Source organism: Mytilus californianus, unplaced genomic scaffold, assembly GCF_021869535.1.
Source record: "Mytilus californianus isolate M0D057914Y unplaced genomic scaffold, xbMytCali1.0.p SCAF_26, whole genome shotgun sequence".
Classification (NCBI taxonomy): domain Eukaryota; kingdom Metazoa; phylum Mollusca; class Bivalvia; order Mytilida; family Mytilidae; genus Mytilus; species Mytilus californianus.
In genome coordinates this window covers 4,360,770-4,432,858 of record NW_026262675.1, presented here as the reverse complement: position 1 = coordinate 4,432,858, position 72,089 = coordinate 4,360,770, and the positions used below count along the sequence as shown (strand labels likewise).

The 72,089-nt window shown below is 34.1% G+C and overlaps 1 long non-coding RNA gene across 5 annotated transcripts; it reads right to left on the bottom strand.

The window, feature by feature from the left end:
• Nucleotides 1-29,578: 29,578 nt before the first annotated feature.
• LOC127732744 (uncharacterized) lies at nt 29,579-63,685 on the bottom strand. Of its 5 annotated transcripts, XR_007996416.1 has the most exons (7): nt 63,280-63,685; nt 61,380-61,486; nt 59,693-59,814; nt 57,793-57,899; nt 44,433-44,554; nt 31,775-31,881; nt 29,579-29,763 (listed from the first exon to the last, which is right to left on the bottom strand). It is a non-coding gene; the product is annotated as an uncharacterized LOC127732744 (long non-coding RNA). The 5 variants fall into 5 exon arrangements; XR_007996417.1 differs by lacking the exons at nt 29,579-29,763; nt 31,775-31,881; nt 44,433-44,554 and adding an exon at nt 37,037-37,382; XR_007996419.1 differs by lacking the exons at nt 29,579-29,763; nt 31,775-31,881; nt 44,433-44,554 and adding an exon at nt 40,624-40,969.
• Nucleotides 63,686-72,089: the final 8,404 nt, after the last annotated feature.

Below are 72,089 nucleotides of genomic sequence, written 5' to 3'. Positions count from 1 at the left end.
GTCGCCAATTATATATTTTTAATTAATTAAAAATAGCACAATTTGCTCTTACGAAGTAAATAGACGCAGATAAATAAACCATGAGACGACTGGATGCAAAGCAATACTAATTAAATGCTAAGAAATGATTAAAGCGAATTAAAATAAAACATTTAATTTTGGCAAATTATTACAATTTCATATGAAAAAACAATAATAGACGTAAAAGTTAATTCAATCAATGTTCAGCACCAAAAACCCAACCGCCAAACGGTAAACAAAGCACATTGATTGATAATAAACAAAATTTAAAAACAATTTAAGTTATAGTGCTCATTTAAAGCCATGTTTCACCTTATACAAAGATCAGAATGAAAACAAAAATAATAATAATACTGACATGAATGGTCAGAAATCAGAAAATATCACTGACATGAATGGTCAGATATTTCTAACAAAAATATGATAATACCGACATGAATGGTCAGATATCAAAAAATACTACTGACATGAATGGTCAGATCTTTCTGACAAGAATGGTCAGAAAACAAAATAACCCATAAAGGATATATACAAATCACCCACTACTGTAAGCACAATTAAACAAAATTGGTACAGAATAAGATTGCTCCTTCTGTTTAAAAGTAACAAGATGAGACTAAACATCCTCTTGTTTAACAATGTGCCAATACTTGAACAAAAAAATTTGTCAACTTTAAATTACCAAAATAATTCAAATGTAACCTACAGATGGGTGAATAAAGTTCACAAACTGGCATCCCAAACTTCAAAAAAGGTTTATAAGTAGCTACAAACTGAACACCACGTTTAAAGCATAAACTTCTTAATCTAGAGTTAATAGTGGTGACAAAATAACATGTATTCTGAAAATCAAGTAAACGTGGAATGATTGCTGACATAACTATTACAGTATGTGGCTTAACTAATTTCTCAATTGTAGAGATAAGCACGTTATAGGCTATATCAAAATCAGCAACCTCATAGGAACCAACATTATTGGTTCCTACATGCACCAGAATTATATCATAATTTACCTGAATTGTTCCACAATTAAGCAAATTTATTATGTCCCAAATATTTGCTCCAGGAAAGGCTTGCAAGTGACACCTTCTAATAGTTTTAACATGCTTGGCTATGGAATCGCACACCAGAGTAGACCTAGAATCTATAAAGAGCAAATTTATTTTAAAACAAAGTTTTTAATTTGTTTCGCTACATTGATTTTATCAGACAAAGAACTAACAATATATTTAGTATAGCAATTGCTCTTCCAATCACCCATCAATTGGATAGAACTAGGAGAAACCCCTGCTTTCGAAGCCAACGTTGCTCCACCTCTTCGGAAACTATGTGAAGAAAATAATTTTGGATTTGACCCAATTTTACAAAGTAAATCTCTCAGTTTATTCTGAAACTGGTTATAAGTAATTGGCATGCATTTCCCCTTTTTTGTACAAGAAAAAGCGGCACCATCTGAAGTGCAAGGATTTAAAGAACACATCCTGTTATATGCATTTACAGGGCAAAATTTAGATAAAGGATAAGCAAGCAAAGGTATCCTTAAAATACGATTACCCAACTGAATTGTTTTTGTCCATTTGAATGCAACTATTATAAGAGATGGAAAGACTGTAACATCACCTCTGCATAGCTGTTTGTTTTTGTCAAATTTCTTGGTTGATACTGGAACTAAATTAAACTTCCTGCTTAAAAGTAATAAAGCAAAAAGAAATAAACACCAATATGTCGCATCAAGAGGAGTATTCAAATTCAAATGTTCACGAAATTTTCCTAGAATTTCTAAAGTAATAGGAAATGCCTGTTTAGGTAAATGTTTTAATTTCCTATCTAACCCTTTCATCGTCAATTTCAATTCGTAAGACGAAAACACATCCACTTGTAATCCTAACAACAGGAAAAGAACTTTAATTCCATTTAAATAATTGCGAATAGATTGAGCTGATCTGAAACTTCTACTGAGAAACTCTGAATAAGTACATAATAACTCAGCATTAATATCAAACGGTTCTAAATGAAAGTAATTACAAAACAATAAATAGGCTCTCCACTGCGTTTTAAAATTAACCAAAGTACCTTTCGTGAAAGCCGAAATCCTAGTCAAAAACATATCTCGTCTTAGCACTTGCAAATCTACAAATACATGAATAAGCAATTACCAAATATGTTCAAACTGAAACAATTCTTTAGGAATAAAATCTCTAGATAGAGACGTGCCTTTTGTCCTCTCGTAAAATTCTAGCTGAAATTTATAACCTAAATCCCATCTAGACAAAAGATCCGGTAAACAGTTATCGCAACCTGAAATATGTATAGCTTTTAACTCAAAATTATTTAAAGCTGCAATCAAACAAACTTCCGGCAAACACGACTGTAGGAACACATTTCTGGTAGCGCCTGTATTCAAAACACGAACTGATACCAAATTATCGCAATAAATAACCACCTTTAAATTTGTAAAATGTTTACCCCATAATTTTAAGGCTACTACAATCGTCAACATCTCGAATAAATTTATATGCAAATTTTGATCTAAAACAAGAAATGATTGTAACAGGATGCTGTTACGAAGTCTCCCAAACGAAGCTCTCATAATTCGTAATTCCCAGTGTCGCCTGACATTGGACAAAGTCCAGTGAAAATTGGTTTGGTCCAGTAAAGTTAATGCATTAGTGATGCCTGGGGACTAACCCTGTATATCATTCAAATCATCTTGGCATGACAAACCAGAATATATATGGCTTAGGGGTGGGGATCTCGACCATTTACAAGATACTAGAACATTGGGGGTGGGGAGAACCCCTGGGGACTGACCCTATACATCATTCAAATGTTCGAGAAACGACGAACAGGAATATATATGGTCTAGGGGTGGGGATCTCGACCATTTACAAGATATTAGAACATTGGGGGTGGGGGGAACCCAGTGGGGACTGACCGTATATGTCATTCAAATGTTCGAGACATGATGAACAGGAATATATATGGTTTAGGGGTGGGGATCTCGACCATTTACAAGATATTAGAACTTTCTCAAATGGCAGGAGGTCGGGATGACCCCTGGGGACTAACCCTGTATATCATTCAAACCATCTTGGTATGACAAACCAGAATATATATGGTTTAGGGGTGGGGATCTTGACCACTTACAAGATATTAGAACTTTCTTAAATAGCAGGGGGTGGGGGTGACCCCTGGGGACTAACCTTGTATATCATTCAAACCATCTTCGCATGACAAACCAGAATATATATGGTTTAGGGGTGGGGATCTTGACCACTTACAAGATATTAGAACTTTCTTAAATGGCAGGGGGTGAGGTGACCCCTGGGGACTAACCCTGTATTTCATTAGATGTGCTTTATCATGACAAACCAGAATATATATGGTTTAGGGGTGGGGATCTCGACCATTTACAAGATATTAGAACTTTCTCAAATGGCAGGGGGTCGGGATGACCCCTGGGGACTAACCCTGTATATCATTCAAACCATCATAGCATGACAAACCAGAATATATATGGTTTAGGGGTGGGGATCTTAACCACTTACATTAGAACTTTCTTAAATGGCAGGGGGTGGGGTGACCCCTGAGGACTAACCCTGTATTTCATTTGATGTGCTTTATCATGACAAACCAGAATATATATGGTTTAGGGGTGGGGATCTCGACCATTTACAAGATATTAGAACTTTCTCAAATGGCAGGGGGTCGGGATGACCCCTGGGGACTAACCCTGGATATCATTCAAACCATCTTAGCATGACAAACCAGAATATATATGGTTTAGGGGTGGGGATCTCGACCATTTACAAGATATTAGAACTTTCTCAAATGGCAGGGGGTCGGGATGACCCCTGGGGACTAACCCTGTATATCATTCAAACCATCTTAGCATGACAAACCAGAATATATATGGTTTAGGGGTGGGGATCTCGACCCTTTACAAGATATTAGAACTTTCTCAAATGGCAGGGGGTCGGGATGACCCCTGGGGACTAACCTTGTATATCATTCAAACCATCTTAGCATGACAAACCAGAATATATATGGTTTAGGGGTGGGGATCTTGACCACTTACAAGATATTAGAACTTTCTTAAATGACATGGGGTGGGGGTGACCCCTGGGGACTAACCCTGTATTTCATTTCATGTGCTTTATCATGACAAACCAGAATATATATGGTTTAGGGGTGGGGATCTCGACCATTTACAAGATATTAGAACTTTCTCAAATGGCAGGGGGTCGGAATGACCCCTGGGGACTAACCCTGTATATCATTCAAACCATCTTAGCATGACAAACCAGAATATATATGGTTTAGGGGTGGAGATCTCGACCATTTTCAAGATATTAGAACTTTCTCAAATGGCAGGGGGTCGGGATGAACCCTGGGGACTAACCCTGTATATCATTCAAACCATCTTAGCATGACAAACCAGAATATATATGGTTTAGGGGTGGGGATTTTGACCACTTACAAGGTATTAGAACTTTCTTAAATGGCAAGGGGTGTGGATGACCCCTGGGGACTAACCCTGTATTTCATTTAATGGGTTTTATCATTTAGAACATTTTCAATTAAAAAGATTGTGTCTATCACAAACGGTTTTCAATTTATAATCATTTGAAAATTTAAAAAATAAAATCCCATAGGGTTCTATAGTAAAACCCTCTTTTCTTTTTGCCCCTCAAAGTACCCCTTTATAAACCCCATTGCACAAACAAAACCCTGATTGCACCACTAGACATGTTAGTCTAACATATTGTGAAACCCTAAGTTAATCTGACAAGCGGTTTTGGAGAGCGGGTGCGGACAAGTTCAAATTTAAAAGCGGCGGAAGAGGAAGAGGAAGAGGAAGAATAATAATAATAATAATAAGAACTGAGCAAAAACAATAAGTCTTCCCAAACTTCGTTTGGGAGACTTAATAAACTCCGGAAATGAACAGTGAAAGTATCTTCCGTCCATCCATCCGCCACATCCTGTCAAACATGCATCAACAGAAAACAATTGATCAGGATTTGAGAATTCATCAGACAAAATCATAGAAACCCCATTATAACCAGGCAAAAATTCCTGCCACCACAATAAGTCAAGTTTAAAATCAGCTTGAATGACTAATTTCCCTTTATCAGGAAAATCTATTAACCAATTCAAAAGTCTTGAGACAAAAATTCGGCCAGAACGCACACATTGAGATACAAAATTTAATTTTCCAGCAATGATTGTAATTCTCTCTTTGTACAATCTGTGCTACAGAGCCAATTCGAAACTAATTGGCTCTGAATTTTTGCAGAATCTCTGACAATCTTTGAGTATCAATAGAAATTGTCATATTCTCAGAATCAAATAAAATGCCAATAAATATCATTTTTGTACTAGGCGGACAGGCTTTCTCAATTGATTCTTCAATGCCACACTTCTGTATAATAAGACCCAATTTAGCATAAGCATCATCATTGCTGGAAGGAATATCACATCCAGCCAAATCATCTAAATAGTTCAAAATATCTACACCCATGTTTTGACATATAAATGCAATAGCATTTGTTGTTCGCATACATATATATGCAGCAGATCTCAAACCCATTGTTAATACACGATCGTAATACAAGTGTCCTCTCCATTTGTAACCTAAGAGATGGATGTCACCGGGGTCAACGACTAATTGTCTATAAGCCCGTTTCAGGTCCCTTTTAAACATTTTACAACCTTGACCTTTACTCTTAATTAACATAATAAAATCATCAACCGTGGGATACGAAACTGAAATTTCATCGCCTAAATATCGATCTTTGAAAATACCAGAATTAACCGCCTCGCCCTCTGGAAAGCTCAAATCAACAATTACCCTGCGTTCTATCGAATCCTTTTTTGGAACAGAATTTAAAGGAGATAAAGCTGAAGGACAGCTGAACGGATTTGCCTTAAATGGTCCAACAATTGCTTTATAAGAACTTTCTTTTTTCAAATATTTGGCAATATCATCTGGAAAATCAGTAGCCCCCGAATGATTACGGGAAAAAGTAGACCTGAACGGGCTCCCATTGTGACCCACCGGCCATCCATACTCTAAGAAGTCACAAACCTGAGCGTCACTATAATTCTGTAACAAGCTTCTTAACAAAAGAATATTAATTTTAGAGTAAATTGGAATTCTACAACCCTGAAAATTGTACAATCCAGATTTTTTAACAATATTATGAATAGTTACAAAATTTTGCATATCATTTGTACCCAAATAACTAATACAACAAAGAGTACATTTAAGTGAATGTCTAGAACCCCATAATGCTTTATGAAAATCAGGTAATTGAACATGTTGATTTAGTCATTCATTATGATGAGGACATGCAGAAGAACATTCAGGATGATGACTTTTAAGTTTGTCTAATCTATAACAAGTGGCACAAAAATGATTAACCTCACATTCAACACCTCTAATCATAATTTTATGCGGTGATGTTTTTGAACATTTATTCTTCTGAAATAAAGAACAATACTTTAACGTAGGTGTCTTGGACTCTTTTTTACCACCAAAAGAAGGCTTCTTTTCGAACTCCTGTTTAACATATTTAGACAGAAGAGGAACTTCCAAATTATCAGGAGTATATTTCCAGTTTTTAACCCCCGTTTCAATTTGTCTCAAAAATGCAGCGTAGAAGTCAAGTAAAGATTTCCACTGATAAATAGAACTGTAATATACAATTTTCTTCAAAAGAGACAACCTAGTATTTCTCTCGTCAGTTTTAATTTTGCTTGACCCAATTATTTCTAATTCTCCCGCAACAAACAGCTTTAAATCTAAATCTTGAAATGAAACAGATTTATTTATATATTCGTACTGAAGTGTAGTATGGGGCCAAGTTTGTGGATTCTGCATGTCATCGCTAGCTTTAGCAACCATACACGATTTAACCTTTCGCTTTTTAAGTGATTTCTTTTTACATGACGAATCAGTACCTGACGTACTAGAAGTAGCATCATCAGTACTAGACTCGGATGAATCATAATCAGACCTATCAGATGATTCTGATATTACTCGTGACTTGTGTTTTGTCACCCTAGAGCTACGAATTTTTCAACTTTTTGGTCTTAACCGATTTAACCTTCGGGACATGAATACTGTCGTCCGAATCGGAATCTGAATAGTGTAATTGAACTTTTGAACCTTGCTTTTTTAAAGATTTTTTTGAACGTTTGCGTAAATGCGAAGAAAAATCAAGCTCACTATCAGAACTATTTTGAGCAATTTCACTAGAATCGACTAAATCTATGAAATTATTCTTTTTTAAAATATCTGATAATTGTTTTTCTACTAATTTAGTCAAAACTTTCTTTTTCTAAATTAATCTCACCCTTCTTTTTAAAACTTTTTGAGTCCCTGGAGTCTTTCCTTTTAGCTGATTTTGTCTTCTTACCGGCTGTTTCAGTGGACTTTACTTTAGGTGCACTCGACTGGAGCTGGCGCGGTCTGCTAGACTTATCGCCTACACCTTTCTCCTTGACTAAATCATTAAGATTACTCGACTCCACATATTTCCTTTTCAAGCGCGTTTTTGGAATTGCCCCCTGTTTTTCAAAATCGGCTTTTTCAAGCTTTCTTTCTTTTTCGGAAATGCTTACTTCTAAATTATGGATTCGATGTTCCAACCTATCTACTTCATCGTCAGGTGTAGTCTCATCAAAAATATCAGATGTAGGGTCCGACACATCGAGTACGTCCTCATGACCAAAACCAAATTCACTTATTAATTTATAATTTTTTCTTGCTTTATTTCGGGTTACAGGCATGATAAGCCTCCTGTGTAAGACACGGCAACTTGAAAAAATAATAAATTTTTGCAACAAATGACTTGACAAAAAATTAAAAAAGGAAAATTAACCTACAAAATAAGTACTTACGAAAAATAAAGTTACAAAAGTTTCAAAGTTCAGATAAATCAAATGTAGTTGCCATGCCTCACAGGATGAACTTCGAACAGAAAACACCACATTAGTTTTCGGCTATCAACGGCAGAATGAAAAACTTAAATTCCTTTAAATCACAAGTCTATAAAGGAACCAATCAAAATGCATTGTTGTGTTATAAAATTCATAACAAGTTGTATCATTAGCTAAAAGTAAAGAACCGAAATAATTCGAACAGTATAAAGTCTATTTCTTTAATCTCCAGTCGCCAATTATATATTTTTATTTAATTAATTAAAAATAGCACATTGATTATGTCTCAGATACACATAAATTTCTCTATAGGAATACATACACAAGCCTGTAGTTTCAAGATCAAATACTATAATTGGAAAGTTTTCCTCAGCTGTTATCTGTTTCCAAGTTGGAATTTCTTCTAGTTGGTCAGTTATATCATCCTCAATGTCTACAAAATAGTATTAGTTACACAGTGTGTAATTGTCCTAATACAAGAATTTATCGGGTGAATAAAATTCATATTCATTGAGGCAAAGCAAAACCCGATATGAATTTTATTCACAAAATAAATTCCATATTAGGACAATTGCACATGTGTAAAGAATTTCTCCTGATTTTGTTATATTACATATTATTATATTCATTTTCAATTATTTGGACAATACCAACGAAATATATTTAGACATTTAATCTTAAATTTGAAAAATAAGTATTAGGAATTTAAAGCCACTAATTTTTCTTGGTTTTTTTTCATTATGTCAATGGTATAAGGGAGATAATTCCAATTTATGTAATAGAAAATTGTACTGAAATTTATGAGGACAATATCAGGTAATCAAATTGCGAGAAATTACTCTAAATCATGATAATTATTCTTGTTATTTGATTATTGCTTAACATTTGGTTTATTTTTTTTAGTTAAATTGTGCTAATGAGGATAATAGTTAAAGAAAGAGTTATTCTATGTCATTTTGTAACTTGTGGAAAGTTGTCTCATTGGCAATTATAAACTGTTATATATTTGTTACAAACGATGTTGTATTAGAATTATATTTGGCTTATAACCAGAAGCTTTGAGAAGTTTGCTAGGGCTTATTTGGATTAACTGTGACATGAATGAGAAAATTTGATTTAAAATATGTTGATAGGTAAGGCATGAGTTTCTTTTCAAAGGAAAAACTGAATGTGAAACGTGAATGAATAAAAAATGACTATGGATGCAAAATGATGGTATAACCTCACTATTGCACTCAGCAAGGTGAGCTTTAAATGAAAAGTGGCATGCTCCTGTGTTGTAATTGTGTCAAACATGATATTTAAAAACAAAAAGAAGATGCATGTACCAATATTGCTTTCATAAGTTGTTCCCTCTAGAACTTCTGCTATACCATTGCTGTTACATTTCTCCGACTTTAGCTCAATTCTTCTCCTTTTATATTTCCTCGTCTTCTGTAACTTACTGTACTTTCTTCTGATCTTATCCATGAAGGTAGCACGCTTTATGGTAAAATTGCCTGGTGAGAGCCCCATTGATTCTAATTATTTAATAATTACAACAGTATACATGTGCCATTCTCAACTTTAATCTTAATATTGTACACACTCACTGACTGAAATGTTATGACGAAAATTTGAAGACGATATATGTCTCTGTTTGTATACCTTGCCGACTCTACATAAATATTATTAAAATATTATAATATTGAGGATTCATTTATTTTGATGGGTACCAATTTTCATGAATTTCTGAAACCTTGGGTTTACCATGTTTATGTGAATGTGATGTTGTGGTTCTGTCAAAGTCTGGATACAACTTTAGAAAAATTTAATAAAGAATTACAGATGTTGTTCTAAATAGTTCATTTAATTACCTCATGTACATATCTGTGGCCTTCATTTTTCTGTGCCACTGTTGCACTAAACCTGTAACTCAGACTGTTAGATGCAGAATAATGTTTATATTTAGGTGCTTTTGTTGCTAACATTTGGTTGAGATTTTCATTTGTTTGAGTGCTAGCAAGATTTGCAAGTTTTTCTGCTTGAATTGATAATTTTTTAATAAAAATTCTATCCAGTTCCTTCTTCAGCTCTGGATTTTGAAGTGGTTTGCCGTATGGTAACTTACTAAATTTTGCCAAAGGGTTTTCAAGGAAGACACACCACTTGGTATTACAGAAGCTATGGTCACCAAAAATATGTCCTACCATTGCTTTCAAGCCAGTTGTTACACCTTCTGTGTTTTTTTTATTTTGCGCAACCATGTATGAAAAATTCTGCATGATGTAATTGATGACCCTTTGTGACAATTCTTTGTAATTCTTTTTTATTGCATATAACTGTTTTGATATGTTTTTCTTGATATGGTTTTTGTCCGATCTTTTCTTAAGTTTTATTTTAAGAACGTTTTGTGCCCTTTGTAAACCTGTAGTGTCATCATCACCAGCAATTTCTTTTATATCGACACCCTTATTTATTACATCTTTTATCATATCAACCACTAAAGCTGGCTCCATGCCTTTAGATGAGCCTGTATGGTTTTTGCTGCATTTGTGCTTTTTTGGAACTATACCTTTTCTTTTGGCAACATCACAAGTCCTTCAATTTTTTGATTTTATTTTTACATTCAATACCTTCCCGGTCTTCTGTCCAATCAGTGATGCACATCCTAAAACATGCATAACATATCAAAAGATTTAATGTTGTTTGTATAGAAACATGATATATTTTGTGCATGTTATCAATAGGATAATAACAAGCATTCTGTGAGCATTTCCTGGCAATACATAGTCCCCTAACAGATTAAAATTACATTGTACTAGAACAAAATGTTAACCAGAACTATAACTTGTCATTGTGTAAACTATATAACAAATATCAAGTCATTGTATTCAAAACTGATAAACAAAAAAATTTTGAACATTTATTATCTGAGTGAATTTTGTTATGTCCAAGGACCATAACTCTGCACAAAATAATCAGCCTGGAACTTAATTTGAACTTGATATTTAACTTGTCACGATAAAACTATATACCAATTTTCAAATAAATATCTTCAAGCAAGAAGAAAAGATGAGGAAAACTGATTAAGTGAGTGAATTTCCTAAGTACAAGGACCATAACTCTCTACAAAATCATTAGACCAAACCAAAACTGAACTTGATCTGTAACTTGTCATGATAAGACTATATACCAATCATCAAATTACTATCTCAAAGCATGACTAAAAATTTGTGTAAAACTTATTATTTGAGTTGAACATCAATTGATACTTCAAAATAATATTCTTCAATTTTTTAAACATAACAAATACTAATTTATATAGTGTTAATTGTGTTACTATACCAGACAAACTATTATAGGATTTCCCGGAGCCTTTTTTTTGCCAACAGGTATCAGTGGAAACTGCAATCCCTTTGTTTTCTTCATTGTCATCAGAATCTATTGATAAAGTAAAAAAAAACATGTATACAAAAAATTGCACAGAATAGCAAATTGATCCCAAGTTATATACAATATATACTTCGTACATTATGAGAAAAAATATAAATAACTTGTATGAGCTTTATAAACTGGACTAAAAGTGAGACTTGTTAAGCTTTTCCGGCTTTTGTAGAGAGTACAAATAAATTTTATATTTCAGACAATGTAAATATATATTTTTATTTTTATCAATCTGATGAGTAAAGTCTTTTTCAACTGATTTTTATACTTCGTTCTTATATTGTACTGTTACACCACTTGTTCTTATATTATTATGTTATACCACTGTCACTGTCCCAGGTTAGGGGAGGGTTGGGATCCCGCTAACATGTTAAAACCCGCCACATTCTGTATGTATGTGCCTGTCCCATATTAGGAGCCTTACATTCAGTGGTTGTTGTTTGTTTAGGTCTTACATATTTGTTTTTCGTTCATTTTTTTGTACATAAATAAGGCTGTTAGTTTTCTTCAGAGGCGGATTAAGAGGGGGGCTTAGGCCCCCTTTTTCTGGTACTGAGGGGGGCTTAGGGGGCCTGGGCCCCCTTTTTCTGGTAAAAAATTGGTTGATTTTATAGGGAATCACTAAATCATGAATGAAGTGGGCCCCCTTTTATGTCGTCAGTGGGCCCCACTTATGAAAATTTCTAGATCTGCCACTGTTCTTGTTTGAATTGTTTTACATTGTCATTTCAAGGCAATTATAATATATCTTTTTTTTTACCTTGTTTTTAATCTGCAATTTACACCTGGCACTTTTGTAAAGAGGACCCCAAAATAATATGTGTATATTGACGGTAAGGGTCAAAAGTTAATAATTGATGCTGATTATCCTCCTACCCACTACTTAGATGACATGATATAGTTTAAGAATTTCTGGACAGTTTGTAAAACTCGATAATTACCATGGATAATGAGCAAAAAACATGGCTAAGTTACAACAAACCATGAGTATTTTCCTGTAAATTAGACTCCATATTTAGATATTTTATCATGGATTCTTCAGCAGATGACTCCAATGCTGCCCCAACTTCTTCTTCTCTCGTCTTTAACCCAGATACGCTTAAATAGTGAAGATTCACTGAAGCCAACAGATTACTAAGTTGGGTCTCACCAAGGCCTACGTGAAGCATTCCTGTTGAAAATGAAATTATTGCATTGATTTGTATTATAAATGTTAATAAAATGCTTCGCTGGGCGCAGCTTGATACGACCGCAGAGGTCGAACCCTGAACAGTTGGGGCAAGTATGGCCACAACATTCAAGCTTGATACAGGTCTGAATTTGGATTGTGATTAAATATTTGACACAGCATAGGTTTCTGACACAGAAAGAATGTGGTCTACGAACTTTAATTTTTTTAATTTACCTATTATGGTCCAATGTCCAAAATCAAAATACATGGTTAGATTCAGCATATCAAAGAACCCCATATATTCAATTTTTGTTGAAATCAAACAAAGTTTAATTTTGGACCCCAACTTGGACAAACTTGAAAACTGGGCCCATAATCAAAAATCTAAACACATGTTTAGATTCAGCATATCAAAGAACCCCAAGAATTCAATTTTTGTTAAAATCAAACTAAGTTTAATTTTGGACCCTTTGGACCTTAATGTAGACCAATTTAAAAAACGGGACCCAAAATTAAAAATCTAAATACACGGTTAGATTTGGAATATCAAAGAACCCCAATAATTCAATTTTTGATGAAATCAAACAAAGTTTAATTTTGGACCCTTTTGACCTCAATGTGAACAAAGTTGATAACGGGGCCCAAAAATCAAAATCTAAATACATGGTTAGATTCAGCATATCAAAGAACCCCATATATTAAATTTTTGTTGAAATCAAACAAAGTTTAATTTTGGACCCCGATTTGGACCAACTTGAAAACTGGGCCCATAATCAAAAATCTAAATACATGTTTAGATTCAGCATATCAAAGAACCCTAAGAATTCAATTTTTGTTAAAATCAAACTAAGTATAATTTTGGACCCTTTGGACCTTAATGTAGACCAATTTGAAAACAGAACCAAAAATTAAGAATCTAATTACACCGTTAGATTCAGCATATCAAAGAACCCCAATAATTCAATTTTTGATGAAATCAAACAAAGTTTAATTTTGGACCCTTTGGACCTCAATGTGGACCAATTTGAAAACGAGGCCAAAAAACCCCATTGAAATTGGTAAAGAAATAAGCAATTTATACGAAGTATCTTTTTTTGCACAATACTGTGCAATTGACAATTTCTTGCTATTGCGCAATACTGTACAATTGACAATTTCTTGCTATTGCGCAATATTGTGCTATTGGATATTTCTTGCTATTGCGCAATACTGTGCAATTGAAGATTTCTTGCTATTGCGCAATACTGTGCAATTGAAGATTTCTTGCTATTGTGCAATACTGTGCAGTTGAAAATTTCTTGCTATTGAACAATACTTATTATATAATAATTTACACATCCTGTTTGGTGTGTATCTCCTACCAAATCAGTATTATTTGCTTTTAAATATAAATCAGAAATAACCAACTTAAAATGGAAAATTTTAAAAGAAAAAAAAAGGAAACCCCCCCCCCCCAAATTTTTTGAACCCCCTTATGATTCATCACCCCCAAACTCAATCCCAGCCTTCCCTTTGTGGTATGGTACCTAGCAGTACAATTTCAGAGAGATCCATACGCTTGAACACAAGTTATTGTCTGGAAACTAGAATAAAATGCTCCGCTGGGGCGCAGCTTGATACGACCGCAGAGGTCGAACCCTGAACAGTTGGGGCAAGTATGGACACAACATTCAAGCTTGATACAGCACTGAATTTAGATTGTAATTAAATATTTGACACAGCATAGGATTCTGACACAGAATAAATGTGGTCTAAGAACTTAAAATTTTTTAATTTATCTATTCAAACCATATCATTATCATTTGCTTTTATATATAAATCAGAAATAACCAATTTAAAATGGAAATTTTAAAGAAAAAAAGGAAAAAAAAATCCCCCCCCCCCCCCCAAATTTTTTGAACCCCTTTATGATTCATCACCCCCAAACTCAATCCCAGCCTTCCCTTTGTGGTATGGTACCTTGCAGTACACATACATGTGATGGACTGTGAAACTAAGATCAGGAGTTTTGGAGATTAGGACTCAGATCAGGATGTTTTTAATCGACATAAATTCTGTCGTAAATGTAACCGTGTGCTGTAGAAATTGTCTGTTAAAGTGTGTTTTCTTCAACTTTTCATCCGAATGTATTATGTTTATAGTACCTTTCTACTTATAAATTTTCTCTATCTTTTTAAACTTTCAACTTGTTCAATCTAACATTCTTCTTTTTCAGTATGTTCTTTAAATTTTTTAGGTCATATCTTTTTTACCATTTTTCATTGCAATCAGAACATTTGCTTATCTATCTGCAAGTAGATCTTTTATTTTTATCTTTATGCAAGTAGATTTTTTTTTTTTTATCTTTATATGCAAGTAGATTTTTAATGCATGTTAAGTAACACATTCAAACCATCATTATGGGTCATAGTTATTATATAAATTTCAATTTAAGCCTTGAAAGGAAGTATAGAACCCTCAAATAATTTTCAAATTATTATTTTTTTATTTGTCCTAAAAAATTTAAAATCATTTAATTACCATCCTTTTATGATTATTTGTTCAATTTATATTTTATTTATATTCTTTTAAAAATTTACATTATTTAAAGGAAAGTAACTTAAAACAGGATAAATCAAGGGAAGTAACCCAACATTCATTTTAAATAAACAAAGTTTTAATACACAACGGCAGTTAGCCTGAGGTAAAAATCGTTTATTACCAGTATGTTTGACACCCAAGGTGACAAGTGAGGCCATATAATTATGCATGTTAATTGATTTACAGGTAAAATTTAACTTCAGTAATGTCAGTTACACCAGATATGTTGGGCTGAAATTTTTCATTCATGAAATATTTCATACACGGGATTTTTTTGTCTTCAACGGGAGGTCGGGAGGAGACCCCTGAAAACGGGATTATTGTACTTCCGTCGGGAGGTTCACATGTATGAACTGTACAATTTCTGAGAGATCCATACATTTGAACACAAGTTATTGTCTGGAAACAAGAAAAATGCTTGTTTTTTGGCCCCAAATTCCTAAACATTTAGGGCAATTACCCCCAAACTCAAACCCAGCTTTCCCTTTGTGATATGGAACCTTGCAGTACAATTTCATAAAGATCCATACACTTACACACAAGTTATTGTCCTGAAACTAGAAAAATGCTTGTTTTTTTGCCCCTTTATGGCCCCTAATTCCTCAAATTTCTAGGGAATTACCCCCAATATCAATCCCAGCCTTCCCTTTGTGGTTTGGTACCTTGCAGTACAATTTCAGAGAGATCCATACACTTGAACACAAGTTATTGTCTGGAAACTAGAAAAATGCTTATTGTTGGCCCTTTTTTGGCCCCTTATTCCTAAACGTTGTGGGCAATAACCCCCAAAATCAATTCCAGCTTTCCCTTTGTGATATGGAACCTTGTAGTACAATTTCATAAGGATCCATACACTTACACACAAGTTATTGTCATGAAACTAGAAAATGCTTGTTTTTTGCCCCTTTTTGGCCCCTAATGCCTAAAATTTGGAGGCAATTACCCCCAAAATCAATCCCAGCATTCCCTTTGTGATATGGAACCTTATGGTACAATGTCAGAGAGATCCATACACTTGCACACAAGTTATTGTCATGAAACTAGAAAAATGCTTGTTTTTTTCCCCCTTTTGGCCCCTAATTCCTAAAATTTGGAGGCAATTACCCCCAAAATCAATCCCAGCATTCCCTTTGTGATATGGAACCTTGTGGTACAATGTCAGAGAGATCCATACACTAACACACAAGTTATATCTGGAAGTTACAAAAATGCTTATTTTTGGCCCCTTTTTGGCCCCTAATTCCTTAACTGTTGGTACCATAACCCCCAAAATCAATCCCCACCTTCCTTCTGTGGTATTGAACCTTATGGTAAAATTTCATAGAGATCCATTCACTTAAACTAAAGTTAGAGTGCGAAAACCAATGTGTCTTCGGACGACGACGCCGGACGACATCGACGACGCCAACGTCATACCAATATACGACCACAAAATTTTTTTGCGGTCGTATAAAAATGTGTTTTTTGGCCCCTTTTTGGCCCCAAATTCCTAAACTTTTAGGGCAATTACCCCCAAACTCAAACCCAGCTTTCCCTTTGTGATATGGAACCTTGTAGTACAATTTCAGAAAGATCCAAACACTTACACACAAGTTATTGTCATGAAACTAGAAAAATGCTTGTTTTTTGCCCCTTTTTTGGCCCCTTATTCCTAATATTTTGAGGCAATTACCCCCAAAATCAAGCCCAGCATTCCCTGTGTGATATGGAACCTTGCAGTACAATTTCAGAGAGATCCATACACTTGAACACAAGTTATTGTCTTGAAACTAGAAAAATGCTTATTTTAGGCCCCTTTTTGACCCCTTATTCCTAAACGTTTTGGGCAATTACCCCCAAACTCAATTCCAGCTTTCCCTTTGTGATATGGAACCTTGTAGTACAATTTCAGAAAGATCCATACACTTACACACAAGTTATTGTCATGAAACTAGAAAAATGCTTGTTTTTTGCCCCTTTTTTGGCCCCTAATTCCTAATATTTTGAGGCAATTACCCCCAAAATCAATCCCAGCATTTCCTGTGTGATATGGAACCTTGTGGTACAATGTCAGAGAGATCCATACACTAACACACAAGTTATGTCTGGAAGTTACAAAAATGCTTATTTTTGGCCCCTTTTTGGCCCCTAATTCCTTTACTGTTGGTACCATAACCCCCAAAATCAATCCCAACCTTTCTTTTGTGGTATTGAACCATATGGTAAAATTTCATAGAGATCCATTCACTTAAACTAAAGTTAGAGTGCGAAAACCAATGTGTCTTCGGTCTACGCCGGACGACGACGACACCAACGCCCTACCAATATACGACCGCAAAAATTTTTGCGGTCGTATAAAAACGGGACCCAAAATTAAAAATCTAAATACACGGTCAGATTTGGCATATCAAAGAACCCCAATAATTCATTTTTTGATGAAATCAAACAAAGTTTAATTTTGGACCCTTTTGACCTCAATATGAACCAATTTGATAGCGGGCCCACAAATAAAAAATCTAAATACATGGTTAGATTCAGCATATCAAAGAACCCCATATATTCATATTTTGTTGAAATCAAACAAAGTTTAATTTTGGACCCCAATTTGGACCAACTTGAAAACTGGGCCAAAAATCTAAAATCTAAATACATGTTTAGATTCAGCATATCAAAGAACCCCGAGAATTCAATTTTTGTTAAAATCAAACAAAGTTTAATTTTGGACCCTTTGGACCTTAATGTAGACCAATTTAAAAAACAGGACCCAAAATTAAAAATCTAAATACACTGTTAGATTTGGCATATCAAAGAACCCCAATAATTCAATTTTTGATGAAATCAAACGAAATTTAATTTTGGACCCTTTTGACCTCAATATGAACCAATTTGATAGCAGGGTCCACAAATAAAAAATCTAAATACATGGTTAGATTCAGCATATCAAAGAACCCCATATATTCAATTTTTGTTGAAATCAAACAAAGTTTTAATTTTGGACCCTAATTTGGACCAACTTGAAAACTGGGCCCAAAATCAAAAATCTAAATACATGTTTAGATTCAGCATATCAAAGAACCCCATATATTAAATTTTTGTTAAAATCAAACAAAGTTTAATTTTGGACCCTTTGGACCTTAATGTAGACCAATTTGAAAACTGGACCCAAAATTAAAAATCTAAATACACGGTTAGATTCGGCATAACAAATAAATAAATGTGGTCAAAGATTTTACAAATCTAATGCGCCATACTGTGCAATTAAAGATTACTTCTTGAAATTTTTCAATATTTGAAATTTAAAAAAAATAATATTTGAAGAATAATTCTTTTTAATTTCTGAAATCTGAAATGAGAAAAAATTGACCCCCCACAATTTCTTTTTACCCCCCCCCCCCCCCCCCCCCCCGTTTTTCCCCCAAAAAATTCTTTCCCTCAAGATATGGTCATAATCTCAATCAAATTTCCAATGGAATTTGCAACCATAATTACCCATTTAAATTTACCATAGTGCTAACTTAATCTATTCTATAATAGAATTTAAAATATAGTGTCAAATCTTTCATATGGATTTTTTTGTAAAAAAAAAGATGCAACATTTGCAGATATTTTTACTGGTCTTTCTTTATAAATATGCATTTCTTTAAACATAATTTAAAAGCAGTGTAAGGGAAGTAACCAAAACGTTGTATTTGCATTACCTCCCTTACACTGTTTTAAATTATCTTAATTTTTCATTAACCATTACTTTAGAATGTAAAAAACAATTGATTTTTCCATTGCCGACAATAGTAATGTTTCTTTTGAGTTGATTTTTATTATAAAACCTTTTTTAAAATAAAGAATATTTATTGTGTTAACATTTTTTATAAAAAAAATGATATGGTCGCGTTGCTTTTCTAGGTGTAATTTACAGTTGTCAAGGGTGACCGTCAATCTCGCACAAAAATAACAGTAAAATTTATGCATTCAACAACAGGAAGAAAACAAATTCTCAACTACTTCTGAAGGAGGAATCAAATTTTATTTTGTCATTGCTACAACCAAGAATCCATAAGGTTTCAGGAAAAAAAATTATTATTTGTGGCATACTCCACCCAATCAAAATCTGCCATGTTTTTGTTTCTGAATACCATGTTATGCTCATTTTCGACTGGTCCCAAAAGAGCTAATGGTAGATTGTAACCTATAGAATCAAAAAAAGGGCCCAGAATCTAGCAAATTTTAGGCCAAATGAATATTTGTTATATCTAGTAATGGAAAAGTTGTAGGCAAAAGATGTCGATCACTTACAAGCGAAGAAAAAAGAAAAGTTCAACATGTACCCCAAATGACGGCAGAGGAAATGTGAAGCTGAGAGTTGTATTTTTTGCCAAATAAAACTTATTTATTTTCTTATTAAATATACAAAAGCAATAAGTCTGTGTGTTTTATCAATAGACTAGTGGATATGACTTTCACATAAAACACTAACATCAGCTGTCAGATAATTGGGGTAGATTCTACCCAAGAATTGAAAACTACAGGAAAAAATGACAATTTTCTTAATTTTGAAGTATTAAAAGTTTAATCTGAAACAACTTAATGCACTCAAAAACCATAACCTTACACCAAACAGATAAGACAGTGACCAGAGATGATGAATCAATTATCTTATCATATCTGTCACTGCAGCTGTAAGAATTAAAAATTTATATCTGTACTGCTATCTCTCTCTGTTTATGAGAATTTTTTATGAGAGTTCTGTTTGGTGCCTTTCTTTCAAATTAAAGATGCAAATTTTAACCAAATTTCCAATATAAAAGTAAAGACAGAATCCCAAACTTTCACAAACTTTTTCCTTAAACAGTTACATTCACGGATTACAAATAAATTCTACATATTAAAATGACCAAGTTCAGAAAGGGAAATAATTCAGGTTTTCCAACTGGAACTGTGCCTTACAATAGACAAAGAAAAACTGTAAAACCAAGTAAAAGTGACACAACACAAACAGTTTATAAAAGACTTACCAGAAAAATGACTTCTCTTGTGCAAAATATTCCATATAAGGATACCGATACTCAATCTATAAATGACACCAAACCTGCTGTTCTGTTGCGACCAAGGGATGCTGCTCCTAAAATTAAAAAAACAATGAAATCAGCAAAGAAAAATCAAAGGTAGGTTAAATGATAATTAAAGGAATAACATAAAATATCGAAATACCAGTTAATATGAACATAGGTATTATTTAACTCTATTTTAAATTATTTTTCTGAAAGCGGATTGAAAATGCCTATCAGTTCTTTAAATCTAGAAATTTCCCTTGAAATAATATTTTGTTGTTGTCGTACCTTCTTGAATTAATAAAATATATGCTTAACTTAAAGAAAATATTGATACTTCAACCTGCTTAGCTTCATAATACCAAGAAATTCTATTTTATATTTGTGCCAAAAAAAAATTGTGATCAAAGGGAGGTAATTCACAAATATTTTTAAGTACATTTAGAAACTACTGTTACAGGTAGAAAAACACTCTCTTATGGCATTCTTTTCTATTAAATGTTAGGTCTGAAGATTCATCTAATAGAACAGTAAATGTGAGACTGAATGCAATAATGTGGAACTCTGTATTTGGAGAACACCAAAGACTTCATCCCAATTGTAATGGATTTTTACAGTGGAATATGGAAAGAGAAGAAAAGTTTGGATTTGTTAATCGTGAAGAGGCAATGTGTGACAAATGCACCTATCGATCGAGAAAGTTCAAACTCTATGAAGAAGTGCAAACCAAAAAACCAGGAAGGAAGGCAGCCAAGATAAATGTATCTGCCCAAGCAGCATTAAGTCAAACACCACTTGGATATACTGGTTTGAGGAAAATAGTACTTGGCTGTAACATGCCAGCTCCATCCACTTCAGGACTACAAAAGAGGGCAAATAAAGTGCTACCTGAAATAGTAAATATAAATAAGAAAGACATGAAAGCGCGACGCAAGCAGCTGATTGAAATTAATACACTCAGAGGAAGAAAAGATCCTGGTTCTGTAAGTCTACAGGCTGACGGTGCATACAACAATGCAATATATTCCGGCATTGGAAAAACCCCATTCCAGCCTGCTACACAAGTGGTGTATTCTGTTGCAGAAGCTGAAACAGAAGATAAAAGCATTATAGGAGTTGTTTGCAAAAATAAACTTTGTTCAGTTCATCCAATCAGATCAGGTGAAAAGTGCACTTCTGCATGTAGTTCAAATTTAACATTCATGAAAAGCATAGGAGATGAGTACACATGGGCAAAAGAAGCTCTGCAAGATCTTGCAAGTGATGGTATTGAAGCTAAACATTTAACAACAGATCCAGATAGCTCTGCTTATAGAGCAGCAGATGACTTGTATCTTGAAAATACAACATCTACAGAGCCAGAACATTTTCTAGATACCAGGCATTTTTTAAATAATCACAGAAAAAACATCAAGAATAATAAAGAATTGGGAGAAATAATGCCCGGCAGAACTAAAAAAGACCGTGAAAAGCTTTTGAACAATTTCGCTCTGGATTTAGCTGAGAGATGTCAGTCGGAGTTTACCCAGGCCATGGAAAAATATGGCAGTGACTTTGTCAAAGTGAAGAATAAAATCTCTTTCACCGTTGATGCCATACCTGCATGTTACACAGGCAATCATGAACTTTGCCGTAGGCATTCCTTTGTTTGCAAGGGTGGAAAAAAGTTCTGGTTGTCCAACAGAGCTTTCTTACCGAACAGTTTTAAAATCAGAAAATTGGACGAAAACTTGAATGCCAAAAGAAAGTGTGTGTTATATTGTCTCAGTCCGAGCGCTTTAAAAAAGACGAGATTGAACCTAAATACTCAAAAAGTCGAGGGATTTAACAGATCACTGCGTAGATCACTACCAAAAAATGTTACCTATACAAAAAACTTTGAAGGTCGTGTCCATTCAGCTATTCATAGTGTAAATCTTGGTCCTGGTGAGTCTCTCCTAGTGATCTGTAAGCAACTTGGGGCAGAAATCAGTCCTGGGTCTGCTGCTGAAAAAGAACTTAAAGCTATACAAAAAACAGACAGAATGCAGAAAGCTTATAAAAAATCAATAAAATATAAAAAGGAGAGGTCTGATACCAGGAAACATTTGTATAAAATTTATGAAAAACATCAGGAAGAAAAGTGTTACGAGAAAAACAAGCTTATGCGGCCAGTGAAACGTACAAAAACGCAAGCCGAGGACCATCCCTATGCCAAAAAACAACGAGTTGCAGTGACAAAAAAGTGTTAATTTGTAAATAAAGCATACTTTCATATAAGACAATGTGGTTCATGACATTTTGCACATAAATTTTGCCCTTTACAATGAATACGTTCCTGGTTTGTAGCATGGGACTCAAGTTTAATATGCTCTGAATTGACACAGGTCTTATTATGGCACAAGTGACTACATTCTATGCGGTTGTTGTTTTCATCAAGTCTTGGCATATCATTGTGGCTTATTCTTTCCTTAATCATATATGCTAGTCTGTGTGCTCTTTCTTTTTTTGCACCCTCCCTTGGCCAGTTTACATTCATGACACCGTATCCTAATTTATCAACATAGCCGTCCCATGCTACACAACCATGAATATTGCCCATTTTTTTTGTTTTTTTTAGGAATCTCTCCTCTAAATCTTTATGAAAGTCCTCCATGATGCTGACACAATCACAAAAACGTTTTAAAAGAAGTCTGATTCAGCAACTTGCTTTTCCAAAATGAAAGTGAAAGTAAATTTCATCCCAATATAGAATCAAAAAAAGGGCCCAGAATCTAGCAAATTTTAGGCCAAATGAATATTTGTTATATCTAGTAATGGAAAAGTTGTAGGCAAAAGATGTCGATCACTTACAAGCGAAGAAAAAAGAAAAGTTCAACATGTACCCCAAATGACGGCAGAGGAAATGTGAAGCTGAGAGTTGATTTTTTTGCCAAATAAAACTTATTTATTTTCTTATTAAATATACAAAAGCAATAAGTCTGTGTGTTTTATCAATAGACTAGTGGATATGACTTTCACATAAAACACTAACATCAGCTGTCAGATAATTGGGGTAGATTCTACCCAAGAATTGAAAACTACAGGAAAAAATGACAATTTTCTTAATTTTGAAGTATTAAAAGTTTAATCTGAAACAACTTAATGCACTAAAAAACCATAACCTTACACCAAACAGATAAGACAGTGACCAGAGATGATGAATCAATTATCTTATCATATCTGTCACTGCAGCTGTAAGAATTAAAAATTTATATCTGTACTGCTATCTCTCTCTGTTAATGAGAATTTTTTATGAGAGTTCTGTTTGGTGCCTTTCTTTCAAATTAAAGATGCAAATTTTAACCAAATTTCCAATATAAAAGTAAAGACAGAATCCCAAACTTTCACCTTAAACAGTTACATTCACGGATTACAAATAAATTCTACATATTAAAATGACCAAGTTCATAAAGGGAAATAATTCAGGTTTTCCAACTGGAACTGTGCCTTACAATAGACAAAGAAAAACTGTAAAACCAAGTAAAAGTGACACAACACAAACAGTTTATAAAAGACTTACCAGAAAAATGACTTCTCTTGTGCAAAATATTCCATATAAGGATACCGATACTCAATCTATAAATGACACCAAACCTGCTGTTCTGTTGCGACCAAGGGATGCTGCTCCTAAAATTAAAAAAACAATGAAATCAGCAAAGAAAAATCAAAGGTAGGTTAAATGATAATTAAAGGAATAACATAAAATATCGAAATACCAGTTAATATGAACATAGGTATTATTTAACTCTATTTTAAATTATTTTTCTGAAAGCGGATTGAAAATGCCTATCAGTTCTTTAAATCTAGAAATTTCCCTTGAAATAATATTTTGTTGTTGTCGTACCTTCTTGAATTAATAAAATATATGCTTAACTTAAAGAAAATATTGATACTTCAACCTGCTTAGCTTCATAATACCAAGAAATTCTATTTTATATTTGTGCCAAAAAAAAATTGTGATCAAAGGGAGGTAATTCACAAATATTTTTAAGTATATTTAGAAACTACTGTTACAGGTAGAAAAACACTCTCTTATGGCATTCTTTTCTATTAAATATTAGGTCTGAAGATTCATCTAATAGAACAGTAAATGTGAGACTGAATGCAATAATGTGGAACTCTGTATTTGGAGAACACCAAAGACTTCATCCCAATTGTAATGGATTTTTACAGTGGAATATGGGAAGAGAAGAAAAGTTTGGATTTGTTAATCGTGAAGAGGCAATGTGTGACAAATGCACCTATCGATCGAGAAAGTTCAAACTCTATGAAGAAGTGCAAACCAAAAAACCAGGAAGGAAGGCAGCCAAGATAAATGTATCCGCCCAAGCAGCATTAAGTCAAACACCACTTGGATATACTGGTTTGAGGAAAATAGTACTTGGCTGTAACATGCCAGCTCCATCCACTTCAGGACTACAAAAGAGGGCAAATAAAGTGCTACCTGAAATAGTAAATATAAATAAGAAAGACATGAAAGCGCGACGCAAGCAGCTGATTGAAATTAATACACTCAGAGGAAGAAAAGATCCTGGTTCTGTAAGTCTACAGGCTGACGGTGCATACAACAATGCAATATATTCCGGCATTGGAAAAACCCCATTCCAGCCTGCTACACAAGTGGTGTATTCTGTTGCAGAAGCTGAAACAGAAGATAAAAGCATTATAGGAGTTGTTTGCAAAAATAAACTTTTGTTCAGTTCATCCAATCAGATCAGGTGAAAAGTGCACTTCTGCATGTAGTTCAAATTTAACATTCATGAAAAGCATAGGAGATGAGTACACATGGGCAAAAGAAGCTCTGCAAGATCTTGCAAGTGATGGTATTGAAGCTAAACATTTAACAACAGATCCAGATAGCTCTGCTTATAGAGCAGCAGATGACTTGTATCTTGAAAATACAACATCTACAGAGCCAGAACATTTTCTAGATACCAGGCATTTTTTAAATAATCACAGAAAAACATCAAGAATAATAAAGAATTAGGAGAAATAATGCCCGGCAGAACTAAAAAAGACCGTGAAAAGCTTTTGAACAATTTCGCTCTGGATTTAGCTGAGAGATGTCAGTCGGAGTTTACCCAGGCCATGGAAAAATATGGCGGTGACTTTGTCAAAGTGAAGAATAAAATCTCTTTCACCGTTGATGCCATACCTGCATTTTACACAGGCAATCATGAACTTTGCCATAGGCATTCCTTTGTTTGCAAGGGTGGAAAAAAGTTCTGGTTGTCCAACAGAGCTTTCTTACCGAACAGTTTTAAAATCAGAAAATTGGACTAAAACTTGAATGCCATAAGAAAGTGTGTGTTATATTGTCTCAGTCCGAGCGCTTTAAAAAAGACGAGATAGAACCTAAATACTCAAAAAGTCGAGGGATTTAACAGATCACTGCGTAGATCACTACCAAAAAATGTTACCTATACAAAAAACTTTGAAGGTCGTGTCCATTCAGCTATTCATAGTGTAAATCTTGGTCCTGGTGAGTCTCTCCTAGTGATCTGTAAGCAACTTGGGGCAGAAATCAGTCCTGGGTCTGCTGCTGAAAAAGAACTTAAAGCTATACAAAAAAACAGACAGTATGCAGAAAGCTTATAAAAAATCAATAAAATATAAAAAGGAGAGGTCTGATACTAGGAAACATTTGTATAAAATTTATGAAAAACATCAGGAAGAAAAGTGTTACGAGAAAAACAAGCTTATGCGGCCAGTGAAACGTACAAAAACGCAAGCCGAGGACCATCCCTATGCCAAAAAACAACGAGTTGCAGTGACAAAAAAGTGTTAATTTGTAAATAAAGCATACTTTCATATAAGACAATGTGGTTCATGACATTTTGCACATAAATTTTGCCCTTTACAATGAATACGTTCCTGGTTTATAGCATGGAACTCAAGTTTAATATGCTCTGAATTGACACAGGTCTTATTATGGCACAAGTGACTACATTCTATGCGGTTGTTGTTTTCATCAAGTCTTGGCATATCATTGTGGCTTATTCTTTCCTTAATCATATATGCTAGTCTGTGTGCTCTTTCTTTTTTTGCACCCTCCCTTGGCCAGTTTACATTCATGACACCGTATCCTAATTTATCAACATAGCCGTCCCATGCTACACAACCATGAATATTGCCCATTTTTTTTTGTTTTTTTTAGAAATCTCTCCTCTAAATCTTTATGAAAGTCCTCCATGATGCTGACACAATCACAAAAACGTTTTAAAAGAAGTCTGATTCAGCAACTTGCTTTTCCAAAATGAAAGTGAAAGTAAATTTCATCCCAATATAGAATGTAAAAAACAATTGATTTTTCCATTGCCGACAATAGTAATGTTTCTTGCTGTACTGATTTTATTGAGTTGATTTTTATTATAAAACCTTTTTTAAAATAAAGAATATTTATTGTGTTAACATTTTTGATAAAAAAAATGATATGGTCGCATTGCTTTTCTAGGTGTAATTTACAGTTGTCAAGGGTGACCGTCAATCTCACACAAAAATAACAGTAAAATTTATGCATTCAACAACAGGAAGAAAACAAATTCTCAACTACTTCTGAAGGAGGAATCAAATTTTATTTTGTCATTGCTACAACCAAGAATCCATAAGGTTTCAGGAAAAAAAATTATTATTTGTGGCATACTCCACCCAATCAAAATCTGCCATGGTTTTGTTTCTGAATACCATGTTATGCTCATTTTCGACTGGTCCCAAAAGAGCTAATGGTAGATTGTAACCTATAGAATCAAGAAAAGGGCCCAGAATCTAGCAAATTTTAGGCCAAATGAATATTTGTTATATCTAGTAATGGAAAAGTTGTAGGCAAAAGATGTCGATCACTTACAAGCGAAGAAAAAAGAAAAGTTCAACATGTACCCCAAATGACGGCAGAGGAAATGTGAAGCTGAGAGTTGATTTTTTTGCCAAATAAAACTTATTTATTTTCTTATTAAATATACAAAAGCAATAAGTCTGTGTGTTTTATCAATAGACTAGTGGATATGACTTTCACATAAAACACTAACATCAGCTGTCAGATAATTGGGGTAGATTCTACCCAAGAATTGAAAACTACAGGAAAAAATGACAATTTTCTTAATTTTGAAGTATTAAAAGTTTAATCTGAAACAACTTAATGCACTAAAAAACCATAACCTTACACCAAACAGATAAGACAGTGACCAGAGATGATGAATCAATTATCTTATCATATCTGTCACTGCAGCTGTAAGAATTAAAAATTTATATCTGTACTGCTATCTCTCTCTGTTAATGAGAATTTTTTATGAGAGTTCTGTTTGGTGCCTTTCTTTCAAATTAAAGATGCAAATTTTAACCAAATTTCCAATATAAAAGTAAAGACAGAATCCCAAACTTTCACCTTAAACAGTAACATTCACGGATTACAAATAAATTCTACATATTAAAATGACCAAGTTCAGAAAGGGAAATAATTCAGGTTTTCCAACTGGAACTGTGCCTTACAATAGACAAAGAAAAACTGTAAAACCAAGTAAAAGTGACACAACACAAACAGTTTATAAAAGACTTACCAGAAAAATGACTTCTCTTGTGCAAAATATTCCATATAAGCATACCGATACTCAATCTATAAATGACACCAAACCTGCTGTTCTGTTGCGACCAAGGGATGCTGCTCCTAAAATTAAAAAAACAATGAAATCAGCAAAGAAAAATCAAAGGTAGGTTAAATGATAATTAAAGGAATAACATAAAATATCGAAATACCAGTTAATATGAACATAGGTATTATTTAACTCTATTTTAAATTATTTTTCTGAAAGCGGATTGAAAATGCCTATCAGTTCTTTAAATCTAGAAATTTCCCTTGAAATAATATTTTGTTGTTGTCGTACCTTCTTGAATTAATAAAATATATGCTTAACTTAAAGAAAATATTGATACTTCAACCTGCTTAGCTTCATAATACCAAGAAATTCTATTTTATATTTGTGCCAAAAAAAATTGTGATCAAAGGGAGGTAATTCACAAATATTTTTAAGTACATTTAGAAACTACTGTTACAGGTAGAAAAACACTCTCTTATGGCATTCTTTTCTATTAAATGTTAGGTCTGAAGATTCATCTAATAGAACAGTAAATGTGAGACTGAATGCAATAATGTGGAACTCTGTATTTGGAGAACACCAAAGACTTCATCCCAATTGTAATGGATTTTTACAGTGGAATATGGAAAGAGAAGAAAAGTTTGGATTTGTTAATCGTGAAGAGGCAATGTGTGACAAATGCACCTATCGATCGAGAAAGTTCAAACTCTATCAAGAAGTGCAAACCAAAAAACCAGGAAGGAAGGCAGCCAAGATAAATGTATCCGCCCAAGCAGCATTAAGTCAAACACCACTTGGATATACTGGTTTGAGGAAAATAGTACTTGGCTGTAACATGCCAGCTCCATCCACTTCAGGACTACAAAAGAGGGCAAATAAAGTGCTACCTGAAATAGTAAATATAAATAAGAAAGACATGAAAGTGCGACGCAAGCAGCTGATTGAAATTAATACACTCAGAGGAAGAAAAGATCCTGGTTCTGTAAGTCTACAGGCTGACGGTGCATACAACAATGCAATATATTCCGGCATTGGAAAAACCCCATTCCAGCCTGCTACACAAGTGGTGTATTCTGTTGCAGAAGCTGAAACAGAAGATAAAAGCATTATAGGAGTTGTTTGCAAAAATAAACTTTGTTCAGTTCATCCAATCAGATCAGGTGAAAAGTGCACTTCTGCATGTAGTTCAAATTTAACATTCATGAAAAGCATAGGAGATGAGTACACATGGGCAAAAGAAGCTCTGCAAGATCTTGCAAGTGATGGTATTGAAGCTAAACATTTAACAACAGATCCAGATAGCTCTGCTTATAGAGCAGCAGATGACTTGTATCTTGAAAATACAACATCTACAGAGCCAGAACATTTTCTAGATACCAGGCATTTTTTAAATAATCACAGAAAAACATCAAGAATAATAAAGAATTAGGAGAAATAATGCCCGGCAGAACTAAAAAAGACCGTGAAAAGCTTTTGAACAATTTCGCTCTGGATTTAGCTGAGAGATGTCAGTCGGAGTTTACCCAGGCCATGGAAAAATATGGCGGTGACTTTGTCAAAGTGAAGAATAAAATCTCTTTCACCGTTGATGCCATACCTGCATGTTACACAGGCAATCATGAACTTTGCCATAGGCATTCCTTTGTTTGCAAGGGTGGAAAAAAGTTCTGGTTGTCCAACAGAGCTTTCTTACCGAACAGTTTTAAAATCAGAAAATTGGACTAAAACTTGAATGCCATAAGAAAGTGTGTGTTATATTGTCTCAGTCCGAGCGCTTTAAAAAAGACGAGATAGAACCTAAATACTCAAAAAGTCGAGGGATTTAACAGATCACTGCGTAGATCACTACCAAAAAATGTTACCTATACAAAAAACTTTGAAGGTCGTGTCCATTCAGCTATTCATAGTGTAAATCTTGGTCCTGGTGAGTCTCTCCTAGTGATCTGTAAGCAACTTGGGGCAGAAATCAGTCCTGGGTCTGCTGCTGAAAAAGAACTTAAAGCTATACAAAAAAACAGACAGTATGCAGAAAGCTTATAAAAAATCAATAAAATATAAAAAGGAGAGGTCTGATACTAGGAAACATTTGTATAAAATTTATGAAAAACATCAGGAAGAAAAGTGTTACGAGAAAAACAAGCTTATGCGGCCAGTGAAACGTACAAAAACGCAAGCCGAGGACCATCCCTATGCCAAAAAACAACGAGTTGCAGTGACAAAAAAGTGTTAATTTGTAAATAAAGCATACTTTCATATAAGACAATGTGGTTCATGACATTTTGCACATAAATTTTGCCCTTTACAATGAATACGTTCCTGGTTTATAGCATGGAACTCAAGTTTAATATGCTCTGAATTGACACAGGTCTTATTATGGCACAAGTGACTACATTCTATGCGGTTGTTGTTTTCATCAAGTCTTGGCATATCATTGTGGCTTATTCTTTCCTTAATCATATATGCTAGTCTGTGTGTTCTTTCTTTTTTTGCACCCTCCCTTGGCCAGTTTACATTCATGACACCGTATCCTAATTTATCAACATAGCCGTCCCATGCTACACAACCATGAATATTGCCCATTTTTTTTTGTTTTTTTTAGAAATCTCTCCTCTAAATCTTTATGAAAGTCCTCCATGATGCTGACACAATCACAAAAACGTTTTAAAAGAAGTCTGATTCAGCAACTTGCTTTTCCAAAATGAAAGTGAAAGTAAATTTCATCCCAATATAGAATGTAAAAAACAATTGATTTTTCCATTGCCGACAATAGTAATGTTTCTTGCTGTACTGATTTTATTGAGTTGATTTTTATTATAAAACCTTTTTTAAAATAAAGAATATTTATTGTGTTAACATTTTTGATAAAAAAAATGATATGGTCGCATTGCTTTTCTAGGTGTAATTTACAGTTGTCAAGGGTGACCGTCAATCTCACACAAAAATAACAGTAAAATTTATGCATTCAACAACAGGAAGAAAACAAATTCTCAACTACTTCTGAAGGAGGAATCAAATTTTATTTTGTCATTGCTACAACCAAGAATCCATAAGGTTTCAGGAAAAAAAATTATTATTTGTGGCATACTCCACCCAATCAAAATCTGCCATGTTTTTGTTTCTGAATACCATGTTATGCTCATTTTCGACTGGTCCCAAAAGAGCTAATGGTAGATTGTAACCTATAGAATCAAGAAAAGGGCCCAGAATCTAGCAAATTTTAGGCCAAATGAATATTTGTTATATCTAGTAATGGAAAAGTTGTAGGCAAAAGATGTCGATCACTTACAAGCGAAGAAAAAAGAAAAGTTCAACATGTACCCCAAATGACGGCAGAGGAAATGTGAAGCTGAGAGTTGATTTTTTTGCCAAATAAAACTTATTTATTTTCTTATTAAATATACAAAAGCAATAAGTCTGTGTGTTTTATCAATAGACTAGTGGATATGACTTTCACATAAAACACTAACATCAGCTGTCAGATAATTGGGGTAGATTCTACCCAAGAATTGAAAACTACAGGAAAAAATGACAATTTTCTTAATTTTGAAGTATTAAAAGTTTAATCTGAAACAACTTAATGCACTAAAAAACCATAACCTTACACCAAACAGATAAGACAGTGACCAGAGATGATGAATCAATTATCTTATCATATCTGTCACTGCAGCTGTAAGAATTAAAAATTTATATCTGTACTGCTATCTCTCTCTGTTAATGAGAATTTTTTATGAGAGTTCTGTTTGGTGCCTTTCTTTCAAATTAAAGATGCAAATTTTAACCAAATTTCCAATATAAAAGTAAAGACAGAATCCCAAACTTTCACCTTAAACAGTAACATTCACGGATTACAAATAAATTCTACATATTAAAATGACCAAGTTCAGAAAGGGAAATAATTCAGGTTTTCCAACTGGAACTGTGCCTTACAATAGACAAAGAAAAACTGTAAAACCAAGTAAAAGTGACACAACACAAACAGTTTATAAAAGACTTACCAGAAAAATGACTTCTCTTGTGCAAAATATTCCATATAAGGATACCGATACTCAATCTATAAATGACACCAAACCTGCTGTTCTGTTGCGACCAAGGGATGCTGCTCCTAAAATTAAAAAAACAATGAAATCAGCAAAGAAAAATCAAAGGTAGGTTAAATGATAATTAAAGGAATAACATAAAATATCGAAATACCAGTTAATATGAACATAGGTATTATTTAACTCTATTTTAAATTATTTTTCTGAAAGCGGATTGAAAATGCCTATCAGTTCTTTAAATCTAGAAATTTCCCTTGAAATAATATTTTGTTGTTGTCGTACCTTCTTGAATTAATAAAATATATGCTTAACTTAAAGAAAATATTGATACTTCAACCTGCTTAGCTTCATAATACCAAGAAATTCTATTTTATATTTGTGCCAAAAAAAAATTGTGATCAAAGGGAGGTAATTCACAAATATTTTTAAGTACATTTAGAAACTACTGTTACAGGTAGAAAAACACTCTCTTATGGCATTCTTTTCTATTAAATGTTAGGTCTGAAGATTCATCTAATAGAACAGTAAATGTGAGACTGAATGCAATAATGTGGAACTCTGTATTTGGAGAACACCAAAGACTTCATCCCAATTGTAATGGATTTTTACAGTGGAATATGGAAAGAGAAGAAAAGTTTGGATTTGTTAATCGTGAAGAGGCAATGTGTGACAAATGCACCTATCGATCGAGAAAGTTCAAACTCTATCAAGAAGTGCAAACCAAAAAACCAGGAAGGAAGGCAGCCAAGATAAATGTATCCGCCCAAGCAGCATTAAGTCAAACACCACTTGGATATACTGGTTTGAGGAAAATAGTACTTGGCTGTAACATGCCAGCTCCATCCACTTCAGGACTACAAAAGAGGGCAAATAAAGTGCTACCTGAAATAGTAAATATAAATAAGAAAGACATGAAAGCGCGACGCAAGCAGCTGATTGAAATTAATACACTCAGAGGAAGAAAAGATCCTGGTTCTGTAAGTCTACAGGCTGACGGTGCATACAACAATGCAATATATTCCGGCATTGGAAAAACCCCATTCCAGCCTGCTACACAAGTGGTGTATTCTGTTGCAGAAGCTGAAACAGAAGATAAAAGCATTATAGGAGTTGTTTGCAAAAATAAACTTTGTTCAGTTCATCCAATCAGATCAGGTGAAAAGTGCACTTCTGCATGTAGTTCAAATTTAACATTCATGAAAAGCATAGGAGATGAGTACACATGGGCAAAAGAAGCTCTGCAAGATCTTGCAAGTGATGGTATTGAAGCTAAACATTTAACAACAGATCCAGATAGCTCTGCTTATAGAGCAGCAGATGACTTGTATCTTGAAAATACAACATCTACAGAGCCAGAACATTTTCTAGATACCAGGCATTTTTTAAATAATCACAGAAAAACATCAAGAATAATAAAGAATTGGGAGAAATAATGCCCGGCAGAACTAAAAAAGACCGTGAAAAGCTTTTGAACAATTTCGCTCTGGATTTAGCTGAGAGATGTCAGTCGGAGTTTACCCAGGCCATGGAAAAATATGGCGGTGACTTTGTCAAAGTGAAGAATAAAATCTCTTTCACCGTTGATGCCATACCTGCATGTTACACAGGCAATCATGAACTTTGCCATAGGCATTCCTTTGTTTGCAAGGGTGGAAAAAAGTTCTGGTTGTCCAACAGAGCTTTCTTACCGAACAGTTTTAAAATCAGAAAATTGGACTAAAACTTGAATGCCATAAGAAAGTGTGTGTTATATTGTCTCAGTCCGAGCGCTTTAAAAAAGACGAGATTGAACCTAAATACTCAAAAAATCGAGGGATTTAACAGATCACTGCGTAGATCACTACCAAAAAATGTTACCTATACAAAAAACTTTGAAGGTCGTGTCCATTCAGCTATTCATAGTGTAAATCTTGGTCCTGGTGAGTCTCTCCTAGTGATCTGTAAGCAACTTGGGGCAGAAATCAGTCCTGGGTCTGCTGCTGAAAAAGAACTTAAAGCTATACAAAAAACAGACAGAATGCAGAAAGCTTATAAAAAATCAATAAAATATAAAAAGGAGAGGTCTGATACTAGGAAACATTTGTATAAAATTTATGAAAAACATCAGGAAGAAAAGTGTTACGAGAAAAACAAGCTTATGCGGCCAGTGAAACGTACAAAAACGCAAGCCGAGGACCATCCCTATGCCAAAAAACAACGAGTTGCAGTGACAAAAAAGTGTTAATTTGTAAATAAAGCATACTTTCATATAAGACAATGTGGTTCATGACATTTTGCACATAAATTTTGCCCTTTACAATGAATACGTTCCTGGTTTGTAGCATGGGACTCAAGTTTAATATGCTCTGAATTGACACAGGTCTTATTATGGCACAAGTGACTACATTCTATGCGGTTGTTGTTTTCATCAAGTCTTGGCATATCATTGTGGCTTATTCTTTCCTTAATCATATATGCTAGTCTGTGTGCTCTTTCTTTTTTTGCACCCTCCCTTGGCCAGTTTACATTTATGACACCGTATCCTAATTTATCAACATAGCCGTCCCATGCTACACAACCATGAATATTGCCCATTTTTTTTGTTTTTTTTTAGAAATTTCTCCTCTAAATCTTTATGAAAGTCCTCCATGATGCTGACACAATCACAAAAACGTTTTAAAAGAAGTCTGATTCAGCAACTTGCTTTTCCAAAATGAAAGTGAAAGTAAATTTCATCCCAATATAGAATAAAAAAAAGGGCCCAGAATCTAGCAAATTTTAGGCCAAATGAATATTTGTTATATCTAGTAATGGAAAAATTGTAGACAAAAGATGTCGATCACTTACAAGCGAAGAAAAAAGAAAAGTTCAACATGTACCCCAAATGACGGCAGAGGAAATGTGAAGCTGAGAGTTGATTTTTTTGCCAAATAAAACTTATTTATTTTCTTATTAAATATACAAAAGCAATAAGTCTGTGTGTTTTATCAATAGACTAGTGGATATGACTTTCACATAAAACACTAACATCAGCTGTCAGATAATTGGGGTAGATTCTACCCAAGAATTGAAAACTACAGGAAAAAATGACAATTTTCTTAATTTTGAAGTATTAAAAGTTTAATCTGAAACAACTTAATGCACTAAAAAACCATAACCTTACACCAAACAGATAAGACAGTGACCAGAGATGATGAATCAATTATCTTATCATATCTGTCACTGCAGCTGTAAGAATTAAAAATGTATATCTGTACTGCTATCTCTCTCTGTTTATGAGAATTTTTTATGAGAGTTCTGTTTGGTGCCTTTCTTTCAAATTAAAGATGCAAATTTTAACCAAATTTCCAATATAAAAGTAAAGACAGAATCCCAAACTTTCACAAACTTTTTCCTTAAACAGTTACATTCACGGATTACAAATAAATTCTACATATTAAAATGACCAAGTTCAGAAAGGGAAATAATTCAGGTTTTCCAACTGGAACTGTGCCTTACAATAGACAAAGAAAAACTGTAAAACCAAGTAAAAGTGACACAACACAAACAGTTTATAAAAGACTTACCAGAAAAATGACTTCTCTTGTGCAAAATATTCCATATAAGGATACCGATACTCAATCTATAATTGACACCAAACCTGCTGTTCTGTTGCGACCAAGGGATGCTGCTCCTAAAATTAAAAAAACAATGAAATCAGCAAAGAAAAATCAAAGGTAGGTTAAATGATAATTAAAGGAATAACATAAAATATCGAAATACCAGTTAATATGAACATAGGTATTATTTAACTCTATTTTAAATTATTTTTCTGAAAGCGGATTGAAAATGCCTATCAGTTCTTTAAATCTAGAAATTTCCCTTGAAATAATATTTTGTTGTTGTCGTACCTTCTTGAATTAATAAAATATATGCTTAACTTAAAGAAAATATTGATACTTCAACCTGCTTAGCTTCATAATACCAAGAAATTCTATTTTATATTTGTGCCAAAAAAAAATTGTGATCAAAGGGAGGTAATTCACAAATATTTTTAAGTACATTTAGAAACTACTGTTACAGGTAGAAAAACACTCTCTTATGGCATTCTTTTCTATTAAATGTTAGGTCTGAAGATTCATCTAATAGAACAGTAAATGTGAGACTGAATGCAATAATGTGGAACTCTGTATTTGGAGAACACCAAAGACTTCATCCCAATTGTAATGGATTTTTACAGTGGAATATGGAAAGAGAAGAAAAGTTTGGATTTGTTAATCGTGAAGAGGCAATGTGTGACAAATGCACCTATCGATCGAGAAAGTTCAAACTCTATGAAGAAGTGCAAACCAAAAAACCAGGAAGGAAGGCAGCCAAGATAAATGTATCCGCCCAAGCAGCATTAAGTCAAACACCACTTGGATATACTGGTTTGAGGAAAATAGTACTTGGCTGTAACATGCCAGCTCCATCCACTTCAGGACTACAAAAGAGGGCAAATAAAGTGCTACCTGAAATAGTAAATATAAATAAGAAAGACATGAAAGCGCGACGCAAGCAGCTGATTGAAATTAATACACTCAGAGGAAGAAAAGATCCTGGTTCTGTAAGTCTACAGGCTGACGGTGCATACAACAATGCAATATATTCCAGCATTGGAAAAACCCCATTCCAGCCTGCTACACAAGTGGTGTATTCTGTTGCAGAAGCTGAAACAGAAGATAAAAGCATTATAGGAGTTGTTTGCAAAAATAAACTTTGTTCAGTTCATCCAATCAGATCAGGTGAAAAGTGCACTTCTGCATGTAGTTCAAATTTAACATTCATGAAAAGCATAGGAGATGAGTACACATGGGCAAAAGAAGCTCTGCAAGATCTTGCAAGTGATGGTATTGAAGCTAAACATTTAACAACAGATCCAGATAGCTCTGCTTATAGAGCAGCAGATGACTTGTATCTTGAAAATACAACATCTACAGAGCCAGAACATTTTCTAGATACCAGGCATTTTTTAAATAATCACAGAAAAACATCAAGAATAATAAAGAATTGGGAGAAATAATGCCCGGCAGAACTAAAAAAGACCGTGAAAAGCTTTTGAACAATTTCGCTCTGGATTTAGCTGAGAGATGTCAGTCGGAGTTTACCCAGGCCATGGAAAAATATGGCGGTGACTTTGTCAAAGTGAAGAATAAAATCTCTTTCACCGTTGATGCCATACCTGCATGTTACACAGGCAATCATGAACTTTGCCATAGGCATTCCTTTGTTTGCAAGGGTGGAAAAAAGTTCTGGTTGTCCAACAGAGCTTTCTTACCGAACAGTTTTAAAATCAGAAAATTGGACTAAAACTTGAATGCCATAAGAAAGTGTGTGTTATATTGTCTCAGTCCGAGCGCTTTAAAAAAGACGAGATTGAACCTAAATACTCAAAAAGTCGAGGGATTTAACAGATCACTGCGTAGATCACTACCAAAAAATGTTACCTATACAAAAAACTTTGAAGGTCGTGTCCATTCAGCTATTCATAGTGTAAATCTTGGTCCTGGTGAGTCTCTCCTAGTGATCTGTAAGCAACTTGGGGCAGAAATCAGTCCTGGGTCTGCTGCTGAAAAAGAACTTAAAGCTATACAAAAAACAGACAGAATGCAGAAAGCTTATAAAAAATCAATAAAATATAAAAAGGAGAGGTCTGATACTAGGAAACATTTGTATAAAATTTATGAAAAACATCAGGAAGAAAAGTGTTACGAGAAAAACAAGCTTATGCGGCCAGTGAAACGTACAAAAACGCAAGCCGAGGACCATCCCTATGCCAAAAAACAACGAGTTGCAGTGACAAAAAAGTGTTAATTTGTAAATAAAGCATACTTTCATATAAGACAATGTGGTTCATGACATTTTGCACATAAATTTTGCCCTTTACAATGAATACGTTCCTGGTTTGTAGCATGGGACTCAAGTTTAATATGCTCTGAATTGACACAGGTCTTATTATGGCACAAGTGACTACATTCTATGCGGTTGTTGTTTTCATCAAGTCTTGGCATATCATTGTGGCTTATTCTTTCCTTAATCATATATGCTAGTCTGTGTGCTCTTTCTTTTTTTGCACCCTCCCTTGGCCAGTTTACATTTATGACACCGTATCCTAATTTATCAACATAGCCGTCCCATGCTACACAACCATGAATATTGCCCATTTTTTTTGTTTTTTTTTAGAAATTTCTCCTCTAAATCTTTATGAAAGTCCTCCATGATGCTGACACAATCACAAAAACGTTTTAAAAGAAGTCTGATTCAGCAACTTGCTTTTCCAAAATGAAAGTGAAAGTAAATTTCATCCCAATATAGAATAAAAAAAAGGGCCCAGAATCTAGCAAATTTTAGGCCAAATGAATATTTGTTATATCTAGTAATGGAAAAATTGTAGACAAAAGATGTCGATCACTTACAAGCGAAGAAAAAAGAAAAGTTCAACATGTACCCCAAATGACGGCAGAGGAAATGTGAAGCTGAGAGTTGATTTTTTTGCCAAATAAAACTTATTTATTTTCTTATTAAATATACAAAAGCAATAAGTCTGTGTGTTTTATCAATAGACTAGTGGATATGACTTTCACATAAAACACTAACATCAGCTGTCAGATAATTGGGGTAGATTCTACCCAAGAATTGAAAACTACAGGAAAAAATGACAATTTTCTTAATTTTGAAGTATTAAAAGTTTAATCTGAAACAACTTAATGCACTAAAAAACCATAACCTTACACCAAACAGATAAGACAGTGACCAGAGATGATGAATCAATTATCTTATCATATCTGTCACTGCAGCTGTAAGAATTAAAAATGTATATCTGTACTGCTATCTCTCTCTGTTTATGAGAATTTTTTATGAGAGTTCTGTTTGGTGCCTTTCTTTCAAATTAAAGATGCAAATTTTAACCAAATTTCCAATATAAAAGTAAAGACAGAATCCCAAACTTTCACAAACTTTTTCCTTAAACAGTTACATTCACGGATTACAAATAAATTCTACATATTAAAATGACCAAGTTCAGAAAGGGAAATAATTCAGGTTTTCCAACTGGAACTGTGCCTTACAATAGACAAAGAAAAACTGTAAAACCAAGTAAAAGTGACACAACACAAACAGTTTATAAAAGACTTACCAGAAAAATGACTTCTCTTGTGCAAAATATTCCATATAAGGATACCGATACTCAATCTATAATTGACACCAAACCTGCTGTTCTGTTGCGACCAAGGGATGCTGCTCCTAAAATTAAAAAAACAATGAAATCAGCAAAGAAAAATCAAAGGTAGGTTAAATGATAATTAAAGGAATAACATAAAATATCGAAATACCAGTTAATATGAACATAGGTATTATTTAACTCTATTTTAAATTATTTTTCTGAAAGCGGATTGAAAATGCCTATCAGTTCTTTAAATCTAGAAATTTCCCTTGAAATAATATTTTGTTGTTGTCGTACCTTCTTGAATTAATAAAATATATGCTTAACTTAAAGAAAATATTGATACTTCAACCTGCTTAGCTTCATAATACCAAGAAATTCTATTTTATATTTGTGCCAAAAAAAAATTGTGATCAAAGGGAGGTAATTCACAAATATTTTTAAGTACATTTAGAAACTACTGTTACAGGTAGAAAAACACTCTCTTATGGCATTCTTTTCTATTAAATGTTAGGTCTGAAGATTCATCTAATAGAACAGTAAATGTGAGACTGAATGCAATAATGTGGAACTCTGTATTTGGAGAACACCAAAGACTTCATCCCAATTGTAATGGATTTTTACAGTGGAATATGGAAAGAGAAGAAAAGTTTGGATTTGTTAATCGTGAAGAGGCAATGTGTGACAAATGCACCTATCGATCGAGAAAGTTCAAACTCTATGAAGAAGTGCAAACCAAAAAACCAGGAAGGAAGGCAGCCAAGATAAATGTATCCGCCCAAGCAGCATTAAGTCAAACACCACTTGGATATACTGGTTTGAGGAAAATAGTACTTGGCTGTAACATGCCAGCTCCATCCACTTCAGGACTACAAAAGAGGGCAAATAAAGTGCTACCTGAAATAGTAAATATAAATAAGAAAGACATGAAAGCGCGACGCAAGCAGCTGATTGAAATTAATACACTCAGAGGAAGAAAAGATCCTGGTTCTGTAAGTCTACAGGCTGACGGTGCATACAACAATGCAATATATTCCAGCATTGGAAAAACCCCATTCCAGCCTGCTACACAAGTGGTGTATTCTGTTGCAGAAGCTGAAACAGAAGATAAAAGCATTATAGGAGTTGTTTGCAAAAATAAACTTTGTTCAGTTCATCCAATCAGATCAGGTGAAAAGTGCACTTCTGCATGTAGTTCAAATTTAACATTCATGAAAAGCATAGGAGATGAGTACACATGGGCAAAAGAAGCTCTGCAAGATCTTGCAAGTGATGGTATTGAAGCTAAACATTTAACAACAGATCCAGATAGCTCTGCTTATAGAGCAGCAGATGACTTGTATCTTGAAAATACAACATCTACAGAGCCAGAACATTTTCTAGATACCAGGCATTTTTTAAATAATCACAGAAAAACATCAAGAATAATAAAGAATTGGGAGAAATAATGCCCGGCAGAACTAAAAAAGACCGTGAAAAGCTTTTGAACAATTTCGCTCTGGATTTAGCTGAGAGATGTCAGTCGGAGTTTACCCAGGCCATGGAAAAATATGGCGGTGACTTTGTCAAAGTGAAGAATAAAATCTCTTTCACCGTTGATGCCATACCTGCATGTTACACAGGCAATCATGAACTTTGCCATAGGCATTCCTTTGTTTGCAAGGGTGGAAAAAAGTTCTGGTTGTCCAACAGAGCTTTCTTACCGAACAGTTTTAAAATCAGAAAATTGGACTAAAACTTGAATGCCATAAGAAAGTGTGTGTTATATTGTCTCAGTCCGAGCGCTTTAAAAAAGACGAGATTGAACCTAAATACTCAAAAAGTCGAGGGATTTAACAGATCACTGCGTAGATCACTACCAAAAAATGTTACCTATACAAAAAACTTTGAAGGTCGTGTCCATTCAGCTATTCATAGTGTAAATCTTGGTCCTGGTGAGTCTCTCCTAGTGATCTGTAAGCAACTTGGGGCAGAAATCAGTCCTGGGTCTGCTGCTGAAAAAGAACTTAAAGCTATACAAAAAACAGACAGAATGCAGAAAGCTTATAAAAAATCAATAAAATATAAAAAGGAGAGGTCTGATACTAGGAAACATTTGTATAAAATTTATGAAAAACATCAGGAAGAAAAGTGTTACGAGAAAAACAAGCTTATGCGGCCAGTGAAACGTACAAAAACACAAGCCGAGGACCATCCCTATGCCAAAAAACAACGAGTTGCAGTGACAAAAAAGTGTTAATTTGTAAATAAAGCATACTTTCATATAAGACAATGTGGTTCATGACATTTTGCACATAAATTTTGCCCTTTACAATGAATACGTTCCTGGTTTGTAGCATGGGACTCAAGTTTAATATGCTCTGAATTGACACAGGTCTTATTATGGCACAAGTGACTACATTCTATGCGGTTGTTGTTTTCATCAAGTCTTGGCATATCATTGTGGTTTATTCTTTCCTTAATCATATATGCTAGTCTGTGTGCTCTTTCTTTTTTTGCACCCTCCCTTGGCCAGTTTACATTCATGACACCGTATCCTAATTTATCAACATAGCCGTCCCGTGCTACACAACCATGAATATTGCCCATTTTTTTTGTTTTTTTTAGAAATCTCTCCTCTAAATCTTTATGAAAGTCCTCCATGATGCTGACACAATCACAAAAACGTTTTAAAAGAAGTCTGATTCAGCAACTTGCTTTTCCAAAATGAAAGTGAAAGTAAATTTCATCCCAATATAGAATCAAAAAAAGGGCCCAGAATCTAGCAAATTTTAGGCCAAATGAATATTTGTTATATCTAGTAATGGAAAAGTTGTAGGCAAAAGATGTCGATCACTTACAAGCGAAGAAAAAAGAAAAGTTCAACATGTACCCCAAATGACGGCAGAGGAAATGTGAAGCTGAGAGTTGATTTTTTTGCCAAATAAAACTTATTTATTTTCTTATTAAATATACAAAAGCAATAAGTCTGTGTGTTTTATCAATAGACTAGTGGATATGACTTTCACATAAAACACTAACATCAGCTGTCAGATAATTGGGGTAGATTCTACCCAAGAATTGAAAACTACAGGAAAAAATGACAATTTTCTTAATTTTGAAGTATTAAAAGTTTAATCTGAAACAACTTAATGCACTAAAAAACCATAACCTTACACCAAACAGATAAGACAGTGACCAGAGATGATGAATCAATTATCTTATCATATCTGTCACTGCAGCTGTAAGAATTAAAAATTTATATCTGTACTGCTATCTCTCTCTGTTTATGAGAATTTTTTATGAGAGTTCTGTTTGGTGCCTTTCTTTCAAATTAAAGATGCAAATTTTAACCAAATTTCCAATATAAAAGTAAAGACAGAATCCCAAACTTTCACAAACTTTTTCCTTCAACAGTTACATTCACGGATTACAAATAAATTCTACATATTAAAATGACCAAGTTCAGAAAGGGAAATAAATCAGGTTTTCCAACTGGAACTGTGCCTTACAATAGACAAAGAAAAACTGTAAAACCAAGTAAAAGTGACACAACACAAACAGTTTATAAAAGACTTACCAGAAAAATGACTTCTCTTGTGCAAAATATTCCATATAAGGATACCGATACTCAATCTATAATGGACACCAAACCTGCTGTTCTGTTGCGACCAAGGGATGCTGCTCCTAAAATTAAAAAAACAATGAAATCAGCAAAGAAAAATCAAAGGTAGGTTAAATGATAATTAAAGGAATAACATAAAATATCGAAATACCAGTTAATATGAACATAGGTATTATTTAACTCTATTTTAAATTATTTTTCTGAAAGCGGATTGAAAATGCCTATCAGTTCTTTAAATCTAGAAATTTCCCTTGAAATAATATTTTGTTGTTGTCGTACCTTCTTGAATTAATAAAATATATGCTTAACTTAAAGAAAATATTGATACTTCAACCTGCTTAGCTTCATAATACCAAGAAATTCTATTTTATATTTGTGCCAAAAAAAAATTGTGATCAAAGGGAGGTAATTCACAAATATTTTAAGTACATTTAGAAACTACTGTTACAGGTAGAAAAACACTCTCTTATGGCATTCTTTTCTATTAAATGTTAGGTCTGAAGATTCATCTAATAGAACAGTAAATGTGAGACTGAATGCAATAATGTGGAACTCTGTATTTGGAGAACACCAAAGACTTCATCCCAATTGTAATGGATTTTTACAGTGGAATATGGAAAGAGAAGAAAAGTTTGGATTTGTTAATCGTGAAGAGGCAATGTGTGACAAATGCACCTATCGATCGAGAAAGTTCAAACTCTATCAAGAAGTGCAAACCAAAAAACCAGGAAGGAAGGCAGCCAAGATAAATGTATCCGCCCAAGCAGCATTAAGTCAAACACCACTTGGATATACTGGTTTGAGGAAAATAGTACTTGGCTGTAACATACCAGCTCCATCCACTTCAGGACTACAAAAGAGGGCAAATAAAGTGCTACCTGAAATAGTAAATATAAATAAGAAAGACATGAAAGCGCGACGCAAGCAGCTGATTGAAATTAATACACTCAGAGGAAGAAAAGATCCTGGTTCTGTAAGTCTACAGGCTGACGGTGCATACAACAATGCAATATATTCCGGCATTGGAAAAACCCCATTCCAGCCTGCTACACAAGTGGTGTATTCTGTTGCAGAAGCTGAAACAGATGATAAAAGCATTATAGGAGTTGTTTGCAAAAATAAACTTTGTTCAGTTCATCCAATCAGATCAGGTGAAAAGTGCACTTCTGCATGTAGTTCAAATTTAACATTCATGAAAAGCATAGGAGATGAGTACACATGGGCAAAAGAAGCTCTGCAAGATCTTGCAAGTGATGGTATTGAAGCTAAACATTTAACAACAGATCCAGATAGCTCTGCTTATAGAGCAGCAGATGACTTGTATCTTGAAAATACAACATCTACAGAGCCAGAACATTTTCTAGATACCAGGCATTTTTTAAATAATCACAGAAAAACATCAAGAATAATAAAGAATTGGGAGAAATAATGCCCGGCAGAACTAAAAAAGACCGTGAAAAGCTTTTGAACAATTTCGCTCTGGATTTAGCTGAGAGATGTCAGTCGGAGTTTACCCAGGCCATGGAAAAATATGGCGGTGACTTTGTCAAAGTGAAGAATAAAATCTCTTTCACCGTTGATGCCATACCTGCATGTTACACAGGCAATCATGAACTTTGCCATAGGCATTCCTTTGTTTGCAAGGGTGGAAAAAAGTTCTGGTTGTCCAAATAAGCTTTCTTACCGAACAGTTTTAAAATCAGAAAATTGGACTAAAACTTGAATGCCATAAGAAAGTGTGTGTTATATTGTCTCAGTCCGAGCGCTTTAAAAAAGACGAGATTGAACCTAAATACTCAAAAAGTCGAGGGATTTAACAGATCACTGCGTAGATCACTACCAAAAAATGTTACCTATACAAAAAACTTTGAAGGTCGTGTCCATTCAGCTATTCATAGTGTAAATCTTGGTCCTGGTGAGTCTCTCCTAGTGATCTGTAAGCAACTTGGGGCAGAAATCAGTCCTGGGTCTGCTGCTGAAAAAGAACTTAAAGCTATACAAAAAACAGACAGAATGCAGAAAGCTTATAAAAAATCAATAAAATATAAAAAGGAGAGGTCTGATACTAGGAAACATTTGTATAAAATTTATGAAAAACATCAGGAAGAAAAGTGTTACGAGAAAAACAAGCTTATGCGGCCAGTGAAACGTACAAAAACGCAAGCCGAGGACCATCCCTATGCCAAAAAACAACGAGTTGCAGTGACAAAAAAGTGTTAATTTGTAAATAAAGCATACTTTCATATAAGACAATGTGGTTCATGACATTTTGCACATAAATTTTGCCCTTTACGATGAATACGTTCCTGGTTTGTAGCATGGGACTCAAGTTTAATATGCTCTGAATTGACACAGGTCTTATTATGGCACAAGTGACTACATTCTATGCGGTTGTTGTTTTCATCAAGTCTTGGCATATCATTGTGGCTTATTCTTTCCTTAATCATATATGCTAGTCTGTGTGCTCTTTCTTTTTTTGCACCCTCCCTTGGCCAGTTTACATTCATGACACCGTATCCTAATTTATCAACATAGCCGTCCCATGCTACACAACCATGAATATTGCCCATTTTTTTTGTTTTTTTTAGAAATCTCTCCTCTAAATCTTTATGAAAGTCCTCCATGATGCTGACACAATCACAAAAACGTTTTAAAAGAAGTCTGATTCAGCAACTTGCTTTTCCAAAATGAAAGTGAAAGTAAATTTCATCCCAATATAGAATGTAAAAAACAATTGATTTTTCCATTGCCGACAATAGTAATGTTTCTTGCTGTACTGATTTTATTGAGTTGATTTTTATTATAAAACCTTTTTTAAAATAAAGAATATTTATTGTGTTAACATTTTTTATAAAAAAAAATGATATGGTCGCGTTGCTTTTCTAGGTGTAATTTACAGTTGTCAAGGGTGACCGTCAATCTCGCACAAAAATAACAGTAAAATTTATGCATTCAACAACAGGAAGAAAACAAATTCTCAACTACTTCTGAAGGAGGAATCAAATTTTATTTTGTCATTGCTACAACCAAGAATCCATAAGGTTTCAGGAAAAAAAATTATTATTTGTGGCATACTCCACCCAATCAAAATCTGCCATGTTTTTGTTTCTGAATACCATGTTATGCTCATTTTCGACTGGTCCCAAAAGAGCTAATGGTAGATTGTAACCTATAGAATCAAAAAAAGGGCCCAGAATCTAGCAAATTTTAGGCCAAATGAATATTTGTTATATCTAGTAATGGAAAAGTTGTAGGCAAAAGATGTCGATCACTTACAAGCGAAGAAAAAAGAAAAGTTCAACATGTACCCCAAATGACGGCAGAGGAAATGTGAAGCTGAGAGTTGTATTTTTTGCCAAATAAAACTTATTTATTTTCTTATTAAATATACAAAAGCAATAAGTCTGTGTGTTTTATCAATAGACTAGTGGATATGACTTTCACATAAAACACTAACATCAGCTGTCAGATAATTGGGGTAGATTCTACCCAAGAATTGAAAACTACAGGAAAAAATGACAATTTTCTTAATTTTGAAGTATTAAAAGTTTAATCTGAAACAACTTAATGCACTCAAAAACCATAACCTTACACCAAACAGATAAGACAGTGACCAGAGATGATGAATCAATTATCTTATCATATCTGTCACTGCAGCTGTAAGAATTAAAAATTTATATCTGTACTGCTATCTCTCTCTGTTTATGAGAATTTTTTATGAGAGTTCTGTTTGGTGCCTTTCTTTCAAATTAAAGATGCAAATTTTAACCAAATTTCCAATATAAAAGTAAAGACAGAATCCCAAACTTTCACAAACTTTTTCCTTAAACAGTTACATTCACGGATTACAAATAAATTCTACATATTAAAATGACCAAGTTCAGAAAGGGAAATAATTCAGGTTTTCCAACTGGAACTGTGCCTTACAATAGACAAAGAAAAACTGTAAAACCAAGTAAAAGTGACACAACACAAACAGTTTATAAAAGACTTACCAGAAAAATGACTTCTCTTGTGCAAATTATTCCATATAAGGATACCGATACTCAATCTATAAATGACACCAAACCTGCTGTTCTGTTGCGACCAAGGGATGCTGCTCCTAAAATTAAAAAAACAATGAAATCAGCAAAGAAAAATCAAAGGTAGGTTAAATGATAATTAAAGGAATAACATAAAATATCGAAATACCAGTTAATATGAACATAGGTATTATTTAACTCTATTTTAAATTATTTTTCTGAAAGCGGATTGAAAATGCCTATCAGTTCTTTAAATCTAGAAATTTCCCTTGAAATAATATTTTGTTGTTGTCGTTCCTTCTTGAATTAATAAAATATATGCTTAACTTAAAGAAAATATTGATACTTCAACCTGCTTAGCTTCATAATACCAAGAAATTCTATTTTATATTTGTGCCAAAAAAAAATTGTGATCAAAGGGAGGTAATTCACAAATATTTTTAAGTACATTTAGAAACTACTGTTACAGGTAGAAAAACACTCTCTTATGGCATTCTTTTCTATTAAATGTTAGGTCTGAAGATTCATCTAATAGAACAGTAAATGTGAGACTGAATGCAATAATGTGGAACTCTGTATTTGGAGAACACCAAAGACTTCATCCCAATTGTAATGGATTTTTACAGTGGAATATGGAAAGAGAAGAAAAGTTTGGATTTGTTAATCGTGAAGAGGCAATGTGTGACAAATGCACCTATCGATCGAGAAAGTTCAAACTCTATCAAGAAGTGCAAACCAAAAAACCAGGAAGGAAGGCAGCCAAGATAAATGTATCCGCCCAAGCAGCATTAAGTCAAACACCACTTGGATATACTGGTTTGAGGAAAATAGTACTTGGCTGTAACATGCCAGCTCCATCCACTTCAGGACTACAAAAGAGTGCAAATAAAGTGCTACCTGAAATAGTAAATATAAATAAGAAAGACATGAAAGCGCGACGCAAGCAGCTGATTGAAATTAATACACTCAGAGGAAGAAAAGATCCTGGTTCTGTAAGTCTACAGGCTGACGGTGCATACAACAATGCAATATATTCCGGCATTGGAAAAACCCCATTCCAGCCTGCTACACAAGTGGTGTATTCTGTTGCAGAAGCTGAAACAGAAGATAAAAGCATTATAGGAGTTGTTTGCAAAATAAACTTTGTTCAGTTCATCCAATCAGATCAGGTGAAAAGTGCACTTCTGCATGTAGTTCAAATTTAACATTCATGAAAAGCATAGGAGATGAGTACACATGGGCAAAAGAAGCTCTGCAAGATCTTGCAAGTGATGGTATTGAAGCTAAACATTTAACAACAGATCCAGATAGCTCTGCTTATAGAGCAGCAGATGACTTGTATCTTGAAAATACAACATCTACAGAGCCAGAACATTTTCTAGATACCAGGCATTTTTTAAATAATCACAGAAAAACATCAAGAATAATAAAGAATTGGGAGAAATAATGCCCGGCAGAACTAAAAAAGACCGTGAAAAGCTTTTGAACAATTTTGCTCTGGATTTAGCTGAGAGATGTCAGTCGGAGTTTACCCAGGCCATGGAAAAATATGGCGGTGACTTTGTCAAAGTGAAGAATAAAATCTCTTTCACCGTTGATGCCATACCTGCATGTTACACAGGCAATCATGAACTTTGCCATAGGCATTCCTTTGTTTGCAAGGGTGGAAAAAAGTTCTGGTTGTCCAACAGAGCTTTCTTACCGAACAGTTTTAAAATCAGAAAATTGGACTAAAACTTGAATGCCATAAGAAAGTGTGTGTTATATTGTCTCAGTCCGAGCGCTTTAAAAAAGACGAGATTGAACCTAAATACTCAAAAAGTCGAGGGATTTAACAGATCACTGCGTAGATCACTACCAAAAAATGTTACCTATACAAAAAACTTTGAAGGTCGTGTCCATTCAGCTATTCATAGTGTAAATCTTGGTCCTGGTGAGTCTCTCCTAGTGATCTGTAAGCAACTTGGGGCAGAAATCAGTCCTGGGTCTGCTGCTGAAAAAGAACTTAAAGCTATACAAAAAACAGACAGAATGCAGAAAGCTTATAAAAAATCAATAAAATATAAAAAGGAGAGGTCTGATACCAGGAAACATTTGTATAAAATTTATGAAAAACATCAGGAAGAAAAGTGTTACGAGAAAAACAAGCTTTAATATGAGGCCAGTGAAACGTACAAAAACGCAAGCCGAGGACCATCCCTATGCCAAAAAACAACGAGTTGCAGTGACAAAAAAGTGTTAATTTGTAAATAAAGCATACTTTCATATAAGACAATGTGGTTCATGACATTTTGCACATAAATTTTGCCCTTTACAATGAATACGTTCCTGGTTTGTAGCATGGGACTCAAGTTTAATATGCTCTGAATTGACACAGGTCTTATTATGGCACAAGTGACTACATTCTATGCGGTTGTTGTTTTCATCAAGTCTTGGCATATCATTGTGGCTTATTCTTTCCTTAATCATATATGCTAGTCTGTGTGCTCTTTCTTTTTTTGCACCCTCCCTTGGCCAGTTTACATTCATGACACCGTATCCTAATTTATCAACATAGCCGTCCCATGCTACACAACCATGAATATTGCCCATTTGTTTTGATTTTTTTAGAAATCTCTCCTCTAAATCTTTATGAAAGTCCTCCATGATGCTGACACAATCACAAAAACGTTTTAAAAGAAGTCTGATTCAGCAACTTGCTTTTCCAAAATGAAAGTAAGGTAAATTTCATCCCAATATAGAATGTAAAAAACAATTGATTTTTCCATTGCCGACAATAGTAATGTTTCTTGCTGTACTGATTTTATTGAGTTGATTTTTATTATAAAACCTTTTTTAAAATAAAGAATATTTATTGTGTTAACATTTTTTATAAAAAAAATGATATGGTCGCGTTGCTTTTCTAGGTGTAATTTACAGTTTTCAAGGGTGACCGTCAATCTCACACAAAAATAACAGTAAAATTTATGCATTCAACAACAGGAAGAAAACAAATTCTCAACTACTTCTGAAGGAGGAATCAAATTTTATTTTGTCATTGCTACAACCAAGAATCCATAATGTTTCAGGAAAAAAAATTATTATTTGTGGCATACTCCACCCAATCAAAATCTGCCATGTTTTTGTTTCTGAATACCATGTTATGCTCATTTTCGACTGGTCCCAAAAGAGCTAATGGTAGATTGTAACCTATAGAATCAAAAAAAGGGCCCAGAATCTAGCAAATTTTAGGCCAAATGAATATTTGTTATATCTAGTAATGGAAAAGTTGTAGGCAAAAGATGTTGATCACTTACAAGCGAAGAAAAAAGAAAAGTTCAACATGTACCCCAAATGACGGCAGAGGAAATGTGAAGCTGAGAGTTGATTTTTTTGCCAAATAAAACTTATTTATTTTCTTATCAAATATACAAAAGCAATAAGTCTGTGTGTTTTATCAATAGACTAGTGGATATGACTTTCACATAAAACACTAACATCAGCTGTCAGATAATTGGGGTAGATTCTACCCAAGAATTGAAAACTACAGGAAAAAATGACAATTTTCTTAATTTTGAAGTATTAAAAGTTTAATCTGAAACAACTTAATGCACTAAAAAACCATAACCTTACACCAAACAGATAAGACAGTGACCAGAGATGATGAATCAATTATCTTATCATATCTGTCACTGCAGCTGTAAGAATTAAAAATTTATATCTGTACTGCTATCTCTCTCTGTTTATGAGAATTTTTTATGAGAGTTCTGTTTGGTGCCTTTCTTTCAAATTAAAGATGCAAATTTTAACCAAATTTCCAATATAAAAGTAAAGACAGAATCCCAAACTTTCACAAACTTTTTCCTTAAACAGTTACATTCACGGATTACAAATAAATTCTACATATTAAAATGACCAAGTTCAGAAAGGGAAATAATTCAGGTTTTCCAACTGGAACTGTGCCTTACAATAGACAAAGAAAAACTGTAAAACCAAGTAAAAGTGACACAACACAAACAGTTTATAAAAAACTTACCAGAAAAATGACTTCTCTTGTGCAAAATATTCCATATAAGGAAACCGATACTCAATCTATAAATGACACCAAACCTGCTGTTCTGTTGCGACCAAGGGATGCTGCTCCTAAAATTAAAAAAACAATGAAATCAGCAAAGAAAAATCAAAGGTAGGTTAAATGATAATTAAAGGAATAACATAAAATATCGAAATACCAGTTAATATGAACATAGGTATTATTTAACTCTATTTTAAATTATTTTTCTGAAAGCGGATTGAAAATGCCTATCAGTTCTTTAAATCTAGAAATTTCCCTTGAAATAATATTTTGTTGTTGTCGTACCTTCTTGAATTAATAAAATATATGCTTAACTTAAAGAAAATATTGATACTTCAACCTGCTTAGCTTCATAATACCAAGAAATTCTATTTTATATTTGTGCCAAAAAAAAATTGTGATCAAAGGGAGGTAATTCACAAATATTTTTAAGTACATTTAGAAACTACTGTTACAGGTAGAAAAACACTACTCTCTTATGGCATTCTTTTCTATTAAATGTTAGGTCTGAAGATTCATCTAATAGAACAGTAAATGTGAGACTGAATGCAATAATGTGGAACTCTGTATTTGGAGAACACCAAAGACTTCATCCCAATTGTAATGGATTTTTACAGTGGAATATGGAAAGAGAAGAAAAGTTTGGATTTGTTAATCGTGAAGAGGCAATGTGTGACAAATGCACCTATCGATCGAGAAAGTTCAAACTCTATCAAGAAGTGCAAACCAAAAAACCAGGAAGGAAGGCAGCCAAGATAAATGTATCCGCCCAAGCAGCATTAAGTCAAACACCACTTGGATATACTGGTTTGAGGAAAATAGTACTTGGCTGTAACATACCAGCTCCATCCACTTCAGGACTACAAAAGAGGGCAAATAAAGTGCTACCTGAAATAGTAAATATAAATAAGAAAGACATGAAAGCGCGACGCAAGCAGCTGATTGAAATTAATACACTCAGAGGAAGAAAAGATCCTGGTTCTGTAAGTCTACAGGCTGACGGTGCATACAACAATGCAATATATTCCGGCATTGGAAAAACCCCATTCCAGCCTGCTACACAAGTGGTGTATTCTGTTGCAGAAGCTGAAACAGAAGATAAAAGCATTATAGGAGTTGTTTGCAAAAATAAACTTTGTTCAGTTCATCCAATCAGATCAGGTGAAAAGTGCACTTCTGCATGTAGTTCAAATTTAACATTCATGAAAAGCATAGGAGATGAGTACACATGGGCAAAAGAAGCTCTGCAAGATCTTGCAAGTGATGGTATTGAAGCTAAACATTTAACAACAGATCCAGATAGCTCTGCTTATAGAGCAGCAGATGACTTGTATCTTGAAAATACAACATCTACAGAGCCAGAACATTTTCTAGATACCAGGCATTTTTTAAATAATCACAGAAAAACATCAAGAATAATAAAGAATTGGGAGAAATAATGCCCGGCAGAACTAAAAAAGACCGTGAAAAGCTTTTGAACAATTTCGCTCTGGATTTAGCTGAGAGATGTCAGTCGGAGTTTACCCAGGCCATGGAAAAATATGGCGGTGACTTTGTCAAAGTGAAGAATAAAATCTCTTTCACCGTTGATGCCATACCTGCATGTTACACAGGCAATCATGAACTTTGCCATAGGCATTCCTTTGTTTGCAAGGGTGGAAAAAAGTTCTGGTTGTCCAACAGAGCTTTCTTACCGAACAGTTTTAAAATCAGAAAGTTGGACTAAAACTTGAATGCCATAAGAAAGTGTGTGTTATATTGTCTCAGTCCGAGCGCTTTAAAAAAGACGAGATTGAACCTAAATACTCAAAAAGTCGAGGGATTTAACAGATCACTGCGTAGATCACTACCAAAATATGTTACATATACAAAAAACTTTGAAGGTCGTGTCCATTCAGCTATTCATAGTGTAAATCTTGGTCCTGGTGAGTCTCTCCTAGTGATCTGTAAGCAACTTGGGGCAGAAATCAGTCCTGGGTCTGCTGCTGAAAAAGAACTTAAAGCTATACAAAAAACAGACAGAATGCAGAAAGCTTATAAAAAATCAATAAAATATAAAAAGGAGAGGTCTGATACCAGGAAACATTTGTATAAAATTTATGAAAAACATCAGGAAGAAAAGTGTTACGAGAAAAACAAGCTTATGCGGCCAGTGAAACGTACAAAAACGCAAGCCGAGGACCATCCCTATGCCAAAAAACAACGAGTTGCAGTGACAAAAAAGTGTTAATTTGTAAATAAAGCATACTTTCATATAAGACAATGTGGTTCATGACATTTTGCACATAAATTTTGCCCTTTACAATGAATACGTTCCTGGTTTGTAGCATTGGACTCAAGTTTAATATGCTCTGAATTGACACAGGTCTTATTATGGCACAAGTGACTACATTCTATGCGGTTGTTGTTTTCATCAAGTCTTGGCATATCATTGTGGCTTATTCTTTCCTTAATCATATATGCTAGTCTGTGTGCTCTTTCTTTTTTTGCACTCTCCCTTGGCCAGTTTACATTCATGACACCGTATCCTAATTTATCAACATAGCCGTCCCATGCTACACAACCATGAATATTGCCCATTTTTTTTGTTTTTTTTAGAAATCTCTCCTCTAAATCTTTATGAAAGTCCTCCATGATGCTGACACAATCACAAACACGTTTTAAAAGAAGTCTGATTCAGCAACTTGCTTTTCCAAAATGAAAGTGAAAGTAAATTTCATCCCAATATAGAATCAAAAAAAGGGCCCAGAATCTAGCAAATTTTAGGCCAAATGAATATTTGTTATATCTAGTAATGGAAAAGTTGTAGGCAAAAGATGTCGATCACTTACAAGCGAAGAAAAAAGAAAAGTTCAACATGTACCCCAAATGACGGCAGAGGAAATGTGAAGCTGAGAGTTGATTTTTTTGCCAAATAAAACTTATTTATTTTCTTATTAAATATACAAAAGCAATAAGTCTGTGTGTTTTATCAATAGACTAGTGGATATGACTTTCACATAAAACACTAACATCAGCTGTCAGATAATTGGGGTAGATTCTACCCAAGAATTGAAAACTACAGGAAAAAATGACAATTTTCTTAATTTTGAAGTATTAAAAGTTTAATCTGAAACAACTTAATGCACTAAAAAACCATAACCTTACACCAAACAGATAAGACAGTGACCAGAGATGATGAATCAATTATCTTATCATATCTGTCACTGCAGCTGTAAGAATTAAAAATTTATATCTGTACTGCTATCTCTCTCTGTTTATGAGAATTTTTTATGAGAGTTCTGTTTGGTGCCTTTCTTTCAAATTAAAGATGCAAATTTTAACCAAATTTCCAATATAAAAGTAAAGACAGAATCCCAAACTTTCACAAACTTTTTCCGTAAACAGTTACATTCACGGATTACAAATAAATTCTACATATTAAAATGACCAAGTTCAGAAAGGGAAATAATTCAGGTTTTCCAACTGGAACTGTGCCTTACAATAGACAAAGAAAAACTGTAAAACCAAGTAAAAGTGACACAACACAAACAGTTTATAAAAGACTTACCAGAAAAATGACTTCTCTTGTGCAAAATATTCCATATAAGGAAACCGATACTCAATCTATAAATGACACCAAACCTGCTGTTCTGTTGCGACCAAGGGATGCTGCTCCTAAAATTAAAAAAACAATGAAATCAGCAAAGAAAAATCAAAGGTAGGTTAAATGATAATTAAAGGAATAACATAAAATATCGAAATACCAGTTAATATGAACATAGGTATTATTTAACTCTATTTTAAATTATTTTTCTGAAAGCGGATTGAAAATGCCTATCAGTTCTTTAAATCTAGAAATTTCCCTTGAAATAATATTTTGTTGTTGTCGTACCTTCTTGAATTAATAAAATATATGCTTAACTTAAAGAAAATATTGATACTTCAACCTGCTTAGCTTCATAATACCAAGAAATTCTATTTTATATTTGTGCCAAAAAAAAATTGTGATCAAAGGGAGGTAATTCACAAATATTTTTAAGTACATTTAGAAACTACTGTTACAGGTAGAAAAACACTCTCTTATGGCATTCTTTTCTATTAAATGTTAGGTCTGAAGATTCATCTAATAGAACAGTAAATGTGAGACTGAATGCAATAATGTGGAACTCTGTATTTGGAGAACACCAAAGACTTCATCCCAATTGTAATGGATTTTTACAGTGGAATATGGAAAGAGAAAAAAAAGTTTGGATTTGTTAATCGTGAAGAGGCAATGTGTGACAAATGCACCTATCGATCGAGAAAGTTCAAACTCTATGAAGAAGTGCAAACCAAAAAACCAGGAAGGAAGGCAGCCAAGATAAATGTATCCGCCCAAGCAGCATTAAGTCAAACACCACTTGGATATACTGGTTTGAGGAAAATAGTACTTGGCTGTAACATGCCAGCTCCATCCACTTCAGGACTACAAAAGAGGGCAAATAAAGTGCTACCTGAAATAGTAAATATAAATAAGAAAGACATGAAAGCGCGACGCAAGCAGCTGATTGAAATTAATACACTCAGAGGAAGAAACGATCCTGGTTCTGTAAGTCTACAGGCTGACGGTGCATACAACAATGCAATATATTCCGGCATTGGAAAAACCCCATTCCAGCCTGCTACACAAGTGGTGTATTCTGTTGCAGAAGCTGAAACAGAAGATAAAAGCATTATAGGAGTTGTTTGCAAAAATAAACTTTGTTCAGTTCATCCAATCAGATCAGGTGAAAAGTGCACTTCTGCATGTAGTTCAAATTTAACATTCATGAAAAGCATAGGAGATGAGTACACATGGGCAAAAGAAGCTCTGCAAGATCTTGCAAGTGATGGTATTGAAGCTAAACATTTAACAACAGATCCAGATAGCTCTGCTTATAGAGCAGCAGATGACTTGTATCTTGAAAATACAACATCTACAGAGCCAGAACATTTTCTAGATACCAGGCATTTTTTAAATAATCACAGAAAAACATCAAGAATAATAAAGAATTGGGAGAAATAATGCCCGGCAGAACTAAAAAAGACCGTGAAAAGCTTTTGAACAATTTCGCTCTGGATTTAGCTGAGAGATGTCAGTCGGAGTTTACCCAGGCCATGGAAAAATATGGCGGTGACTTTGTCAAAGTGAAGAATAAAATCTCTTTCACCGTTGATGCCATACCTGCATGTTACACAGGCAATCATGAACTTTGCCATAGGCATTCCTTTGTTTGCAAGGGTGGAAAAAAGTTCTGGTTGTCCAACAGAGCTTTCTTACCGAACAGTTTTAAAATCAGAAAATTGGACTAAAACTTGAATGCCATAAGAAAGTGTGTGTTATATTGTCTCAGTCCGAGCGCTTTAAAAAAGACGAGATTGAACCTAAATACTCAAAAAGTCGAGGGATTTAACAGATCACTGCGTAGATCACTACCAAAAAATGTTACCTATACAAAAAACTTTGAAGGTCGTGTCCATTCAGCTATTCATAGTGTAAATCTTGGTCCTGGTGAGTCTCTCCTAGTGATCTGTAAGCAACTTGGGGCAGAAATCAGTCCTGGGTCTGCTGCTGAAAAAGAACTTAAAGCTATACAAAAAACAGACAGAATGCAGAAAGCTTATAAAAAATCAATAAAATATAAAAAGGAGAGGTCTGATACCAGGAAACATTTGTATAAAATTTATGAAAAACATCAGGAAGAAAAGTGTTACGAGAAAAACAAGCTTATGCGGCCAGTGAAACGTACAAAAACGCAAGCCGAGGACCATCCCTATGCCAAAAAACAACGAGTTGCAGTGACAAAAAAGTGTTAATTTGTAAATAAAGCATACTTTCATATAAGACAATGTGGTTCATGACATTTTGCACATAAATTTTGCCCTTTACAATGAATACGTTCCTGGTTTGTAGCATGGGACTCAAGTTTAATATGCTCTGAATTGACACAGGTCTTATTATGGCACAAGTGACTACATTCTATGCGGTTGTTGTTTTCATCAAGTCTTGGCATATCATTGTGGCTTATTCTTTCCTTAATCATATATGCTAGTCTGTGTGCTCTTTCTTTTTTTGCACCCTCCCTTGGCCAGTTTACATTCATGACACCGTATCCTAATTTATCAACATAGCCGTCCCATGCTACACAACCATGAATATTGCCCATTTTTTTTGGTTTTTTTAGAAATCTCTCCTCTAAATCTTTATGAAAGTCCTCCATGATGCTGACACAATCACAAAAACGTTTTAAAAGAAGTCTGATTCAGCAACTTGCTTTTCCAAAATGAAAGTGAAAGTAAATTTCATCCCAATATAGAATCAAAAAAAGGGCCCAGAATCTAGCAAATTTTAGGCCAAATGAATATTTGTTATATCTAGTAATGGAAAAGTTGTAGACAAAAGATGTCGATCACTTACAAGCGAAGAAAAAAGAAAAGTTCAACATGTACCCCAAATGACGGCAGAGTAACTGTGAAGCTGAGAGTTGATTTTTTTGCCAAATAAAACTTATTTATTTTCTTATTAAATATACAAAAGCAATAAGTCTGTGTGTTTTATCAATAGACTAGTGGATATGACTTTCACATAAAACACTAACATCAGCTGTCAGATAATTGGGGTAGATTCTACCCAAGAATTGAAAACTACAGGAAAAAATGACAATTTTCTTAATTTTGAAGTATTAAAAGTTTAATCTGAAACAACTTAATGCACTAAAAAACCATAACCTTACACCAAACAGATAAGACAGTGACCAGAGATGATGAATCAATTATCTTATCATATCTGTCACTGCAGCTGTAAGAATTAAAAATTTATATCTGTACTGCTATCTCTCTCTGTTTATGAGAATTTTTTATGAGAGTTCTGTTTGGTGCCTTTCTTTCAAATTAAAGATGCAAATTTTAACCAAATTTCCAATATAAAAGTAAAGACAGAATCCCAAACTTTCACAAACTTTTTCCTTAAACAGTTACATTCACGGATTACAAATAAATTCTACATATTAAAATGACCAAGTTCAGAAAGGGAAATAATTCAGGTTTTCCAACTGGAACTGTGCCTTACAATAGACAAAGAAAAACTGTAAAACCAAGTAAAAGTGACACAACACAAACAGTTTATAAAAGACTTACCAGAAAAATGACTTCTCTTGTGCAAAATATTCCATATAAGGATACCGATACTCAATCTATAAATGACACCAAACCTGCTGTTCTGTTGCGACCAAGGGATGCTGCTCCTAAAATTAAAAAAACAATGAAATCAGCAAAGAAAAATCAAAGGTAGGTTAAATGATAATTAAAGGAATAACATAAAATATCGAAATACCAGTTAATATGAACATAGGTATTATTTAACTCTATTTTAAATTATTTTTCTGAAAGCGGATTGAAAATGCCTATCAGTTCTTTAAATCTAGAAATTTCCCTTGAAATAATATTTTGTTGTTGTCGTACCTTCTTGAATTAATAACATGTATGCTTAACTTAAAGAAAATATTGATACTTCAACCTGCTTAGCTTCATAATACCAAGAAATTCTATTTTATATTTGTGCCAAAAAAAAAATTGTGATCAAAGGGAGGTAATTCACAAATATTTTTAAGTACATTTAGAAACTACTGTTACAGGTAGAAAAACACTCTCTTATGGCATTCTTTTCTATTAAATGTTAGGTCTGAAGATTCATCTAATAGAACAGTAAATGTGAGACTGAATGCAATAATGTGGAACTCTGTATTTGGAGAACACCAAAGACTTCATCCCAATTGTAATGGATTTTTACAGTGGAATATGGAAAGAGAAAAAAAGTTTGGATTTGTTAATCGTGAAGAGGCAATGTGTGACAAATGCACCTATCGATCGAGAAAGTTCAAACTCTATGAAGAAGTGCAAACCAAAAAACCAGGAAGGAAGGCAGCCAAGATAAATGTATCCGCCCAAGCAGCATTAAGTCAAACACCACTTGGATATACTGGTTTGAGGAAAATAGTACTTGGCTGTAACATACCAGCTCCATCCACTTCAGGACTACAAAAGAGGGCAAATAAAGTGCTACCTGAAATAGTAAATATAAATAAGAAAGACATGAAAGCGCGACGCAAGCAGCTGATTGAAATTAATACACTCAGAGGAAGAAAAGATCCTGGTTCTGTAAGTCTACAGGCTGACGGTGCATACAACAATGCAATATATTCCGGCATTGGAAAAACCCCATTCCAGCCTGCTACACAAGTGGTGTATTCTGTTGCAGAAGCTGAAACAGAAGATAAAAGCATTATAGGAGTTGTTTGCAAAAATAAACTTTGTTCAGTTCATCCAATCAGATCAGGTGAAAAGTGCACTTCTGCATGTAGTTCAAATTTAACATTCATGAAAAGCATAGGAGATGAGTACACATGGGCAAAAGAAGCTCTGCAAGATCTTGCAAGTGATGGTATTGAAGCTAAACATTTAACAACAGATCCAGATAGCTCTGCTTATAGAGCAGCAGATGACTTGTATCTTGAAAATACAACATCTACAGAGCCAGAACATTTTCTAGATACCAGGCATTTTTTAAATAATCACAGAAAAACATCAAGAATAATAAAGAATTGGGAGAAATAATGCCCGGCAGAACTAAAAAAGACCGTGAAAAGCTTTTGAACAATTTCGCTCTGGATTTAGCTGAGAGATGTCCGTCGGAGTTTACCCAGGCCATGGAAAAATATGGCGGTGACTTTGTCAAAGTGAAGAATAAAATCTCTTTCACCGTTGATGCCATACCTGCATGTTACACAGGCAATCATGAACTTTGCCATAGGCATTCCTTTGTTTGCAAGGGTGGAAAAAAGTTCTGGTTGTCCAACAGAGCTTTCTTACCGAACAGTTTTAAAATCAGAAAATTGGACTAAAACTTGAATGCCATAAGAAAGTGTGTGTTATATTGTCTCAGTCCGAGCGCTTTAAAAAAGACGAGATTGAACCTAAATACTCAAAAAGTCGAGGGATTTAACAGATCACTGCGTAGATCACTACCAAAAAATGTTACCTATACAAAAAACTTTGAAGGTCGTGTCCATTCAGCTATTCATAGTGTAAATCTTGGTCCTGGTGAGTCTCTCCTAGTGATCTGTAAGCAACTTGGGGCAGAAATCAGTCCTGGGTCTGCTGCTGAAAAAGAACTTAAAGCTATACAAAAAACAGACAGAATGCAGAAAGCTTATAAAAAATCAATAAAATATAAAAAGGAGAGGTCTGATACCAGGAAACATTTGTATAAAATTTATGAAAAACATCAGGAAGAAAAGTGTTACGAGAAAAACAAGCTTATGCGGCCAGTGAAACGTACAAAAACGCAAGCCGAGGACCATCCCTATGCCAAAAAACAACGAGTTGCAGTGACAAAAAAGTGTTAATTTGTAAATAAAGCATACTTTCATATAAGACAATGTGGTTCATGACATTTTGCACATAAATTTTGCCCTTTACAATGAATACGTTCCTGGTTTGTAGCATGGGACTCAAGTTTAATATGCTCTGAATTGACACAGGTCTTATTATGGCACAAGTGACTACATTCTATGCGGTTGTTGTTTTCATCAAGTCTTGGCATATCATTGTGGCTTATTCTTTCCTTAATCATATATGCTAGTCTGTGTGCTCTTTCTTTTTTTGCACCCTCCCTTGGCCAGTTTACATTCATGACACCGTATCCTAATTTATCAACATAGCCGTCCCATGCTACACAACCATGAATATTGCCCATTTTTTTTGGTTTTTTTAGAAATCTCTCCTCTAAATCTTTATGAAAGTCCTCCATGATGCTGACACAATCACAAAAACGTTTTAAAAGAAGTCTGATTCAGCAACTTGCTTTTCCAAAATGAAAGTGAAAGTAAATTTCATCCCAATATAGAATCAAAAAAAGGGCCCAGAATCTAGCAAATTTTAGGCCAAATGAATATTTGTTATATCTAGTAATGGAAAAGTTGTAGACAAAAGATGTCGATCACTTACAAGCGAAGAAAAAAGAAAAGTTCAACATGTACCCCAAATGACGGCAGAGGAAATGTGAAGCTGAGAGTTGATTTTTTTGCCAAATAAAACTTATTTATTTTCTTATTAAATATACAAAAGCAATAAGTCTGTGTGTTTTATCAATAGACTAGTGGATATGACTTTCACATAAAACACTAACATCAGCTGTCAGATAATTGGGGTAGATTCTACCCAAGAATTGAAAACTACAGGAAAAAATGACAATTTTCTTAATTTTGAAGTATTAAAAGTTTAATCTGAAACAACTTAATGCACTAAAAAACCATAACCTTACACCAAACAGATAAGACAGTGACCAGAGATGATGAATCAATTATCTTATCATATCTGTCACTGCAGCTGTAAGAATTAAAAATTTATATCTGTACTGCTATCTCTCTCTGTTTATGAGAATTTTTTATGAGAGTTCTGTTTGGTGCCTTTCTTTCAAATTAAAGATGCAAATTTTAACCAAATTTCCAATATAAAAGTAAAGACAGAATCCCAAACTTTCACAAACTTTTTCCTTAAACAGTTACATTCACGGATTACAAATAAATTCTACATATTAAAATGACCAAGTTCAGAAAGGGAAATAATTCAGGTTTTCCAACTGGAACTGTGCCTTACAATAGACAAAGAAAAACTGTAAAACCAAGTAAAAGTGACACAACACAAACAGTTTATAAAAGACTTACCAGAAAAATGACTTCTCTTGTGCAAAATATTCCATATAAGGATACCGATACTCAATCTATAAATGACACCAAACCTGCTGTTCTGTTGCGACCAAGGGATGCTGCTCCTAAAATTAAAAAAACAATGAAATCAGCAAAGAAAAATCAAAGGTAGGTTAAATGATAATTAAAGGAATAACATAAAATATCGAAATACCAGTTAATATGAACATAGGTATTATTTAACTCTATTTTAAATTATTTTTCTGAAAGCGGATTGAAAATGCCTATCAGTTCTTTAAATCTAGAAATTTCCCTTGAAATAATATTTTGTTGTTGTCGTACCTTCTTGAATTAATAAAATATATGCTTAACTTAAAGAAAATATTGATACTTCAACCTGCTTAGCTTCATAATACCAAGAAATTCTATTTTATGTTTGTGCCAAAAAAAAATTGTGATCAAAGGGAGGTAATTCACAAATATTTTTAAGTACATTTAGAAACTACTGTTACAGGTAGAAAAAACACTCTCTTATGGCATTCTTTTCTATTAAATGTTAGGTCTGAAGATTCATCTAATAGAACAGTAAATGTGAGACTGAATGCAATAATGTGGAACTCTGTATTTGGAGAACACCAAAGACTTCATCCCAATTGTAATGGATTTTTACAGTGGAATATGGAAAGAGAAAAAAAGTTTGGATTTGTTAATCGTGAAGAGGCAATGTGTGACAAATGCACCTATCGATCGAGAAAGTTCAAACTCTATGAAGAAGTGCAAACCAAAAAACCAGGAAGGAAGGCAGCCAAGATAAATGTATCCGCCCAAGCAGCATTAAGTCAAACACCACTTGGATATACTGGTTTGAGGAAAATAGTACTTGGCTGTAACATACCAGCTCCATCCACTTCAGGACTACAAAAGAGGGCAAATAAAGTGCTACCTGAAATAGTAAATATAAATAAGAAAGACATGAAAGCGCGACGCAAGCAGCTGATTGAAATTAATACACTCAGAGGAAGAAAAGATCCTGGTTCTGTAAGTCTACAGGCTGACGGTGCATACAACAATGCAATATATTCCGGCATTGGAAAAACCCCATTCCAGCCTGCTACACAAGTGGTGTATTCTGTTGCAGAAGCTGAAACAGAAGATAAAAGCATTATAGGAGTTGTTTGCAAAAATAAACTTTGTTCAGTTCATCCAATCAGATCAGGTGAAAAGTGCACTTCTGCATGTAGTTCAAATTTAACATTCATGAAAAGCATAGGAGATGAGTACACATGGGCAAAAGAAGCTCTGCAAGATCTTGCAAGTGATGGTATTGAAGCTAAACATTTAACAACAGATCCAGATAGCTCTGCTTATAGAGCAGCAGATGACTTGTATCTTGAAAATACAACATCTACAGAGCCAGAACATTTTCTAGATACCAGGCATCTTTTAAATAATCACAGAAAAACATCAAGAATAATAAAGAATTGGGAGAAATAATGCCCGGCAGAACTAAAAAAGACCGTGAAAAGCTTTTGAACAATTTCGCTCTGGATTTAGCTGAGAGATGTCAGTCGGAGTTTACCCAGGCCATGGAAAAATATGGCGGTGACTTTGTCAAAGTGAAGAATAAAATCTCTTTCACCGTTGATGCCATACCTGCATGTTACACAGGCAATCATGAACTTTGCCATAGGCATTCCTTTGTTTGCAAGGGTGGAAAAAAGTTCTGGTTGTCCAACAGAGCTTTCTTACCGAACAGTTTTAAAATCAGAAAATTGGACTAAAACTTGAATGCCATAAGAAAGTGTGTGTTATATTGTCTCAGTCCGAGCGCTTTAAAAAAGACGAGATTGAACCTAAATACTCAAAAAGTCGAGGGATTTAACAGATCACTGCGTAGATCACTACCAAAAAATGTTACCTATACAAAAAACTTTGAAGGTCGTGTCCATTCAGCTATTCATAGTGTAAATCTTGGTCCTGGTGAGTCTCTCCTAGTGATCTGTAAGCAACTTGGGGCAGAAATCAGTCCTGGGTCTGCTGCTGAAAAAGAACTTAAAGCTATACAAAAAACAGACAGAATGCAGAAAGCTTATAAAAAATCAATAAAATATAAAAAGGAGAGGTCTGATACCAGGAAACATTTGTATAAAATTTATGAAAAACATCAGGAAGAAAAGTGTTACGAGAAAAACAAGCTTATGCGGCCAGTGAAACGTACAAAAACGCAAGCCGAGGACCATCCCTATGCCAAAAAACAACGAGTTGCAGTGACAAAAAAGTGTTAATTTGTAAATAAAGCATACTTTCATATAAGACAATGTGGTTCATGACATTTTGCACAAAAATTTTGCCCTTTACAATGAATACGTTCCTGGTTTGTAGCATGGGACTCAAGTTTAATATGCTCTGAATTGACACAGGTCTTATTATGGCACAAGTGACTACATTCTATGCGGTTGTTGTTTTCATCAAGTCTTGGCATATCATTGTGGCTTATTCTTTCCTTAATCATATATGCTAGTCTGTGTGCTCTTTCTTTTTTTGCACCCTCCCTTGGCCAGTTTACATTCATGACACCGTATCCTAATTTATCAACATAGCCGTCCCATGCTACACAACCATGAATATTGCCCATTTTTTTTTGTTTTTTTAGAAATCTCTCCTCTAAATCTTTATGAAAGTCCTCCATGATGCTGACACAATCACAAAAACGTTTTAAAAGAAGTCTGATTCAGCAACTTGCTTTTCCAAAATGAAAGTGAAAGTAAATTTCATCCCAATATAGAATCAAAAAAAGGGCCCAGAATCTAGCAAATTTTAGGCCAAATGAATATTTGTTATATCTAGTAATGGAAAAGTTGTAGACAAAAGATGTCGATCACTTACAAGCGAAGAAAAAAGAAAAGTTCAACATGTACCCCAAATGACGGCAGAGGAAATGTGAAGCTGAGAGTTGATTTTTTTGCCAAATAAAACTTATTTATTTTCTTATTAAATATACAAAAGCAATAAGTCTGTGTGTTTTATCAATAGACTAGTGGATATGACTTTCACATAAAACACTAACATCAGCTGTCAGATAATTGGGGTAGATTCTACCCAAGAATTGAAAACTACAGGAAAAAATGACAATTTTCTTAATTTTGAAGTATTAAAAGTTTAATCTGAAACAACTTAATGCACTAAAAAACCATAACCTTACACCAAACAGATAAGACAGTGACCAGAGATGATGAATCAATTATCTTATCATATCTGTCACTGCAGCTGTAAGAATTAAAAATTTAAATCTGTACTGCTATCTCTCTCTGTTTATGAGAATTTTTTATGAGAGTTCTGTTTGGTGCCTTTCTTTCAAATTAAAGATGCAAATTTTAACCAAATTTCCAATATAAAAGTAAAGACAGAATCCCAAACTTTCACAAACTTTTTCCTTAAACAGTTACATTCACGGATTACAAATAAATTCTACATATTAAAATGACCAAGTTCAGAAAGGGAAATAATTCAGGTTTTCCAACTGGAACTGTGCCTTACAATAGACAAAGAAAAACTGTAAAACCAAGTAAAAGTGACACAACACAAACAGTTTATAAAAGACTTACCAGAAAAAATGACTTCTCTTGTGCAAAATATTCCATATAAGGAAACCGATACTCAATCTATAAATGACACAAAACCTGCTGTTCTGTTGCGACCAAGGGATGCTGCTCCTAAAATTAAAAAAACAATGAAATCAGCAAAGAAAAATCAAAGGTAGGTTAAATGATAATTAAAGGAATAACATAAAATATCGAAATACCAGTTAATATGAACATAGGTATTATTTAACTCTATTTTAAATTATTTTTCTGAAAGCGGATTGAAAATTCCTATTAGTTCTTTAAATCTAGAAATTTCCCTTGAAATAATATTTTGTTGTTGTCGTACCTTCTTGAATTAATAAAATATATGCTTAACTTAAAGGAAATATTGATACTTCAACCTGCTTAGCTTCATAATACCAAGAAATTCTATTTTATATTTGTGCCAAAAAAAAATTGTGATCAAAGGGAGGTAATTCACAAATATTTTTAAGTACATTTAGAAACTACTGTTACAGGTAGAAAAACACTCTCTTATGGCATTCTTTTCTATTAAATGTTAGGTCTGAAGATTCATCTAATAGAACAGTAAATGTGAGACTGAATGCAATAATGTGGAACTCTGTATTTGGAGAACACCAAAGACTTCATCCCAATTGTAATGGATTTTTACAGTGGAATATGGAAAGAGAAGAAAAGTTTGGATTTGTTAATCGTGAAGAGGCAATGTGTGACAAATGCACCTATCGATCGAGAAAGTTCAAACTCTATGAAGAAGTGCAAACCAAAAAACCAGGAAGGAAGGCAGCCAAGATAAATGTATCCGCCCAAGCAGCATTAAGTCAAACACCAGTTGGATATACTGGTTTGAGGAAAATAGTACTTGGCTGTAACATACCAGCTCCATCCACTTCAGGACTACAAAAGAGGGCAAATAAAGTGCTACCTGAAATAGTAAATATAAATAAGAAAGACATGAAAGCGCGACGCAAGCAGCTGATTGAAATTAATACACTCAGAGGAAGAAAATATCCTGGTTCTGTAAGTCTACAGGCTGACGGTGCATACAACAATGCAATATATTCCGGCATTGGAAAAAACCCATTCCAGCCTGCTACACAAGTGGTGTATTCTGTTGCAGAAGCTGAAACAGAAGATAAAAGCATTATAGGAGTTGTTTGCAAAAATAAACTTTGTTCAGTTCATCCAATCAGATCAGGTGAAAAGTGCACTTCTGCATGTAGTTCAAATTTAACATTCATGAAAAGCATAGGAGATGAGTACACATGGGCAAAAGAAGCTCTGCAAGATCTTGCAAGTGATGGTATTGAAGCTAAACATTTAACAACAGATCCAGATAGCTCTGCTTATAGAGCAGCAGATGACTTGTATCTTGAAAATACAACATCTACAGAGCCAGAACATTTTCTAGATACCAGGCATTTTTTAAATAATCACAGAAAAACATCAAGAATAATAAAGAATTGGGAGAAATAATGCCCGGCAGAACTAAAAAAGACCGTGAAAAGCTTTTGAACAATTTCGCTCTGGATTTAGCTGAGAGATGTCAGTCGGAGTTTACCCAGGCCATGGAAAAATATGGCGGTGACTTTGTCAAAGTGAAGAATAAAATCTCTTTCACCGTTGATGCCATACCTGCATGTTACACAGACAATCATGAACTTTGCCATAGGCATTCCTTTGTTTGCAAGGGTGGAAAAAAGTTCTGGTTGTCCAACAGAGCGTTCTTACCGAACAGTTTTAAAATCAGAAAATTGGACTAAAACTTGAATGCCATAAGAAAGTGTGTGTTATATTGTCTTAGTCCGAGCGCTTTAAAAAAGACGAGATTGAACCTAAATACTCAAAAAGTCGAGGGATTTAACAGATTACTGCGTAGATCACTACCAAAAAATGTTACCTATACAAAAAACTTTGAAGGTCGTGTCCATTCAGCTATTCATAGTGTAAATCTTGGTCCTGGTGAGTCTCTCCTAGTGATCTGTAAGAAACTTGGGGCAGAAATCAGTCCTGGGTCTGCTGCTGAAAAAGAACTTAAAGCTATACAAAAAACAGACAGAATGCAGAAAGCTTATAAAAAATCAATAAAATATAAAAAGGAGAGGTCTGATACCAGGAAACATTTGTATAAAATTTATGAAAAACATCAGGAAGAAAAGTGTTACGAGAAAAACAAGCTTATGCGGCCAGTGAAACGTACAAAAACGCAAGCCGAGGACCATCCCTATGCCAAAAAACAACGAGTTGCAGTGACAAAAAAGTGTTAATTTGTAAATAAAGCATACTTTCATATAAGACAATGTGGTTCATGACATTTTGCACAAAAATTTTGCCCTTTACAATGAATACGTTCCTGGTTTGTAGCATGGGACTCAAGTTTAATATGCTCTGAATTGACACAGGTCTTATTATGGCACAAGTGACTACATTCTATGCGGTTGTTGTTTTCATCAAGTCTTGGCATATCATTGTGGCTTATTCTTTCCTTAATCATATATGCTAGTCTGTGTGCTCTTTCTTTTTTTGCACCCTCCCTTGGCCAGTTTACATTCATGACACCGTATCCTAATTTATCAACATAGCCGTCCCATGCTACACAACCATGAATATTGCCCATTTTTTTTGGTTTTTTTAGAAATCTCTCCTCTAAATCTTTATGAAAGTCCTCCATGATGCTGACACAATCACAAAAACGTTTTAAAAGAAGTCTGATTCAGCAACTTGCTTTTCCAAAATGAAAGTGAAAGTAAATTTCATCCCAATATAGAATCAAAAAAAGGGCCCAGAATCTAGCAAATTTTAGGCCAAATGAATATTTGTTATATCTAGTAATGGAAAAGTTGTAGGCAAAAGATGTCGATCACTTACAAGCGAAGAAAAAAGAAAAGTTCAACATGTACCCCAAATGACGGCAGAGGAAATGTGAAGCTGAGAGTTGATTTTTTTGCCAAATAAAACTTATTTATTTTCTTATTAAATATACAAAAGCAATAAGTCTGTGTGTTTTATCAATAGACTAGTGGATATGACTTTCACATAAAACACTAACATCAGCTGTCAGATAATTGGGGTAGATTCTACCCAAGAATTGAAAACTACAGGAAAAAATGACAATTTTCTTAATTTTGAAGTATTAAAAGTTTAATCTGAAACAACTTAATGCACTAAAAAACCATAACCTTACACCAAACAGATAAGACAGTGACCAGAGATGATGAATCAATTATCTTATCATATCTGTCACTGCAGCTGTAAGAATTAAAAATTTATATCTGTACTGCTATCTCTCTCTGTTTATGAGAATTTTTTATGAGAGTTCTGTTTGGTGCCTTTCTTTCAAATTAAAGATGCAAATTTTAACCAAATTTCCAATATAAAAGTAAAGACAGAATCCCAAACTTTCACAAACTTTTTCCTTAAACAGTTACATTCACGGATTACAAATAAATTCTACATATTAAAATGACCAAGTTCAGAAAGGGAAATAATTCAGGTTTTCCAACTGGAACTGTGCCTTACAATAGACAAAGAAAAACTGTAAAACCAAGTAAAAGTGACACAACACAAACAGTTTATAAAAGACTTACCAGAAAAATGACTTCTCTTGTGCAAAATATTCCATATAAGGATACCGATACTCAATCTATAAATGACACCAAACCTGCTGTTCTGTTGCGACCAAGGGATGCTGCTCCTAAAATTAAAAAAACAATGAAATCAGCAAAGAAAAATCAAAGGTAGGTTAAATGATAATTAAAGGAATAACATAAAATATCGAAATACCAGTTAAAATGAACATAGGTATTATTTAACTCTATTTTAAATTATTTTTCTGAAAGCGGATTGAAAATGCCTATCAGTTCTTTAAATCTAGAAATTTCCCTTGAAATAATATTTTGTTGTTGTCGTACCTTCTTGAATTAATAAAATATATGCTTAACTTAAAGAAAATATTGATACTTCAACCTGCTTAGCTTCATAATACCAAGAAATTCTATTTTATGTTTGTGCCAAAAAAAAATTGTGATCAAAGGGAGGTAATTCACAAATATTTTTAAGTACATTTAGAAACTACTGTTACAGGTAGAAAAACACTCTCTTATGGCATTCTTTTCTATTAAATGTTAGGTCTGAAGATTCATCTAATAGAACAGTAAATGTGAGACTGAATGCAATAATGTGGAACTCTGTATTTGGAGAACACCAAAGACTTCATCCCAATTGTAATGGATTTTTACAGTGGAATATGGAAAGAGAAGAAAAGTTTGGATTTGTTAATCGTGAAGAGGCAATGTGTGACAAATGCACCTATCGATCGAGAAAGTTCAAACTCTATGAAGAAGTGCAAACCAAAAAACCAGGAAGGAAGGCAGCCAAGATAAATGTATCCGCCCAAGCAGCATTAAGTCAAACACCACTTGGATATACTGGTTTGAGGAAAATAGTACTTGGCTGTAACATACCAGCTCCATCCACTTCAGGACTACAAAAGAGGGCAAATAAAGTGCTACCTGAAATAGTAAATATAAATAAGAAAGACATGAAAGCGCGACGCAAGCAGCTGATTGAAATTAATACACTCAGAGGAAGAAAAGATCCTGGTTCTGTAAGTCTACAGGCTGACGGTGCATACAACAATGCAATATATTCCGGCATTGGAAAAACCCCATTCCAGCCTGCTACACAAGTGGTGTATTCTGTTGCAGAAGCTGAAACAGAAGATAAAAGCATTATAGGAGTTGTTTGCAAAAATAAACTTTGTTCAGTTCATCCAATCAGATCAGGTGAAAAGTGCACTTCTGCATGTAGTTCAAATTTAACATTCATGAAAAGCATAGGAGATGAGTACACATGGGCAAAAGAAGCTCTGCAAGATCTTGCAAGTGATGGTATTGAAGCTAAACATTTAACAACAGATCCAGATAGCTCTGCTTATAGAGCAGCAGATGACTTGTATCTTGAAAATACAACATCTTCAGAGCCAGAACATTTTCTAGATACCAGGCATTTTTTAAATAATCACAGAAAAACATCAAGAATAATAAAGAATTGGGAGAAATAATGCCCGGCAGAACTAAAAAAGACCGTGAAAAGCTTTTGAACAATTTCGCTCTGGATTTAGCTGAGAGATGTCAGTCGGAGTTTACCCAGGCCATGGAAAAATATGGCGGTGACTTTGTCAAAGTGAAGAATAAAATCTCTTTCACCGTTGATGCCATACCTGCATGTTACACAGGCAATCATGAACTTTGCCATAGGCATTCCTTTGTTTGCAAGGGTGGAAAAAAGTTCTGGTTGTCCAACAGAGCTTTCTTACCGAACAGTTTTAAGATCAGAAAATTGGACTAAAACTTGAATGCCATAAGAAAGTGTGTGTTATATTGTCTCAGTCCGAGCGCTTTAAAAAAGACGAGATTGAACCTAAATACTCAAAAAGTCGAGGGATTTAACAGATCACTGCGTAGATCACTACCAAAAAATGTTACCTATACAAAAAACTTTGAAGGTCGTGTCCATTCAGCTATTCATAGTGTAAATCTTGGTCCTGGTGAGTCTCTCCTAGTAATCTGTAAGCAACTTGGGGCAGAAATCAGTCCTGGGTCTGCTGCTGAAAAAGAACTTAAAGCTATACAAAAAACAGACAGAATGCAGAAAGCTTATAAAAAATCAATAAAATATAAAAAGGAGAGATCTGATACCAGGAAACATTTGTATAAAATGTATGAAAAACATCAGGAAGAAAAGTGTTACGAGAAAAACAAGCTTATGCGGCCAGTGAAACGTACAAAAACGCAAGCCGAGGACCATCCCTATGCCAAAAAACAACGAGTTGCAGTGACAAAAAAGTGTTAATTTGTAAATAAAGCATACTTTCATATAAGACAATGTGGTTCATGACATTTTGCACATAAATTTTGCCCTTTACAATGAATACGTTCCTGGTTTGTAGCATGGGACTCAAGTTTAATATGCTCTGAATTGACACAGGTCTTATTATGGCACAAGTGACTACATTCTATGCGGTTGTTGTTTTCATCAAGTCTTGGCATATCATTGTGGCTTATTCTTTCCTTAATCATATATGCTAGTCTGTGTGCTCTTTCTTTTTTTGCACCCTCCCTTGGCCAGTTTACATTCATGACACCGTATCCTAATTTATCAACATAGCCGTCCCATGCTACACAACCATGATTATTGCCCATTTTTTTTCTTTTTTTTAGAAATCTCTCCTCTAAATCTTTATGAAAGTCCTCCATGATGCTGACACAATCACAAAAACGTTTTAAAAGAAGTCTGATTCAGCAACTTGCTTTTCCAAAATGAAAGTGAAAGTAAATTTCATCCCAATATAGAATGTAAAAAACAATTGATTTTTCCATTGCCGACAATAGTAATGTTTCTTGCTGTACTGATTTTATTGAGTTGATTTTTATTATAAAACCTTTTTTAGAATAAAGAATATTTATTGTGTTAACATTTTTTATAAAAAAAATGATATGGTCGCGTTGCTTTTCTAGGTGTAATTTACAGTTGTCAAGGGTGACCGTCAATCTCGCACAAAAATAACAGTAAAATTTATGCATTCAACAACAGGAAGAAAACAAATTCTCAACTACTTCTGAAGGAGGAATCAAATTTTATTTTGTCATTGCTACAACCAAGAATCCATAAGGTTTCAGGAAAAAAAATTATTATTTGTGGCATACTCCACCCAATCAAAATCTGCCATGTTTTTGTTTCTGAATACCATGTTATGCTCATTTTCGACTGGTCCCAAAAGAGCTAATGGTAGATTGTAACCTTTATACATAATTCAAAAGCAGTGTAAGGGAGATAATTTCAATGATGTATTTGATTTATCTCCCTTACACTGCTTTAAATTATGTTTTGTACTAAAGTATTTGTCCATTAACCAGGACAACCTTGTTTTTCCCCCTTTTTTGCCCCTAATTCCTAAACGGTTTGAGCCATAACCCCCCAAAGCAAATCCTAACCATCCCTTTGTGGTATGGAAACTTGTAGTATAATTTCAGAGAGGTCCATACACCGTTCCACAGTTATTGTCTGGAAAGTAGAAAATGCTTATTTTTGGCCCCTTTTTGGCCCCTAATTCCTTAACTGT